Here is a 72,089-nt window from a genome sequence, read left to right as displayed (position 1 = left end):
GAAATCGACCGGCCATAAATCTTTCTTAAGCACGTGACAACGCCCTCGCACATGGCCGAAAAACCACAACCAGCGGTTCACACAGTACGGAGCCGGAGTCATTACCATGACTTCTTGGGTATGCAAGGTCATTGCCCTTTTCCAAACTGTCCAAGGCCTCCCCTCTTCGCCTCTCATCTCAGCCTCGGCTCACCCATGTCCCAGGTCTTCAGGCTGGGAAAGGTGAGCATGTGAGTGTGACTGGAACACTGAGTCCCATTCAGAGGAGGAGGCCACGGGGCAAAGAGGAGCGAAAGATTTACACCATGTCCACATCTTTACTGTATGTAGTGATTTACAGCCTCTACCCAACGCAAAGCACATTTAGAAGCGAGGACTCCTCAACTTTTAACAGGACAGTCAGTTGTTTACAAAGCAGGCTGGTGTTTTCAGAGGGAAGTCAGACCTGAATGAGCAGCCGGTGATTCCTTGAATTAGTCCTTACAGGAATTTCTGATTGTGACAGTAATTTCAAAAGGAATGCAGTCTTTCAAATGAATCTGTGTATGGTTCGTTCATTCATTATTCAGTTTTCAAACCAAAACAGAAAAAGTTTGTTTTTTGTTTTTTTCTGTTTTAAAAACCAGAACGGAAAAACACAAAAACCAAAACACAAAAACCAATATTCTCTTTACCCGCCCTTCAATAGCATTTATTGGCCAGGCGTCCATGCTTACGCAAGGTAACGTAACCCCATTTGTACAGGTCCTATCCCCTGACCAATCGGCTATCCTAACCTTAACCACTTAACACTCGAGGTCAAATGCCTAACCACAACCAATCGAGCTGCTTCGTAGGGCGGGTCTTGGCGTGGCCAAAGTGTGATTCGTATTTAGCCTCTTTTTGTTGTTGTTTTGTGTCACTTTGTGGTCATTTTGTGTCACTTTGTGGTGTTTTTGTTGTCACTTTGTGGTCATTTTGTGTTTCTTTGTAGTTTTGAGTCTCTTTGTAGTTATTTGTAATCTCTTTGTAGTCATTTTGTGTTGTGTTTTCCCATTTTCATAGTATTTCTGCATCTCTTTGAGTCTCTTTGCAGCTGTATTGCGTCTCTCTAGTCGTTTTATGTTTCTTTGTGGTCAGTTTGCATCCCACTCTGTTTGGTACGTGTCTCTTTGGGGGACATTTTGCAGGTGAAGGCCAGGGGGGCCCCTGACACTTTGGGCCCCTGGGCCTGTGCCCATTAGGCCCATTCAGTAATCCATTCATGGCTAAACCTACAACTTTGCATCCATTTACAAGTCATTTTCCCTGCATGTAAACACAGAAATAGACACTTTGAATTAGTCATAGAATAGCTGATAGTTTAACTTAATGCCACGCTTTACATGACCTGACACTCTTAATTTAGTCCTATTCTCATAGATACCCATTTTACTGTTTTACTGCCATTGTTATTCTCATCATCACTGTGTTTTTGTCTCGGCTCCGTCAGCACAGTAAGGCTGCTATGAAAAAGACTGCTCAACGCACAAACACAAGGCCTACATTTATTTCCAGCAATGGCACAGACATCAACCAAAAATAAACCAAAACATTGCAAACATCTCTTTTTAATGTTTGCTAGATTGTGAAGACAGTCGAAGTCTCTAGCCTAAACAAATGACTTTGAGAAATAGTGTTTGTGTCAGTTGTTTAGGACTTGAAGAAACCAACGTGGCTTGTTCTCAAGTTTCTGAAAGTAATGTTTATGGTCCGTGCTTCTGTGTTTGCCTGAGTCCTAACAAAGATTAAATATATTTCCCCAGGCAACTGATTGGTTTAATGAGACAGCTCTACGTTAATGTGTCAAAAACTTCTGTTTTGGCCCACGACGTGCATGATTAAAGCATGCACATTTCAAAGTTCACTGTGTCAGGATTTTCCCTGAAGATCACAGTTACCTTTCTGCTGTTTTTTTTCTCCGCAAACAAATTGTAGAATTTAAGTACAGACTTTTACGTAAAAACATTTGAGAAATGCCTTTTTAGTTTATGTTTTAGAGGTTTATGTAAGGAATAATCTGGGACAGAGTATTTGTGATTAAACGATAATATTAAAGAAAAAACCTTTTACCAAAAACCATTGTGTTAGAATCAAGATTATTGTAGTTTTGCATTTTTCATTAGTTTTTATTTCGTTACTTTACTTTTTGTTTTCAAATTCAGTTTAGTTTTAATTAGTTTTTAAAGCGGGTTTGCTAGTTTAGTTTTTTTGAAAATGCTTAGTTTTAGTTTAGTTTTTTTTTGTAATATGGATTATTTGTCGGGGGATTCAAAAAGATCAGAAAAAGTATTGTGTAATAATAACTCAACAAAAACATCATACAATTTTAGAAATATGTATTCACAATGTATTCAACAATAACACCAGTAAATAAAATGTAGCTTACATATGGTCATAAATATGTAAACAGTCTACATAAGACGTTGCATGTGCAAAATGTGTAAGTGACGTGTTCCAGGAAAAAAACCTAAATAGCCAACAGACTAAAGAAGACATGAACAGGTGTTTTGAACTTTGGTTCGAGTAAAGTGGCGAACTTTTTGAAGTCAATCGAGTCACACAGTTGTGTAGACATCCCAGTATCAATCCACATATTAACCCACGCTTCCTCCCGCTTTTGGTGTTCCTGCGTATTTACTAACCAGCAGCTATCGGGTCGCCGGTGAAAGCCCTCCTGTAGTGTTCTCTGTCCTGCTGTTGTCTCTGTCATGCTGCCTGGCCCTGTATCCATACATCCATGCCCGTAACGTTACCGGGGTTAGCTTCTATTTCGGGGAAAGGGGGCTTTGCGTTCTCCTAAGCTAGGTTAGCCTCCTAGCTTGTGTGCGCTTCTCAAATGTAGCCTACTTTCAAATTCGTGGGATTTTGCCCTGTAATAAATTGACCACATATTTTACCACCTTCCACTGCGAGGCGCTTTTATCTGACACAGTCATAATCAAATAGAACTGCCGCTTTCTTCCGACTTTCGGTACCGCTGATGCCAGGCGAGAGGCACGGAGCCACGGACATGTTGTGTTCAATTTGACGTGGAATGTCGGAATTTCTGAGTTCCCAGTCGGAAAGTATACACGTCTACGGGAAATGTCATGGTCGGAGAGATATAACGTTATTTGCTCTATGAAAGACATCGACAAATACGAAAACTAAGGACATTTACTTGATAATTTTATTTTATTTTAGTTAGTTTTGCAAACAGACATTACAGTTTTAGTTTAGTTATCTTTTTTTTTGTAATGCCTCGTTTTTATTTTTATTTCAGTTAACGACAATGTTTTTTTCCCACCTAGTTTTCGTTATTTCGTTTGTTTTCGTTAACGATTATAACCTTAGAATAAGCTTGAATATGCTCAGTTGCACACCCGAGAAGCCACATCAAGGCGGTTATGAATCATTAAATATGTCAAGAATTTGAACCACCAACATATTACAAACAGACAGAAACACAGAATTCTTTGCACATGTTTATGCTTGTGATCACATTATTTTTAAATCCAGTGAATTTCTTGTCATCCAACACCATTTCAGTAACGCAAACCTCTCTTTGAATTAAAGCCCTGAATGTTTATTACTCTCTCTTTCTCTCTTTCTGTCATAATCCTAATGATGAATAATTGTGCATCGCTAGTAATTACAATACTTTACTGTCTTATCATCTTTCCTTGCTGTCCTCTTTAAAAAAAGAAAAGAAAAACAATAATAGAAAAAATAACTAGACAGGAAAAAAACAATTAGTCTGTTTTTAATTAGTACTTATTTTTATATAATAATGGACCACCTTGGACCACCAGTTGTAGTTTCCGGACAAACTGAGGAGAAAAGATATGATTATTTGTGCCTCCAAGGGAGCAAAGATGAAAGGAAATACCCAAAGTTCCCTTAAGAGCCAAGCCTGACTGTTCCCATCCTTTTCAGATAGGCGGTGGAGATCTGCATCATATTAAATGCCTTGTGTGCCCTTTGTAGTCGAGTATCAGTAAGCTGCAGTGCTGGATCAGTGTTTCCGATTTTATTTGGAAAGAAACATATTGAGGTGAGCATTATCCAGTGTAGATACTAAATAGTCTCACGTATTTTGAAGCTGTAATGATAAACAGGCATGGCCTTTTCCTAAAGAAAAAGAAAAGCAAGAACAGTTTTCTTCTGTTCAAAAATATTCCCTGATACCTTTTTTGTTCTCATTTAGAAATTTAAGAGGAAAAAATTAGGATGCTCCAAAAATGCCTCGGTGGTGCCATAAAGACTGGAAAACTTGTTAACCTCAGGGCGAGGAGTGTACAGGAAAGTATTCAGCAAAAAGAGCCTTTATAAAAAGCAAGAGGTGGATTGAACGAGGGCCAAACTGATGCAGGACGGACACGGCGCCAGACACAAGGCTACTAAACAGCAGGCTGGGGTTTCTAGCAGACTGAATGTTTTCTGAAAAATGTGTTTCTCAGAGGAAAAGTAACCTGACTGGTTGAGTTAAACCTCAGAAACAATCAGAGTCGAAGAACCTCACGTTTTTGGGTGCAAAAGTTGGTTAACTGATCATATAAAGTTTTGTTTAACTTGGAAGGTCAACCTGTTAAATATCCTAAGTGGATTTGAAATAGCTATAGGCTAGTATGCATGATTTGAACTTGACTTGAAGGGTCAGTCAGGTGGATAACTAACTGAGATTAAATAACTTAACAAGAATACACCGTTTCACTGAAGTTTTAGATACCGAAATTATAAAAGTTGCAGGAATTCTTTGATGTACATTGAACATAAATAGCAGAAGTCCTACTTATCCTCTTATTAGGGACAGTTATTGTTTGTTTGATTTAACAAATGACTGCAACATTTCTTGGCCAATTCGCAGACTACATTCTTAGTCAGTGCATCCTTTGGGTGATAAACTGACTTGATTATTGCATGTATAAAATGTAGATTTTAAACCACTTACTTGTATTTGCAACATGTCTAGACGTTGGTAATGATTGGATGAATGGTTGTCACTTTTGAATGTTAAGTGGTGATTTTAAATTATTATTTAAAAAAAAAAAATCTGACTAGCTAAGTTTGGTGATATATTTACACTGATATTCCTAACTGTAAAGGGTTCAGCTCTACAGTTGAACCCTCTACAGGAAAGAGAACCACTTTATTCATTCATTTATTAGTCTTGGTAAGATACTGTAACGTCAACATTTCATTAAACATGGTGTCATGCAGTACCACCAGACTTCATGTATTTTACAGGCAATTGTATTTTGTATTTTAATATTTGGCAGTATAATGAAATCTGGGTATTTGGGTGTTTCATTTCCATATTTGAGACACATTTGGGAGGTGATTTAGAGGAATTTGACAGGAGGAACGTTTTTTATTTTCTCTGGGCCTCCTGGGTTCAACAATGTCACAGACTTCATAGCAAGTGAATGCTTTTTCCATCAGGCCTGGTTACTTATTTAATATGCATTTATGTTGATTAAATTGGGAAGAGTTGGGATATGAATTATTCTGCAGGCATTCCTTCTCTCTGCAGACCTCCCCGGACGTATGCACTACAGTGCAGTAGATCCACAACCAGGCCACAACAGACAGCAGCAGGACTCCACCATCATATTGTCTAGAGTTACACTCTGAGATGTCGGCATTTGTGGTCAACATTTTCTTCTCTGTTTTGCATCCATGATAAGCTGACAGAGTCAAGCTGACATAATTAGCTGGCTGGGGTTTGTTTGGGTTGTGAATTGCTGCTGTGGTGTAAATCAGCACGGAGCTGGCGGCCAATGAGACAGCTCGAAGCCACATTAAAAGATAGGGACGGCTTCTCTGCCGCCGACCACATTCGCTGCTCAGCCGCTTCCCATTGTTTTTCCTCCAGAACCTGGCAACAGCAGCTGCAGACTTGGACCTGGCAACTGCAGCAAGGGTTTTGGTCATATTTCTTCTCACAATTTGTCCCTGTTACACCATGTAATGTTGGTTTGGTGTTCTCAGAGTGAGTTTTAAATGTGTCAAGTTTCAACATAGGACTGCAGCGTAGGTCGTACATTGTGGAAACCGTTGTTGGATATAAAATGGACATGTTTTATTGGTGCCAAAGTAAAGTATAATGTTTACATTGATACTCAGTGTGTGCATAGTGCAGACAAACTATACATTTGCTTTACAGTGTCATGCAAACATATAAGAGGCAATGCTAAAGAGCGTGCATAAGGGTCACATTCAGTTAGAAGCATAAATATAGCTGCTTTGCTCTTAAAATGATGAGGCTCGCTGAGTCGTAGATAGGGAGCCAGGCTGTCTGAGTAGACCTACTTTTAGTCTAAGGGAAACTCTCGGCACGTGCAGAAACAGTTCACCTAACATGTCAACGAGACTGAGAGAGGAAAGTTGTTAGAAACATGCTAAATAGAAACAGGGAAGATGAACTGTGGCTGTCGGGACACCCCTCCCTCCCAAAGGCACTCTCAAAGCTATAATCACGGTTTCTTAACTATGTCTTTGGGATTGTGGAATGGAAGTGTTTATCTGAATTCCGCAAGAAGTGACAGGAATAGCTAAAGGCAGTATATCATGAAACAGCCCTCTGCTGGTCAGAGTGTAGCTACAGTTAGACTTGACTATTTTTGGGTCAGGAACCTCTGTGCTCATTTAAGAGCCTTTCCAGCTGGCCCTGTCTCTAATCAAAGGATCAAAACCGCTTTATTTAGAAAATGGGCAATTACAGCACCAACTACATAAAAATGGCATCAAAGACCTCAGCAGTTTAGTTTCTGCTGAGTTGTAGATTTAGTCGTATTTTTAATACAGCTGCTTAGGTTTTTGAGAAAACATGCTGACAAGATATTTCTCATATTTAGTCAAGTGGCACTGGTTGACATTTACTTTAAACGATTTTAGAGGTTCTATTCTTGGGATTTACATTCATGTATGCATCAGTATTTGATCTAAGCTGAGTTTTACATGTTTATTATACACCATTCATTTTGAAAATAAGTTCACCACAGCTGGTTTCAGTTGTGACAGGCATCCTCAAAAACACCTAAACATCCGCATACATCTCCATCTTCCCAGACATTTTTGGAGTTTGACAAGTGCTTTAGGGTTGCTTCTCTATACTGGTACGATTTGTGAAGTCCCTGTGTGTGTGTCTCTGCATTAATTATATTTGCATGTGAATGTGAATTTTTTTACTTATGTATAAATTCCATACAAAAAGCAATACGTAAATTAACTAGCTTTCTCTTCTGAAATCCACCATCAGATCCAAAATATTTGGAGCAGAAATATGATTTTTCTCATGCGGTGTGCACTCAAAACAAAACATCTGAATAAAATATCACCCCCCCCCCTTTAACTGCGGCTATTGAGTATGGATATGGACATAGTTAAACGGTACTTGACAGTCATGAACTTGAAGAATTTGAAAGAGTAAAGTTATCAACTGAAGACTCTTCTGATTTAGTGTTGTGACACTATCTGTCAAATAGGTCTTTCAGCTGTCAACATCGGCTCAAAGTGGATAAAAAGGCTGGTTCATTAATCAAATTTGTTACCTTGTTTTGATGTTCTGCAGAAAAGACCATTTTTGAGTCCTTGGCTGGACTACATTGTGTTGTCATATTAGCTTACCCCAGCCTCCCCCTCTGCACCCAAACACAGACCGTAGGGGTCCCCCACGAGAGGCGGTCAGCCCCGCCCTGAGAAGCACTAAGCTCAGTGACACGGCTGTCAAACTAAATCTCTGCGCTTCCCTAAGTCCTGGTTGCCAGGGGTGCACATCAGGAATGTCGCCGGGTGACAAAGGACGATTAGTGGCCTGATTTCTCCATATGCTGACATTTGTGAGTTTTTTCATTTGTTGTATGGGAATTCTTGTCATTGAGGTTGGTTAGGATACCACAAAAGGTCCTGAAGATCCTCTTTCAGACACTACACACAAAGGATGTTGTTGAAACACGTGAAATTTTTGTCTCAATCTGACAAACTAGAGAAAGTGGCTGAGCATCAATTCTCTTTTTCGTTAAAGGCTGTTGCTTACAGCTATGTGACTTTTTATAAAGTGTTTAGCTACTTTGCTGTCACTTTAAAATAAAAAGAACAGTAACAAGTTAATGTATAAAGTCTCTCTTGTTCACCTACAATAACTTATAAATACTGTAGCAATATGGCTTGTTCCTCCAAATGTTATAGAGGTGTTCCGCATTGCCTAGTATTGCTTTGCCAGACAGTGCTGCAGAGGAGGGTCTGGCTAGTCCACACAGCATTCCGGGATGGGAGAAAAAACGTGCTCTGGTTTATTGGCATTCCTTTAAACCAATCACAATCGTGTTCGGAGGTGCAAACTGCCAGACGGAGCCACGGTGCCACTGCAAAAGAGCCTCGGGAAAGAACTTGTTTTGGTGGAACATGTGTACGTTCAACAGTTGTTTTAGTCGTGCAACAGAAAACTCAGATTGATAGACAGACAGATAGTCTAGCTAGCTGTCTGGACTTACCCTGCAGAGTTTTGAGGAACAGTTAACCATAGTCCTCAGAAATCCACCGGAGTTGAGAATTACAACACAAAGAAAGCGAAAGGTAACCAACATCCGGCCGAAAAGAGTGACATCCGGCAGAATTTCCCGCGGCACCGGAGCAATCCCGGAAGTGGAAAGTCGTATATATAGACTATGCCTCGCCTGACATAAAAACCCCTCTGCTGAAAGTCAGAATACATTGAATTGTGATGAAATATACATATTATAAAGAAAATTGAGCAAGGGTGCTGCATAAAACCGAAAAAAAAGACACTTATTTAACGAACAAGGCAATTGTTTAAATTTTCATCGAGACTCCTAAATGTGTTTTCATCATTGTTTTTAAAATGCAGTGCTTTCTTTTTCTTACAATAAGCCAACCTCAGTTATATCAAGCAGACTTGGATTGTGGTTGTTATGGAGAACCTCTTGAAACCGACCCTATCCAAACACGAGGACAGTGGGACCTCATCTGTGTATGTCTGTGTGACCTGAGCATAATGACAGCCGATCCAAAATGCGGTTGACACGAACAGACTCCAACAGAAAAGGACACAAACACTGGCAGCAGCATGAAGTTGCTGCAAATTAACGACCAGCCATTATGATGGTCACTATGTATTGTTGATAGCCACCTGGATCCATTCTGGTATTGGATATATTGAAACAAACCTGAGACCTCAGGCAACACAACTGAAAGCTCTCCGACAGCATTTATTAAAGTAAACGGTATGAATGGAACACCATACAAAAAACATAAAAGAAATTTACCAGTTGTTAATAGTTACTCTGAACTTAACATAATCTTTCCTGTAGCTGTTTTGCCAAACCATTCTTCTTTTACAGCTGTATAAGTGGCATGGTTAGATGTAGGAAATGCATGCCAAGCTCTAAATACCCGATGATCGCTTTGCTTTATATAACAGGGCTGAAATGCCCACAAAAAAAATATCTGCCCAGAAGGCACTTCTGTTCCTTCTGTATAAGACATAAGGTCCTTGTTTACAGGATGAATAGTTGCCCTTTTAAAATAACCTTTTGTTTAGAATAATGAATCTTTTTGCATGCTCCAAAGACCCAATCTGATTTACTTGTGTTACCACAGTAGCTAATCATGTTGATCCCGTAGTTAATCTCCACCGGAGCTCTAATGGTAAGCTTGGGTGTTTTAGGACTTCCTGGTACAGCAAAGCAGACTGTAATCACCTCACTGAACTCATGTCCGCAATGAAGTGATGTAAACCACTTGTAGTGAAGTCTCGCCTTGGTCTGATCCTTTGATATGACATGCACAAGTGGCAATTAGGTGTTTGCTTATTTCGTTTGTTGAAACAAGTGTCCTGTATAAGTGCAGCCTGCAACAAAGGCTTACCTACGAAGAGGGTCATTTTTCAGACAAACAACCAACCACCTCATTTCCTACTGCAGATCAGGGGTTTGGATTCATACTCAGAAAGCACTTTTTGGATGGCATTGTGCTCGAGAGAATAAACAACAATAAAATCTTTGGTATGGCTTGTAAATGATACAACAATATCTCTGAAAATGTCTAGGAACTGATGATAGAAATATTTTTATTTTGCTATACACAAATACTTTTAAATTTGACCCTGTATTTATTGACTAGGGCTAGAAATCCTGGGAAATATTTGAATACTATTGCCAATACAATATCAACATTGTGGTACTAATACCAAAAATATACAAAATTATAAAATCTGTTATAAGACTAGTTTACACATAAGAGGCCAAACAAAAACTAGACAAAACATAATGGGCAACTGTTTAAAATTAGCAAAATGATGCTTTAAATTAAGAAGTATCTGATCACGGAATAAGTATACACGACTTGCAAGATATTCTAGTTTCTGGTACTTTGTTACTCTGTGCTATAGGCCTATTTTTGTCTGTACCAAAAAGGTTTAGATTGAATACACACCCTTAGTATTTACACAGGTTTAAACATTTGCTACTATACTGTATGTTCACAAGCTACATGTTCAGTCCCAAGTTTAGCCCCAGCGTTGTATGTATAAGTGTTTTTGTATTCGGGTGTGTGAAACCAATCGGGTTAACCTTCGCGTTGAGGGAGCATGTGGTCTCTGTGATTTCTATTAGCACCCATTTACCACCTGGAACACCCTGGAGCTGTGGCATTCACCCCCATTAATAGCCAAGTGGTTTGTGCCAGACCCGGAGCAGGCCGAGCAGGATCACATCTGGCCACTGCAGCCACAGCCTGGTTATACTGGGCACATCTGACATGCCTGCCTCTCTCTCTTCCTCATATTGGACTTTAATTGCATCCAGGCCGTCCAGTAGCCGACAGAGAGAGGGGTTTCCTCAGGCTCGTCCAGAGAGTTGGCAGCAGCACTTCTATTTCACTTAGTTTAATGTGAATGGCAGAGAGAAAAACACAGATGCTGTTATGTACACACACACACACACACACACACACACACACACACACACACACACACACACACACACACACACACACACACACACACACACACACACACACACACACACACACACACACACACAAACCGATGCACTCTCGCTTGCACAGATTTTACGGCTCACAGTAAAACAAATATTGCTCTCTGCATGACTCCACAATGAAGTAGAAGAGGTCTTTAACAGCTGTAAGCAGCTTTCTGATTTTATTTCTCGTTTAAAAATGTATAACTTAATAGTGAGAGCTGATATGTGCACTTGTAGTACACTAAGTAGAATCTATGTTCATGTTAGAGAATTCAGTTTGGGATGATGTTGATGTTTTAACTTAAACATCTTAAATATCTTACTTATTTATTATTAGTTTGTTTTATATCCTATGCTTGCTGTTACTGCATTCCTTCCCTGTTTTCTCCTTTCTTAACCACCATTACCTTAATTTCTTTGTTTCTTCCTTTAAGGTCTTTCCTATTTTTCTGCCTCCCTGTCTCCTACTCTACCTTCATCCAACCATCTATCCTCCTTTTTTGCTTGCAGCTGTAAAGCATACCAAGTTATCCGTCCTTCCTTTCGACCATCCTAATTTCCACTGTCTATCTCTTTTTTTTTTTGTAAATCTTTCTTCATACCTTCTTTTTGAATATAGGTTATTCATTTGCATATTGTGTTCCATCAAAAAAACAACATGGCATTTAATGACAGCAATGGCATCTGATAAATTCCCAATCTGTGTTAAGATAAAAGAAATCAACTTCAGTCATCCACTGCATGAAGCACTGTCTCTGTCCAGTGGAGCTCGCAGAAAGACGACAACAGAGCATGTCAGTGGAAGTGCAGATAAGTCGGAGCTGATGTAGCGTGGTGACCCTGCTCAGAGGGCAGTGTTGACTGACGCACAGTGGTGTCGTGTGCAGACAGAAACATGTCAAACAAGGGAATATCTCTTTAACTCTTTCGAGGGGTGTAAAATAAGAGCGAATGCTTAGGTTTTGAGCATGTTATGATACAAATAAGGAATCATGACTCAAAGTACATTTACAAAGTATCAGGGAGACTTGCTGTTTTCAAAAAGTACACTGAGGTTAGAGAAGGGTTTTATGCTTTGAGACAACTTCTATGGATTGTGCAAAAGGGCCTGCAACTCAATATCAGGAAGATGCACCTCTTACTCTGCAGGTTTATGTAGGTCATCATAAGAAAGCATTTCTGAAAATACAATTGATTTGTGTTTGTGTGATGACCTGTGGGTCACTGTTTTTTTTGGGTATACAGAGTAAAATAAATAAAAGAACATTTGCTTTACTCAAATGTGTAACTTCTGTAGCCTTGTATCTTTGCATCAAGGAAATCTTTTTTTCTTTTTCTTTGAAGTACTTTTAGTAGCAAACTCCATTTGAGGATGAGGACTGTAAGATGCAGTTAAAAACTCCTACAAAAGCTAGTAAGCTGACCTTCAGTTAGCTAGTTTAGTTAGTTTGCACACTGTTTCACGTTTGTGTGGAGGCTGGGACCACACACCTCTGACAGACAGCTGTTTTGTCTTTAGCTCTTACAAACCCCATCAAGCTCATTTGTGGTTCACTGAAACCACCCACTCCCCTCAACATGGCCCAGCTCAGCTCTGGATGAACCCCGTCCTGACACCAACAAACCGGCTACACGTTTAAATGGATCGTTTCCACGCTCATGATCACAAACCAAGATCGCTGTGGTAGATTAGATCTAATTCCTTGGCCTTGTTAGGACTGGAGACACATTTGAGTCTAATATCTTTGGACAAGTTTACAGACATGATGGTTACACCAGGCTTAGCCCTCATTAGGCAGTGTGCTTTAAATGGCTTCATTAGGGGGGATGCTGACTAGCCAGCACATGTAAGCCCACTGTATACTCGTTGGTCACTGTTTTAAAGCAAAGGACACACGCATGCTTTGAGGTGATGGAAAAAGTAGAGCAATTCTGTGCCTTTTTGTGGTCGGCATCCTAAAACTCTTTTAAATCCTAAATTGCCATGTAGACAACACCATAAATACATGGTTGCTAAGTGAGCGGAACGCTATAAATGTGAAACAATGTAATTACAGGAGCTTTAGGCATAAAAATAGCAAATATGTTTGGTACTGTCGTTGGAATGAACTCACAAATAATATGCAAACACATAAAAAACACAGATTTGCAGTTTTAGTGTTTTTAGAATGAAAGCATTTAGCTTTTTTTCCCTCCATTGTGGCTTTAGATACATTTCTTAAGTGGTAATCTAGAAGATATGACTGTCTTGGCTCCAAAAGTCATGGAAAGGGGGCTGTATTTAAGCAATATCAGCATTTCTGCTGGCTTCCTTCTTCTCTTCTGTCAACACATGAACGTGCAGCGGTGTTCGACACAGCAGCTTGTCGTATTAGGCACAGCAGCAATGGAGAACCGTGGGTCATCTACCTCAAACCAAAAAGAATTAATAACCAAAATATTGGCAATGAACATACGCCTGCTATCTATCTACTGAGGTGACGGACTGACGAACCATTACACCCGTATGAACGTAGTATAAATATGGTGTTTGAAAATATCAGCTAGTGTCCTACTGGCTAGCTTGAAGGCTAACATTAGCCATTGCAGGATAATACACAGCTGGTTATCCAGACAATTCCGAAACATCATTTGCAAAAAATGAATAGAGCAACTGCGAATTGTTCTATAGTTATATGAATTGTCTCAATCACCCAAGCTACAAAGCTGCAGTTTATACAAACTTTGTTACGATTTGATTTGTGGAAGTAACTTTGTTATACTTCTCTATCACAGTTCACAGCAGGCAGACCAACCGAGAGGACGTGGCCTGGGCAGAGGAGGACCGTTGGTCTACGGCTGCACAATATATAGTTTTTTTATCGTCATTGCGTTATCAAATGGCGTAATATACACATCGCGAAAGGCTGCAACATATCGCAAAAGACACTCAGACATTCTTTGTCTTAGTTGAAAGAAAATATCAGTAGAAAACTGCACTTTAAAATGTGTGTCATTGGTATTCTAGTGGTGCCTTTTATGTTCAATTTAATGTTCAATTTGTTCCATAAATCCAAATAACGTTGGAAATGATTTCCTTTTAAATTAAACAAGAAATTGGTTGTTTTTCAGCAGAATACTGAAAGCAGCCGAAATGCAGAACTGAGTACACTTTAATATCTGTTTTATTTATTGCAAGCAATATCGTTATCGGTATATTCAACGTTATTGCACGTTTCTCATATCGTGCAGCCCTACTTTGGTATCTCTGTGGAGGAAACACTACATATACACGGACTTCAAACAGTCAGGGTTGCGAAAGATTAATGTATTATGTAGCCTATTGATCATACTTTGCTGACATACTTAATGAACATTTACAATAACCTTTTTTGTGTGTGTAGTTATAGTTTAAAAGTCATCATATGTCAATGTATCCTAATACAGTATATTGTCCTCTAATTTGACCACAATAAAAATAGTTAAAAGCTTTTTTTTACATGTTTTGTTTTATGATACAGGAATACCAAGGTTGAGACTATTCTATTGAAGCTGCAGCTACTATTTGTGGCATCTTTTTTGGATAAATAAATTGAATTGACAGATTCCCTGAGAACTTAGTTCAGCAGAGGTTCTGTGCCACCCAGATCCTGATAAATCTTATCTTGTGATCAAACTAATTACACGATTAAGTAACAATACAATAACCACACTTGTAATTTATATTGATACTTACTTTGTAAAAAAGCTCCTCAGTCTTTTTGCTTGAAGGTTGACTGCAGTAGATGTGAACGAAATGCATCAAATTTGTGCTAATTCAGCTCTGTTTAGTTCCGGTGTTGAGACAGCAAGACGAGTGCATTTCTTTCACATCTACTGCAGTCAGATTCACTGTGTTCACTCAGAAGGTATCACTTCACATGGGTAGGCACATGTAATGACATTTCGAACATGTTAAGAGGCTAAAAGCATGTTTAAAACCTGCCCCGTTTCAGCCTCCTGGGTGCTAACACTAGCAGGAGGATAACTCTGTGTAGGCAACACCGATTGTTTCCGTTTTTCTCGCTACTGACAGCACTCCAGATTTACAAACAGAGCTACCTGTTGAAATCGACCGGAATTCTCCTTTAATGTTTTATGTCCGTAAATGTGTAAAATGTGATTTCATCGTAGTGTTTTTTAAATAAATTTACGGTTTGATACATCGGCTCCAGTGTCTGCGCTAAAGGCAGCATTCTCACCAAATATCACTTCTCTACCGAGCATTCAGACTAAACCCTTCACACCCCAGCTGACTTACCTGACCTTAGTCACGTGGCCGCAAACTCTCAGAGCCTCCACGTAATTATAAGGGGGAGTCCCACTCCAGCAGATGACAACTGAAACAGTTTAGTTGCTCTTCACAATGAAGGTCAGATTTTTTTTTCTCTCTCTGAGCTGTTTGATGACACAAACACCAAAGTGTACAGTAGATGAAAGACGCCGGTCAGGATTGTACCATTACAACCCATCTTAGGGTTGTACTCATGTTACCCTGTCATTTCCAGAGTCTGCCAACCCGACGCTAGTGAATTAGGTCACAATGTCTGTCGCCGGTCTTTGGGATTGTGTTCCATTGGATTATTACAAATGTTTTTACCACAAACTGCAAAAGTCTAAGATTGGGGAATCTAATGGTCCTATATTCATATTAAATGGAGACGATAGGGTCATGTTTTTACCGTGGTTGCATTTTTCTGTCATAATCATTTATATTTTTCGAACCCATAGCTGAATGGTTATATTTTGCATAGTCGTCGATGCTGTGCCTTTATCCACAAAACTGTGATGGTTGAAGTCAACTGAGGGACAGAAAGCCCGCAAGTTTTTTGGCTTCAGTGACGCTTTGGGAGCAATTCATTATTTGTTAGACATTCTATCAGAAGCAATATACTTCCACTGAAAGAAGCGCTATCTCATTACGAACTGGTGACACAAATCAAGGTTTGGTGGTTTATAATGCTATAAATAACACTTATAGAGTAGTTTGTCCCTTTATTTTCCTTAGCTAATGGCTGTAATCAGTGAGGTTAAAACAATTTTACCAGCATCGGGGTCATATGAGGACATTTAAACTGTAACTTCACATGTCTCAAATCTGTAACAAGAGGCAGCACTGAACATTTTGAACGGTAATATCTAGGAATCATGCAATATAATGTGAGTGAACTATACACAGCATTTATCCCATGAATGTATTAAGAGGACTGTGTGTTTCTATGTATTGATGTAGCCATATCTCAGACTCTTCTACTGGTTTTCCAATATGTATCCGTTCATCTTCACACCTCCTAATCAGAAGGAAACCAGTAGCACAGAGATGGCGGACTTTCTTTCTCATGCACCCTCATGCTTATTTATGTTAAGACAGGTGTATGTTTACATAAGAATCTTGCTTTATGCAGCTTTATAGTGCTTTTGGTACCCCTGAAATGAGTTTTTGTCTGCTACATTCTTTCTTTTATAAACCATACATGGTTCATTAAGGGACGTCTTATAAGACAGAACAGCATATTGTCTGTGTGCATATGTCTGGCTACAGTACTGTATAAGGAGCCCACTGTTCTCGTAAGCTGCCACGTTTTGAGCAGTAGCCTGTAAGTTCTCAGAGGAATGTTAGTAATTAGCTCGGGAATCACAAGCTTTAGGAAATCTGCAGGAAAACAGACTTTATCGCTGTGTGAAAGTCTTGTCTGCACTACTGCGGTTTTCTAAAAGGCTGGTTTTGTTGTGACATTAAAGCTAGCGACAATATTAATATGTTACAGTATGTACTGTAGGGCTGGTAGAGCAGTCTGAGAGGTGTCTTTTTATAGAAAGCTGAATAAAAGATTCAGTATTGAGGCTCAACAAACTTGCTGCTAAAAGTCTGTGGTGACCAGATCATAAAGTGGATATTAAAGCCGTTTACACGAATACGCTCGCGGGTGAAAATGACAAAATATTTTTTCAGATGTTTAGACGGTGACAGCATTTTTGGGGCTTAAAAACACAAAAAAAGTGAAACCACCCTCCAGAGTGGAAATCTTAAAAACGCTCCACCGTTGCATTCCCGTCTAAAGGGTAAAAACGCTCTGTGCATGTGTGTGTGTGTGTGTGTGTGTGTGTGTGTGTGTGTGTGTGTGTGTGTGTGTGTGTGTGTGTGTGTGTGTGTGTGTGTGTGCCTGTGTATGCATTGTTTGGAGCAATAACTCCTCCTCGTCTGTCCAGACAAAATTGTCAGCTTTTGTTGTTCGCTTCGCGCTACTCGGGAGAGGAGAGGGAGACAAGTAGAAGGAAGGTTCTATGCAGGCGCGCAGACTTGGTGGATCGCATTTCACACACTTTTGCGTCACCATATGCACGCATATTTCCTCCCCATAACGCTCATCTAAACGCGGAATAAAAAGTGAGAACGCAACGCCACTTTTGCGTTTTCTCTTCAGATCGTTTCCGTCTAAACATAGCCTAAGGCAACACACGCCTTTACATGGTCTATTCTTTATTAACCTGAGGCATGCATAAGCTATTAGATTAGAGCTGTTCACTTTAATTTGGGTTTTCTCTAATCAAAGTTGAAACAAAAGCATCATGAAAAGACAGAACACTTTGTTTACCAAATAGCCAAAGATAACTTTAAAGGAATTTGTCTTGATGGCATCGAAGTGGAGATGACATCATGTTACCACCGTTTTTTTGTTGTTTTTTTAAACACTTTATTTCATTTTCCTATTTTCATAGAGGGCAGTACAAAATAGATCAGTACAGAAAAGGCACAATGCAAACAGAATTACCAACGTTATTGTTATCATGCTAATTTATAGTAATTTAGATAATTGATTAATCGATTAATCAATGAGGAACACTGTCAATCAAGGTTTTGGTTGACTAATCAGCCAATTGTTTAAGCAGTAGCCAAATGTATATTGAATACACATAAAATGACTTTCATTTTCAATGATATAAAGGTACTTAGTATTTTTGCAGTAAATTGATCTCAAAACATGAGTAAAAAAATGAATTTAGCAATGTTTTCAGCCATATAGCAAGTGATACAAAACAAAGAAAGTGAGCAGAGATGTTCAGATAAGAGCGCCATTGTTCTTGACTCGTGTCTCCTTTCAACAGGTAGACATAAATCTAGCGTGACATTAGAGCATTCCTCACATTCCCAATTATGATCACTTCACAAATGAATCTCCTGATCCAGGCAAACCTACAACGTCCATCTCTTCTGTTACAGTAGACAGAAACAGGAATGTGGACAGGTGTTTTTTTATAGAAATGTAAAGTTTTACAACCGCCTTGATGAAGAGAGGCCTAGCTGCTCCCTTTGGGTGTCTCCTGCAGACCTGAGTCATAGTCTAATAGTCTATACTCCAAGGCAGCTCCTCAAGGGGGTTCTCTGTTTTTCTCTTTGACTAAACACTTGGCTTTCGCCCACCTGGCTGAGGACTGACGATGCAATTTCTCATTTTTGTTTTGACTGATTTGTAGTACAAGCTTCTTTGATGCGTGGGCCATTGTTTAGAGTGCCTAGTCCTCCTGGGATCGTTGCGATGTTCTGCAGAATTTTCTTCTCAGGTTTTGAGTACAATACATGTGTCAGTTTCTCTCTCAAATGAGATGCTTTCTCTCTCAAAGCATCTCAGCACTTTCAGTGTGTGTGTGTGTGTGTGTGTGTGTGTGTGTGTGTGTGTGTGTGTGTGTGAAAAGAGAGGACAGAAAGGAGACTCCGAGTGCTGTATTTGTGTCAAGACTCCCACTCGCACTAAAAAATGACAAAAAGCAGTGATGAACGGTCTTTCTTTTTCTTTTCTTTTTTTTCACAAAAAAGCTTCGTGTCAGATGAGACGGGGACGGAGCTTTTCTCACTCTCACAGCTTGTGTCCTTCCACTACAAACATGTGACGGTCGTGACTCAGCGAGTGGGTGAATCCACACACCAACACAAAATGCCTGAAACCCTCCCTCGCCTCTCTCCGGCTCTGGCAAACCGAGGGGATCCTGAAGAGGGGGTGTGTGTGCGTGTGTATGTGTCCATTATCAAGGCAGCCCATCTCTCCTCTGTGCTGAGTGCTTCTCCAAGGTGTACAGTACAGCTAGGCAGGCCAGACAGAGAAAGGACTCCATTCTCCCCCCCCAGCACTACCTGGAGCTCTGGTTTCTGTGGTCTTTTTGTCTCGCGCCACCGATCGAGAACACAAAATGGGTCTGGAGGGAACCCAACACCGTTTCTCATCGCCCCTGTGGAAGCTACAGTCACAAGAATGAAGTAAAAGGGAAGCTGCTCTCATGACCATTTAAACATTTGCCATTTCATCAGCATCTTTTTCATAAAGCAAACTCATTACGACAAATCTCCTTTTTGTATTACATACCTAATCAACTTTTATATCCATCACCTTTAACCTGTTATTAGATATAGAGCTACCATCTCCTCGTAACCTTTAAAAAGTATTTCCCGCCCACACTTGAAACTCTCCCAAGTGGGCTGCCCAGTAAAGCAATGCCACTGACCCAGTAATGTGAGCAGAATGCCTTCCTCTGAGTAGCTCCGGCTCTGCAAGTATTGGACCTGAATAGTACAGAGGCCACTCACAGCGGAGGCTCGTAAGTGGAGCTTTTTGGTGAAGGAATGTTGCCGGTAAACACAGATTTGCCATTAGATATGTGTGGAACCAAATCTGACCTTCTCTATCAAAGGGATACAGTACCTGTGTGAGATCACATGCCAGTAGCTGAGAGGATTTCTGTGTATCTGTATATGTGCATGTGTGACTGCATGTGTTTGGTATTGTAGTTCCATCATAAAATGTGATTGAATTATATTTACTTACTTATATACTTTTTCTAATGCTTTAAGATTCAGTGTCATACATGTTTAGGGAAGTTTATTTACCAAAACCTATTTTTCACAAGTACCTCAAAGGACTTACCTTCCTACTTTATATAAACTCAATCAGCCTATGCCTTAACCTGACACCTGACAGCAAGCTGACATTACCTCATGTTAAAAAAATAAATAAAAAATGCAGGATCTACACAGAAAGGATCACATTCCAACCCACAGCCTTTTTGTTTCTTGCTATGAAGTGACAGAGCTGCTATGTTAAAGCAATAACTGCTGTCTTCTCCAACTGTCAATAAATGTCCCTTAAGCAACTTCTAGTGAACAAGTGAAGACTGTTGTTATTCGGGGGCAGCTGATGTAAATGTGGAAAAAAAACAACCTAATAAACAGGCAAAATTATTTATTTTTAATCATGGTTCTGTATGAATACTGCATAGATAGTCCCTTGACTTGATAGCTCTATAACAGCATATCTCAGATCTGTGTGTTTTCTCCCTGTGATGCCCACTGGCAGATTGGCAACCGCTTGTCATTTAGAGTTTTTTCCTCATTGACATTCCCCACTTATAACTGTCGCACAGCCTAACACAGAACCATGGGAGACACATTTACCAAACTGAGTGGAAATCTGGGGTCTGGTCTGGCCCTGTAGCTCACATTAGTCCATTGCACACTTGTCATGGCATCAGCAGGATCTTGAGACTGGAGCTTTGCCCGTCTGTCTCTGGCTCAGCTTTGCTGGAGGAGCTCCTGTTCTGAGAGGCCGGACAGCAGAGGAAAACGGACTCAAGCCAAAATGTATATCCCTTGTCAAATGTTTGAAAAGGCAGTATTTCAAACATGGTTGAGGACATGTAGTGTATGTGCAATCAGAAGTTGTGGTATGTCTATTCATCCATTTTTCCTCCCACTTATCGCAGTGGCAGTGGGCTAAGCAAGGTAGTCCAGATGTGAGCCAGCAACGTTTTCCATCTCCTCCTGGGGGATCCCAAGGCCTTCCCGGGCCAGATAAAACATATAATCTCTCCAGTCTGTTCTGGGTCTACCCTGGGGTCTCCTTCAGTTCGACGTACATGGAAACCCTCCAAAGGAATGCACCCAGGTTGCATCCTGGACAGACCCGAACCACCTCAACAGGCTCCTTTCGACGCAAAGGAGCAGCGGCTCTCTCTGTTATACGTCAATCTACATGAACATATGCCCATAGCATCACAGATTTGACTGATAGACAAAAAAAAAACAAGAATTGTATGTAATGGTATGACATTAGGTAAAATACATTTATTTTCCTGCAAGGTTCTGCAGGTCTAAACCTCCAGTAGTTACATTTTACAGGTAAAATAGGAAAGAATTTCAAAGAGTTGAGTTTCTTTCAGTTGAGGCTTGGCAAAAAAATGGCATAAATAACTGCAACCAAAGTGGGTTACTAGGTTATTCCTGACTTTCATCCACTTATGTACGCCAGTGACCTTCAGCCAAATTGCACCATCATAACGTGTGTCAATTGAAAAACGTCCCAACTTGTATCAGACTTTATCCTCGCAGCGACACATAAACGAAACAGAGGTGTCTCTATCTCAGCTGTTTACATCTCTATCTCTCACGCAATGCCAGCCGGTAGCGAAAGTTTAGTGTCTGTGTGGAAGTCTGTCTGCCACAGCTATCTCTAATATTTCACACCTGTGTGGAGAGTGGAGGCGGCCAACAACACAGAGAATACTTGACTTCCTGTAGGTCATCGTTCATGGCCGTGAGTGTCCAAACGGAAGACCTCATTTTCAGGGCACACAGTGTCCTGAAGCCAACTTTAGACTTAGTAACCTTTTGCTGTGTAGGTGACTACTGCTATAGGATGTAGTTCATGTCCAATGCTAATAAGAACTTTTATAAAAAAAAATCTTTTTTTACATATATTGATATAAAAGATTACAAAATGAAAACAAGTTTCTACATAATTAATTTAATCTCATCCAAATTTCAAATGTCTCACTTAACAAAAAATGTCAACCTTCTGTTTGCCTAGAAATGCATCTCAGCGCGTAGGGATCTGCTAAACAACTGGTGCAACATGTGATTTGGGATACTTTCAGTAGAACTTTTGGTTTTAAGTATCAAGTATTAATTTATGTTGTGCCAATCAGATTCTTTTGGTTGTTATCTTTACACATATTTGGTGGTGGCCATGCCCATGACTGTACTGTATAATTATTTGAAATGTAGTGCATGTTACTGACTTAGGCTTTTGGAGTGCTGTTTAACTTCCACAGCTGGTCTCCTGGATATTATGGTCATTAGAGCCTGTGGTTGTACAGTGACGTTAATGTGCAGCTGAGTCACACTTGTACAGATAGTGGAGGTATACTGTATGGGCACACACTGGCTTTGCTGTGGCAGGGATGCTGTGTGTTTGAAGCTGAGTCTGTAACTCGACTCAGGAGGCCAGAAGGAATTACAGGCCATCGGATAAACAGAAGCTGTAGAGCTGCAGCAGCAGCAGCAGGGCGTGCTCCCTTCAGGAAATTAAAAGCCATCGCTTCTTCCTTTAGTCTCCTTATCCTCTCTCATCTCCTGCCAGTTTGGTTAATGAATAGCACACTAACGGTGTCTGAGGTCTTTCTTTTCTGCTGTTGTCTGCATAGGACAGTCACCTTTATACTTACAGTATTATTTGAACACATACAGTAAAGGTGCATTGTCAAAACCTGGTAATTATAGACAACAAATTGGAATCACAGTTTTATATTATGTCATTATGATGTTTGGAGTTTTATCAGAGATCCCAAATTCTGGGAACCAAAATAGATAACAAATTCCTTAGCAGCATAATATGGCAAACTCAAGCCTATCAAGCAACAACAGATGGGCATATTGACCTGAATGTAACACCGCCTGCCTTTGGTGAGGGGGAGGAGGGTTCTTTGCATCAGCCGTATGCTCGGCCAGCAAGTGGTATTTGATACTTGACGTACTCCGGTGGTAACTCAATTTACATCGACAGTACATGCAAATACCTTCAGTCTTATCGAGAGAACCATGGAAGGGTTATGAAACTGAACTTGCCATTCAAAAGAGCCTTTTCTTTATCCATTTCTGCTTCAAGGTTTGTTTTTGCTAGCCATTCACAACGTTACTGCTGCATTGCTTCCTGATTTCCCAAACTATGGAGCAGCCTAAGGCCCAATTCCCAGAATGTGCTCTTCAAAGAAATCAGTTGCATTAAAAGGAAATTACCTTAACTCGTTACTATCACGTTTTTCATTTAGACAGCCCTAATTCTTTTCATTTCACTGTTTGCTAAAACATTCCAAAATAAGGTCATAACATCATGATTTTGGAAACTTGGAAAAATATTTTGACAAAACAACAAGTATTTTAAAGTCAAGGAGAGCATGTGCTTGGTATTTCCACGCTGCAAAGTAAAAACAGCCATTTGGCGTTCGTCTCAAAGTAATAAAATAGGGAACAAGAACAAATTTCATCCATAATGAAATTCCGATCACACACCTGGTGTTGCCACTGTCGTCGTCTTTGGGTTGTTTTGTAACATTCCATTTTCCATTGTTCAAACGATTGCTGTGCCTCACTTGTGTCGAGAAGAAGACGGAGGAAAAACAAACAGTAGTAACGCACAACACTGTAACACACCGAGCAGATGGGACAGGCAGACATGTATGTCAAGTCTCGGTCAAAGCCTAACATCTCATTGCTTTTAAATCGTGAACTTGCTTTTAGTAACCTGTCATTTTATTGCCCTCATGAGAGCGAAGATTTATGACATCCTTAAAATTATGTTAGGATATGTTTTTTTTGTACCTATCTCTATGCGTCAAAGGTGATACAGGTCACCTGTTTCCATCAAAATATTCACTGCCTGTTTGCGTTCACCAGGTGCAGCCAGCTCAGGGGTCAGAGGTCATAGCACATCCTAGTCAGGAATCCCATCGCGACTGCCAACAATCACAGGAACCATATTGTTCTCTATGGAGAATAATTTTATAAGGGGTTATAGATGGGAATTACAGAAAATTAGCCAAAGTGTTTATGTGATTATGTCAAAGTTATGTCATTAAGTCTGACACAATCAGAAGAACTTTGTTTCACTGATGCCATGATTGTTGGCCTTCATGGTTGTTCAGAAAGTCTTAAAGCAAGGGTCCCAAAGTTCGCCATTACATTCTGATCACAGATGTGCACTACCAGTCAAAGTTTGGGGTCACTTAGAAATTTCCATTCCACTCTATTATAGTCAGAATACTAGGTGCGATCAGTTGCATTGTTTTTTTAACCAGGGCAGCAGTTTTCAGATTACATTTAGCCTGATACCAGTTTTTGCTTCCCGATATCGATTCTGATACCCTGAACTTGCGTATTGGCCGATACCGATCCGATACCAGTGTGTCATATATTTTATTATGTTTTAACAACTGTATACTACTATCCCTGTATGGATGTGATATTATTTCTATCTTTGTTGTCAGTCTGGCTCAGGTTAAACTCTTTGTGAAACATGAACAATGAATGCCACAGAACTTTCTTTTATTCTACAGTTTGACAGTCAGTTATAACAGAAAAAGAACATAAATAAACTACTTTAATGTAGAGTTTCTTTAGGGCTTTATTACGTGGTATCGGATCGGTGCATAAACTCCAGTACTTCCCGATACCGATACCAGCGTTTTAGGCAGTATCGGAGGAACATCTCTAATTACATTATGTACTTACATAATTGCAAAAGGATTCTCCATTGTTTTCTCAGTTTCTCAGCCTTTTAAAATGATATCAGATTAGTAAACAGAATGTGCCTTTGGAACATTGGATGAGTGGTTGCTGATGATGGGCAATGTAGATATTGCATTAAAGATCAGCCACTTCTTTCTACAACAGTCGAGATCCCTTTTGCAATTATGTAAGCACATAATGTAATCTGGAAACTGCTGCCCTGAATAAAAAAACAATGTAACTGATCTCTGCTGGTATTCTGTCTATAATGGAGTGGAATGGAAATTTCTAAGTCACCCCAAACTTCTGACTGGTAGTGTATAGAGTATCAATGCCCAGCGGTTTGACACTTAAAGCTTCACAAGGAAAGATTTGTATTCGTTCAAAAGTATGAAGCAGTCTCCACATTTAAAGAGAGGAGGAAAGTGAACAAACTAGTTAAGTGTGATGACTTGTAATCGTTGGCAAGGCTTCTTAGAACTAGATAAATGAATCATAAGTGAATAAATTGGTCAATAAATTGTTATTTTCCAGATTCAGGAGGTACCTAACACCTGAAATACAGCTATTATCGGACCAAATCCAAAGGTAGGTCTGCACTTCTCTACAAATATCACAACCTTTACTGGTTAAACCAGTGGGGAAACCAGTACACAGTTCATTGATTAGTCCATCCATCTTTTGCTTAAAAATGATTAGATAAAAAATGAACAGTTTAAATCATTTATCAAGCAAAAATGCCCAAAATGTTCTGGTTGCAGCGAATCTCTCCACCTAATAAGTTACCTTTGTGTTTTTGGGAGGGGCTAGGTTGGGAACCACTGAACTAAACTACCAACTGGACATAAGGTAGTTAAAACTCGACCCACCCAGACCAGTTCCAACAGTAAAATGCTGCTTACACATTGATCCATTAGTATTAACAATCCAATTAACAATTTTCCTAGCATTATTCTGCAGAAAGAGTACTTTTACTTTTAATTCATTGAGTACACTTAGCTGATAATACTTCTGAACTTCTACGTAAGTAGGATTTAGAATGCAGGACTTTTACTTGTAATGGAGTATTTTAACATTGTTGTATTGGTAGTGCAAGATGTACATGTGGATACTTCAGCCTTTTGAAGCCTCTACTACACAGAGATCTCTAGTAAAAGCAAAGCTGAGTGTGTAGAACCAGAAAGCACAGATGACTCAAGGTGTTACATTAAAATCCTGTTGCCTGCAGCTGTTTTTTTTTTTTTTTTTTTTTTTTTAGAAACCGTAAAGTGCAGGTGTCGTATAGGTTTTATTTTGATCCCACCCTACGCGCCCAACTAATCCTATAATTGAAAGAAAATGCCATGACTAAACCACATTCCAGACTTATTTTCACCAAGTCTTTATTGTTCAAGAAAATGTTATTCTATTCTTATTTGAGTCTCAAATACTGTATGTTCAGGTGGGGTCCTAGAGCTCCTGTACTTACAGACGTGCATGGTGGGTAAATTCAGTGGGGGGTCCTCCATCTTAACATAACACTTCAACATCTCAATACACAGCAGCATGAAGTACAAAGGTGTTGAATGACAGACTGGATGAGGAAGTAGGCCAGATCAAATGTAACGTTTCAGGCTGAAGTTTGAGGTTTGAGGCCAATTGTAGTAGTGGGTTCTGCAAATGGAGCGCAGTCTCTCCACTTCCCTGGGTGGATTACAGGAGCTAAATAAAGCTGTTGAAACTCCAGGGTGGATGACCTTTGTTACATTCAGCACTTTGCATTAGTCACTACACTTCAAGGCTAATGTCTATATCCTTTTACTACAAAAGGTGCTTTTTGCAGACACGTTAAAGGTGCTGAAGGTAATTGGGTGGGTCTTTTTTGGGTTTGGTCTGTCATTATTCGAGGAGGTTGTGTGGCAAGTAATCATGGTTGACCGGAAGGCTGCCAGTCCTGGTCTTGCTGGGAAAAGAGTAGGCAACAATACATTGTGGTTTCCTTAAATATATTTACCATCAAGATGTTTTACAGGAATGCCTTTAATTCAGATAATAATAAAGGTACATCACTGTGTCTGTAAGACAACTGCAGCATGTGCAAAATGTGTTGTCTCCTTAAAGCTTTAGTGCGTAACTTTTTGATATTAATGAACATTAATCAAGCCATTGCCAGATGAGTTGCTACAAAGCTAATTAAGCTCCACACAACTCTCTCTGTATTTCTCAGTATGTCTATGTTCAGAAGATTGTGGAGTCCGGTGACTTTCCTGCGCAGAAACTCGAGATGATTACCTCTTCTGAAGAGGTAATATATTAAATCTGACTAAACGGAAGACAAATTTCATGTAAGAAAACTGTACCAAGTAAGTTTTCTTTAAGCCAGCACTCACATCCTGACATGCAGCTGATAAAAGAGAGTAAACATGTTGGTGTTTGTAGACAGCTGGCAGAGACGTGTGATAACTGCAGCTGGTATTAAGATGTCTAGCCTTCAGTGTTGTCACATTGTAATAATCCCTAATACCTCAAGCCGGGCTGTCATGATTAATAAGAATATGTTTATAATTGACTTATTGGATTAAAAAGGCTACAATTGCATAATGTAGCTCCTAAATGTCTATTTGCTTCACTCCACTTGATTGATACAGAATAACAGTGAGTCATCCTATGCTACGTTTACACGTGGCCGGCTATTTTTATAAACGGACATTTCAACCTCTCCGTTTTCAAAAATAATGCAGACTGCCTGTCACGGGAACTGAAAATGGCAAATTGCACTTTTCCGTGTCATGTCATATGCATTCATGGGAGGGAGGGTTTCCCATAAAAAGATGGGAGGGGAAGCGTAAAGTGCGCCTAATTATGTATTCCGCGGTATGTACAAAAAACACCCGTGGAAGCATGCCTCTATTTTGCGGTGAAAATTCTCCGCCTCTTAAAAGCAGGTGTAAACCAGGAAGCGGGTTTCCTTGCATATGCCTCCTGGTGAAATGGCAGCAGTAATAACTTTATCGCTAAATCTTTGTTTTCACTGTTTTTCCTGACTTGGTGGCTGATCCATGATAGAAAGAGAGAAGGAGGCCCATTCAATTGCGCATTTAAATGCGCGCAATTTACGGTATAGTGGGCGGAGAAAGGCGCTGATTACCTGATGAACTGCAGGTTTGGTAAAAAAATTTTTGGTAAAGCTTTCTGCGGGCAGGCCATGGCGCTGATAACGCTACGTTCGCAAATGTACGTACATCTGGCCCAGAGAGTAGGAGGCACCACTGTGCAGGACACAGTTTGACCAGTGATTAGAAGTTTTGATAGGTTCATTTGGTTTCTAGTATCTAAGACCCAACCCTTAACTTAAGTTGGGCAGAGTCCCGTTGTATCGCTGTCGGTTTGTGTGACAATACATCTAATACCTAATCATTGCTGGAGAAAGAAAATATTTTTTATTGTGATACAGAAAGTGTTGACCATTGCCATTGCCAGTGTTGGTGTTCTTTCTCTGTTTTGATTGGGTCCTTGAGTTTCTTTGGATCAGGTCTGACTACCGTTTGGTCCCTTTTCAGATCAGGTCTCTGAGTGTTTTCGGAAAATGTAATTGAGTTCAAGTAAGTTTTCCACTGGTCTGTTTTCTAAACTTTGGGGCATTTAAGGACCTCTACCAGTGATCATCCACTGCAGAAACCTCACAACAGTGAACACTGTAACACTAAAGATGGAGACATTGTAGTTAACAATTAGGTAGTCTCACATTGCCAGACCTTTCTCCACTGCGCTGCGGAGGAGGGTCTGGCTAGTACACAAAGCATTCCAGGATGGGAGAAAAACGTTCTCTGGTTTATTGACATTTCTTTAGACCAATCACAATAGTCTTGAGTGGTGCTAAGCTCTGCATGGAGCCACGGTGTCGCTGCAAAATAGCCTCGGGAAGGAACTTGTTTTGGTGGAATGTGTACTTAAGTTATTTTAGTCGTGTGAGAGAAAACTCAGATTGGACAGATAGTCTAACTACCTGTCTGGATTTATCCTGCAGAGATCTGAGGAGCACTTAACCATAGTCCTCATAAATCAACCGGAGTTTAAAATTCTAACACAAAGAAAGCGGAAGGTAACAGACATCGGACGAAAAGACATGCATCCGGCGGAATTTCCGGCGGCACCAGAGCAAACGTGGAAGTGGAACGTCGTGGATAAGATTAACAATTAGGTGATCAGTATCCCCAAAATGAAAAAGAAATAATGTCACAGATCAGTATTCACAGTAGAGCAGGAAAAAAATAGCGAACAAAATAACACAAGCACCCTAAAAGTTGTAATAGATTCAGCATGACCGTTTGCAAATTTATGTTCAACTTTGGTAAATGAGTTTACCATTTTTGGTCTTGTTGTGTTCCTGCTATTTTGTCCACCAGTGGATTTTTTTTTTGAGTCTGTGTGTCTCAAAGCCTGTCAGCTAATGTCAAGCTTTGTGTCAGTCTAATATTTGCTCTTTGTGTTGTTTAAGTGTCTGCAGAGGTCAGGGCAGATCAGAGAGGTCAGGCAGGTGAAACTCAGGAGCAGACGTCTGTGTCACATTCCTCATGTGGCCTTCATCACAGAGACTTGTTTTGGTAGAACATGTGTATATTCAAAAGATGTTTTAGTCATGAAACAGAAATCTCAGATTGGACAGATAGTCTAGCTAGCTGTCTGGATTTACCCTGCAGAGATCTGAGGAGCAGTTAACCATAGTCCTCATGAATCCCCTGGAGTTTAGAGTGCCAACACAAAGAAAGCGTAAGGTAACGGACATCCGGCTGACAAAAAGGGGATATCCTATGGAATTTCAGGCGGCACCGGAGCAATCCTGGAAGTGGAACGTCATGGATATAGACTACAGTAGACCTAATCAAAGCCGGTTGTCTTCGTGATCTGGTTGGAGGAGGTCTACATATTTTCGAGTCTGAGTCATCCACCAGTTTGTGTTGAATGTAAAACATGTTTTTATCTCCACGTCATGTAAACAAGTTGATCAACAATAATAAACCCAGATGAGAAAACGGTGAAATAGCTTCAATGTGACAAACAAAAGCACGGACATGCTAAAGAATTTTAACAACTATTTATTGTCTTGAAGTATGTAACAAAATAATCGCTATGAATAAAAACTGCATTTTCGCTTTGTACAACTAAGAAAAATGTTTACAGACAAGCAAAACTAATTGTACAGATAATTACCAATAATGGTAATATTGATACACAATAACAAAGAAGGTAAAAACGATAAAGAACAGAACATCCTCACGTCAGTGTGCAAACCGTTTATACAGATGGACGTGTGGCCTTTGGTAAGGCAACACATCCTGATAAATTATTTAAATAGCCTTTATCTACACACAAACAAACACACACACACACACACACACACACACACACACACACACAAATCAATCTCTCACAAACAGCTAGGACAAAACAATAATTTATCTGCTAAAAACAGCATTGGACATACATGATAAAGCAAAAATTATTCATAAAAAAGAAATCTCCCATTGTACTGTTCTTACTGGTGTAAATCACGGGATTGGGAGCGTGTTGTGTTTTTTTGGATATGAAATGTCATACTATTTACAGCTTATGCTACAGTGGCACTAAGATGTCCATCATTTTAAAGGAATATGAAAAAGTACTTAGGTTGTGTTTTTGTTTGATCTAATTATACAACAGCAATGAGGTAATATTTGTACATCAAAGATTTCCTTTGTTTTTCATCTCTCTCTGAAGAAAAGGCACACACGTCACATACACTTCATGCCAAATAGCCCTATCTGAAAAATACCTAATTCACTTTGTACAGCGGGAGATGATAGACACGGACACCTGGCTGTACCTTATTTTGGATCAGTTTTAACTGTGATATTGGATTTATTTTACTTTTTCAAAGCATTCATATTTCCTTTGCTGCCTACATTGTAGGCAAGAGACAATAAATTACATGTATTTACATAATTTCCAATTGAAATCCTCAGAAGCTGAGGGGGATAAATCTCTTCAATGACCAAGGTTTTGATGTAAGATGGGGAGTATTTTGGAGGGAACACTGGCTCTAGCAATTTTCTGTAAAATAATCCTCATATCTTTTCTTACTGGTTTGATATGGGAAGGTTGTGACTTCCATCTGACCCTGAGAGTTGTTTAGATAACCAGGCAGCATCAATAATGCCCATGATAGTTGTTAAGTTCAGAAGAAACCTCAATTTAATTTTGTATTTCTCTTTCTTAGGTAGATGGTTAAAAGCACTTTCTTGTTCCAGTCTCCACATACAGTACATGCATAACCACAAACATCCACAACAGTATGTTCCCCTTATTTCTAACTCGCTCTACTCCCAACAGTTTTCCTAAATCCTCAACAACCAACATCCCTAAAAATGTTATTGCTGTCTTCATCCTCTGAGTCCTCAAATGTATCATTCAGATTCTACATTCTGGAAGATCTGGTAAAGCAAAGGGAATATTTCATTGTTTTTTTTCTTTGGGATGTCCATCCAGAAGCTAAGGTAGACAGGCACATAGGCTGAAGAGGTGAGACAGAAAGAGAGAGAGAGAGAGAGAGAGAGAGAGAGAGAGAGAGAGAGAGAGAGAGAGAGATGTAAAGGCTTGGAAGTGCATAGTTGTCTATGGGGAGCCGTTCCCGCACAGAGATGAATGAGGTCTTTCAGAGAGCGAGAAAAGCAGGCAGAGCTGGGATAGAAAGGTGTTTGTTTTCTTTTTTCCCTAGCTCTCTCTGCTCTCATGAAAGCTAAGGGTGGAGGAGAAGGGGCTCTCTGATCCTCAACTGGCAGTCAACCGGTTGGTGCTCTGCCCGAACCAGCTTCAAGTTACCCTGAGGCTGACCACATGCCCATTGCCTCGTCCAAGTGTGCGTGCCGCAGAAGAAAGAGTTGCGGAGATAAATCGGTCCCTGGACTTTTCATCAGAATACATAAGTTCATACTTTATACAAAAAAAGGTGCATTCCTCAGAGCTTCCTGCGCCGTGCATTTAGACATCTGTTGAAAGAAGAGACATAATAAAATGAGTTGGATATGGCCTCGATTTCAAGAACACAACATTGAATGCTTTCTGGGAAGTTGATTTCACGTAAATGCTTACCTCTGCATTCATACTTGAGGTCTGAAAAGTATACCATCTCTTGTGAGAAGACAAAAAGACCTAGCCTGCCGCCTGCATATGTTTTGTCATAGATGCTACCAGAATCTGCCATGATCTTCTTGCCCTCGTACATCACAACTCTGCGGGAATAAAGGAAAAATGAAAGTTGGTCCAAAGCTGGGGATTTGGCTGTCAAACCCATGTGAAGAATGAACTTCCATGTGGACTAAATATTATCCTCTGCCCACCTAATAAGTCCTGTTCTCGGTCTGTGGATCAGATGCCATCTGTAGGCAGTGAAGTCTTTCCATCCAACGTTCTTAGGGTCGTGCCAGAGAGTGCGGACCTAAAGCATGGGGAAATAAACAGCCATAGGTTTATCTTTTTACACCTCCCTATGTTAAAATAATCAATTGGGGGGTATAACCTCCAAAAGTCCAAATGTATTACCTGTCCTGGGGTATTTCCTGTGTGCCATAGGGCGTTCCTGAGGTGCTCTCCTGGGCCAGTGGTGGAGTTAACTACTTTGATGGATAGGCCAGAGTAGCCCTGGGCTTTGGTGGGTTTATTAGACCAGTATGTCTGCGTAATCTGCTTCCACATCACCACATAGAACCTGGAACTGGACTGGTAGCCGAACACAAAACCGGCATAATCATCATCCCTCTCTGTGTTGATGAAGAAAGTCCCACTGAAGTCCACTGAATTGAATTCGTGGTAACCTGATGGAAAAATGCAAGTTAGAGGCCAGAATTTCAATGCATACACATTTTTGAATGTATGCTCTTTGGGCAAATTAGGGTGCATTTTGTAGACAATCACAACCCATTATTTTTAGAATCAGAATAGGATTTTTTTGCCAAGTAAGTAACACTTACAAGGAATTTGCCTTGGTGATTTGTGACTTACCAACAGCGATGCCAGGGTCGCAGTTGACAGTCTGAACCAGCTCTTTGCCCTGATGGCGGACGACCCAGTTAGGATCAATCTGCGAGGTGCCTTTGGGGTCCAGAGGAACCATCTGGAACTTGCGGAAGTCCGTCTCACTAATGTCAAAGTTCTCGGGACACACGTCATAGATGTCGGGCACATTGTCTTGGTCAAAGTCATGTTTGCAAGCATCTCCACGGCCATCACCTTTTAAAGAATATATATATATATACATATTTATTAATACCCAAAGTGTTTCAAAGATCTCTTGACATGCTGTGAGTGGTATTTCAGCATTTTGGTGCTTGAGAATTGTTTCGGACAACCTGTATCCTTTGGGATTAAAGCATGGTCCATTTTTCTCACCATCAGAGTCCAGTTGGTCAGGGTTGAAGGCCAGTCTGCAGTTATCCTTGTCATCAGGGATGCCGTCGTTGTCGTCATCATGGTCGCAGGCGTCTCCCTTGCCATCCTTGTCATGATCAGCCTGGTTGGCGTTGGGGATGTATGGGCAGTTGTCCAGGTTGTTCTGATGTCCGTCCTCATCGATGTCCTGGTTGCTGTCACACTTGTCTCCCACCCGGTCATCATCTGAATCCACCTGCAATGGTACAATGTTTTGACATCAGAGTTATGACCGAATGTATGGATTGAGGGGACCATGAAGTATTAATAGCACTCAATTAAAACGTAATTATATTCCACCGTGTTTATTTCCCTATACCACACAATTTCCTGCTACCATTGTTCTGTCATATCTCCTCTCCTGCTTTCATTAAGGACTTTCCTTAGGCTGAAATCACTCTGCCTCAGTAAAGCTGCCAAGCTCAATTTGTCCAAGATCTGTCAGCAGGTTTTAGCTACTGAAACTCAAACATCACTCCACAAGAGTCTGTTGCCCCTCCTACTCCAATTTGCTTGTTGAGCACCTCCAGGATCTGTAGTGAAGGGCGAAGTCATGCTAGCCCTAATTGATAGGACTAGACACACCCTGCGGCACTAAGAAAGAATAGGGGCTGAATGAAAGGAGCTGAAGGGTGGGAGCAGGCGTAGAATGTGAGGATTTGGGTAACTCTGTAGAACCATAATTCTGCTGTCAAAGATCTCAGTAAAACCACAACATTTGAAGAGGAGGCATTTTTTTTTGTAGTCTTTGGAACAGCATGTAGCATTGCTGCATCCATGTCTGGACTCGTCTCTTTTGGCCTTTTAATCGCAGCGTGCAATTCACTTTTACTCTCCATTCACTTTTTAAAGACTACATCAGTGTAGATTAAGATTCACCACTCCTTCCCCCATCCTTTTCCTGAGTCCCGTTGTTCAACACATTCCTATTTCTCAGTGTAGCATAGCACAGGTGGACTGAGCAGGCCCGTGGTGCGCAGACAGGGCATGCACACAGCCCAGGGCCAGCCCATTCCTCAGAAATATCCAGCCTAGGGCCTCTTCCCTCACATTAGCCAGCTAACGTCAATGGGCCATTGAAAAGACCCCTAGCCCCCCACTACGCCTTATTGAACTGATGTGCCCTTGAGCTGCATACAGGATTTACTCCACCTTTACATGGCGTGATAAAGCCTAGACAGCTACACAGAGCTAATCACTGCGGCTCTATCTCAATTGAAAGACAGATATATGCTGAGCTATAGAGAAAGGCAGGGAGATGAATGTGGATTATTGTTGGTGGGTGAGGTGGAAGGAAATGGTGAAGGGCGTTGTGTATGTGTCCACACACCTGATCAGGATTATGTTCCAGAGGGCAGTTATCACACATGTCTCCCACTCCGTCCAGATCTGTGTCTTTCTGGTCGACATTGTACACATAGGGGCAGTTGTCCTTCTCATTCATAATGCCTGGGGAATTAATGGAAACAAATGATATGAAAAGCCACTACATAAGTACAAAATATTACACAAGCATGACCTCACGTCAGCACAGAAATAAAGATGCAGATTTCCAGAGGAGCGTTTTTATCAAACTTTCCAGTCCTCACCATCTCCATCAATGTCCACAGCGCAGGCGTCTCCCTCTCCATTGCTGTCTGTGTCTGTTTGGTCTGGGTTACTATTGTAGGGGCAGTTGTCACAGCGGTCACCCACATCATCACGGTCATAATCATACTGCCTGGGGTTGTACACGAATGGACAGTTATCCTGTTCAAAAAGAAAAAGACAAAGGAGAAGATAAAGAAGAGTTGAGGATAGGTTTTCAGGTGCAGTGCAGAGCCTGAGTGGATCTATTCACAGGGAGGGAGTGATGCAGGATGAAACTATGCTTTACTTTTAGGCCCTGTCCCAAATGTAATGTTGGGATTAGCAAACACACAGTGCAGCTCCTTCAGAGCAGTACCTCCGTTTTGGAATTTGAGGTTTTGGCTCAGGCCTCAGAGAAACATTTGCTTTCCTGCAGAGCCTCCCCTCCCCTTCCCTCTTTCCACCTGTCTTCTTATTAGACAGCATGAATGATGAATGCAAAAATTGCAGAACACAAACACACACACTCCCTTGTTCACTGCTATGGCCACATCCTGAGAGGATTACTTACCCTATCGTCAGGAATGCCATCATTGTCATCATCATTGTCACAAGCATCACCAATGCCATCCTTATCGTAATCTTCCTGCCCAGAGTTGGGGAGGTTGGGACAGTTGTCCTGAATAACAGACAACACAATCAGACAGTTAGAGATGACAACAAACATACAAGTAATATGAATGTAACTCTGCAAAAACTCTTAAGTGACTTTGGAACATTAGAGCCTCGCTGCTTCACCACTATGTACCTTTTTGCAGTGGTAGGTGGCATTCTCCACACAAACCAAGTCAGCGTTGGGCCATCCATCCAGATCTGTGTCCTCTCCACAGATATGGCCGTTGCCAGCATAGCCAGGCTTGCACTCGCAGCGGTACATGGGATCGGCAAACTGTCCGAGGTAGTTACAGCGGGCGTTTTTGTTGCAGTCATGGCTTCCATCGAGGCAGGGATTACGAGGCGTGCACACCTGGGGAGTGAAGGAGGGATGCATAATTTGAATGACCAGTAATCAAACTGGCTGTGCATAGTCCAAATTCATAACATTCTTTTCTTGGAAAAGGCAGACATTCATCACAATAAGTGATCATAGTCCTGCCTTGGAGACATAAGTGTACTTGTAACAGTTATTGCTGTTGTCAGTATTTATTTATTGTACGTTGGCTGCTTGACACAAAGACAAGACAGCACTTGCCTGTTTCTTAGCAGCAGCCTGCTCCACTCCTCGGCCAAACGGTTGGGGTCCTGAATAGCGAGGAGGGCAGGGCAGACAGTTGTAGCCAGGATCTGTGTTCTCACAGCGGTGCACACCATTAAACTCAAAGCAAGCGTCTGGGACCTCCTTGCACTGTTTTTAGGATTAAAAAAAACAACCAATTAAGACTTGGTAGATGTTGCAACAGGCATCAAACCGTGTTTGTACCTGACAAAATCATAATACAAGGTCGAAGGAATTTTTACCTCATCAACATCTTTACACTTGATACCGTTGCCAGTGTAGCCAGCTGGGCACTTCCCACACTTCCAGGAACCATCAGGGAAACTGGTGCACTTGGCTCCATCAAAGCAGGGGTTAGACAGGCACCCATCTGAAAACAGCAATGTTTGGTCATTATTAAGACATAATCTGCAACATCAAAGGTGTTATGCAGATGTAACCTTTTTTTAATCACATAAATCCCTTGCCAGTAATGATCTCATTATGAAGAGCGATCTCAGTATATAAAACATAACTAAATAAATAAAACTTGCAATATAATAAAACCCCAACAAACAACAGTACAATAAATAAAAGGACACTAAAATCAGCATGTTTAAAATAATACAGATACATGGAACTAAATTGTAGAAGCTCTGTACGTGATTACAATGCCTCACCAATTGGACAGGCTTTCTTGTTGCACATCTGGGTGTCTTTGGCATTACCGACGCACTCTTTGCCACCGTATTTTGGTGCTGGGTCATTGCACAGGCGTTTACGAGTCTGGAGACCACCTCCACAGGTGAGAGTGCAGGTATCCCACGGTGACCAGGGTCCCCAGTTGCCATTGACTAAGGGAGACAAGAATAAAACATGATTCATTTCTATCCTTTCTGTGTATAACACACAAATGCAAGCAGAAATACCAGATGGTGTGACTTACTGGGGCACTGAGATTTCTGACACTTCTCGGTTTGCCGGCCCTCTCCCTCGCAGTCCTTGCCTCCAAGCTGAGGGGTGGGGGAGTTGCAGAGGCGGATACGGGTGATGACACCAGCACCACAGGTGACAGAGCAGGATGACCATGGTGACCAATGGCTCCAGCTGCCGTCCTGCTTGACTGAAGGCCGCAAGGAAAGGTCAGAGGTCATTTATCAGGAAGCAAAGTGATTGACCACTGTGGCACTCTATCATTATGGCACACATATGATGACTTGAAGTAAACTCACAGATAACTGTATGTAAATCAGACTGTTGGCTTAACAGGGTCTACTTATTTTGCTTGTGTTTGGCTGATGTGTATGCTGTGGTAACTCACATCGCTTGTCACACTCCTGGAGGTAGCAGTCGCGGGTCTGCACAGAGGTGCCCTCGCAGTTGTTATTGATACGGTCGCAAGAGCGCCCACGCTGCTGGATGCCCCGCCCACAAGACACGGAACAATGGGTCCATTCAGACCATGGCGACCAGCCGTCCTCTGCATAGTCGCTCGCTGAGCAGGAGGGAGAGAGTATGAGAGAGAGAGACAATAAAAGAGCTATTCCAGCGAGGCAGCACCCCCTCACAAACACCCTCAATCCTAAATGAGGAGGGAAAGCTCTTAAAGCGGAGGGCTAATAAGTGTGGATTTAGCTGGGACTTGGACAGATAGAAGGCCGTCTGTTGAGAGGGAGGGCAGAGACTAACACACTGAGAGAAGCTGGAGAAATAGAAAGGGCCACTGTCCTCAGGATACACAGGGATGCCCCATTGGCTTATGTTTTCCTAAAGAGGAAGCAGATTTTGCAAACATGGGCCTGGGTGTGTAATGACTTCAACAAGTGGCTGAGGTTAAGATGAATGCGGGTCCCCCTGTTTATTTAGGTTTTAGGGAAGCATTGCAGCCAAGCCTGCATAGGTATGAAGAACATGTCACTACTCCTCCTGTAGAAGATGGCTTCACTAAACAGCCAACCAATTTTCCATCCCGCTTTAACCAATTTGGCAAATTACAGCCATTTCAAAGATGTTTTGGAGCACAAAGCGCCAATGTTTGAAACACATAAGCACCCTTTCATTTACTCGGATGTTATTGCAGTTAAATCATCTCTAAAGTTAACATGTTTTCTCTTGAATAGAAACCTTTACATCCAGGGAAATATTTGTGGCTTTTTGTTTTATATGGCGAACAACACAGAAACGGCTCTTTCTGTGAATGGGGCAGTGTTTGTATGCTCTGCCTGTTAGTTGACACATATACATTCTAGCTTATGGGGGCCTTTTTATACAGTAGCTTACTGTGCAGGTTTACATAAATGTAATTACAGTGTACTTTCCTATAGCTATGCAGACTCTAACAATGAATTGTACAGAAATGCTTACGTGGGTCACAGCGTGGGCAGCACTCTCCATCAGGAACAGTAGCATTAGCACAGGGGATCAGGGGGCAGGAGATCTTGCGGCACACAGTAGCAGAGTTCTGCACAAGCACAGAGATCAAATGTATGGTTAAACACATGCTCAACTATATGGATATCAACCAAATTTTGCTGCAATTTTCTTCCAAATTATGTCCAGGTGCTCTGTTAAATCCCCATTTCCAAATGGAATTGAGAGACACTACAGAACTGTGTCACTAATGTGGAGTATATTGTTGTGTAAATTAGTGCGTGTTGCAAGTCTTAGTCCATGTCCGTGCAACCAACTCATTAACTTCGCTCAACATCTGAGTTTGCACAGATTTACCATGCCAGAAAAACTAAAAAGCAGGATTCTGGCTGAGAAGAGAGACCCCTTCAGGGCAGACAACCACCTGCTCACTGGGTCAGGGGAAGGTGGGAATGAGGCCAAAGTCCTAATAATGGATGTTGGTTTGATTGTAGAGACGGCCTGGGCGCTGAGCCCCAAACAAGTAAAGTCAGCCTGCCAGCACAACCTGTGTGGGTGTACTGTCAATGACTCAGGGATAACAACTGCCTCTAACTATGCATGCTAATGTTGTCCCTCCTGGATCTGATCACTGACAGGGAAAAAAAGGTAAAATAGGGACAACTAGCTTATTAGTAGAAGAGGAAATCAGGAAATCAAGCCTATTGGGAAATGCAGGAATCATCCCTGCCAAGTGATTTGCACCTGAACCCATGAATTCTTTCCACTTGTCAGAGCCAAGGTCTTGTTCTTAATTACAGTGCATCACTTAAAGTCTGGTCACGTCCCTCTAAGCCACACTGAAGTTGAACTTCTATCAACAGACCTCTCATTACAACGGTAAAGGCTGTTGACATTCTGGCAGGCCTTCACACTACTAATTACTGACCAGATCAGTTAAGTGGTGTGTGTGTGTGTGTGTGTGTGTGTGTGTGTGTGTGTGTGTGTGTGTGTGTGTGTGTGTGTGTGTGTGTGTGTGTGTGTGTGAAAACAAGTCAAAGCATCCCCTCACACGTGTGTTTAAGTACTTAAGAGTTCAGATCTCACCTGACAAGTGCACTCGGTGCAGTCATCGACGGTCCACTCATCTCTGTTCTTGTGCACAATGCCGTTGTGGATGCAGACGCCACTGTGAATGCCAATGCGGTTCTTAATCAGCTTGTTCTCATCCGTCTGGGGAGGGGAGGTGTAGGAGAAACAGACAAAACACAGATATTGTTTATTGATTATTTGGATCCCAATTAGTTGTTACTTTGGCAAAAGCTAATTTTCCTATTAAACCGCGCCGCATAATAAAGGTATGTTGAAACTTACCACATAAAGTTGTATATGTGCTTATAAAAATAGTTAAAAGAGGGGGATTACTCAAGGTTTGGGGAGAGCATTTTAACTTTCTGTTCTATTGCCTGGTGTTTTTCATTGTCGGTGAGTAACAAAGACAAACTGCATAAGATAGTCAAGATGTCCAGTAAGACTGCTGAACAACAGCAAACTTACATGATGATGACCTGTGAGTTGCGAGTGGTGAGGAAAGAGCAGTACTGTATTGTAACAAAATAACAGACTCTGTATGTGAGGATGCTGCACCTTATATGATATACCTGATAACACTTTAGTTAATAATAGGTGTTGAATAGGTTTATAACATTATTCAGGTGCTCTGTTGTTGATGTTTGCTGTTGGTGGTATTATAGTATTTATGTGACGATTGATCTATCTATCTATCTATCTATCTGTCTATCACACAGAAAACATGTTTGAGAAGAACTAGAACTTTTGCTAAAATAAAAAAGCAGTAGCTATGGATAATTCATGTGGTTTTAGGTTTCATTTTGCAACTGATGTATATTTATGCAGATTTCAGAATTGGTGCAGGCTGAATTTAAAAGAGTCTATATCACTATTCACTACGGAATGCATAAAACATCTACAGGCTCCCTTGTTATCTAAGCACTGAAAGTATTATTAACCTCATTTAATTAACAAATATGTTAGTGTTACCACATATCCTTAGGACCTCAGGTGGTGACGGTAACCCAGAGACCAGACGCATCAATCAAACCCACACAAAAGCAGAGAGGCAGACTGTCTGTTGCACTCTGCCACCAGACGGTCTGCTGGAATTCCTCCTTACCAGTTGGCGGAGTTCATTGGACAGCTCCTTGACCACCACACCAAGGCCCTTCAGCTCCTTAAACATGCTGACCAGGTCCTCACATGAGAAGCCACAGACCATCTGCAGGTCTTCACCAGGGCAAAAACACAGAGAGGAAAGTCATGAATTGGCAGTGAAGGTAAAACATAAATTAAAAAAAACTCACAGCATGTTAGTGTTTACCTTTAGTCTTGTGTCCAGTGTACTCTGTTCTAATGGCTGAGGAGCCATTGAGGTTCTCCAGAATCACTGAGTCAGTCGTCATGGCTGAAAGAAGAACAGTAACATAAATCAAACCACATATTTGCACACTCAGCATTATGGTTGACTTATTAATGAGGGAGGATAGTGTTCTTAAAATGTTACAAATCCCACACTGCAATGAATCATAATGAAAAGTAATAAGTTAATACAGCAGAGAACATACTTTGAGACCACAGTACCCTTAGATATTTGTAAAATGGCATTCCTGTGTGACAAGTGGTAAACAGCTGCCCAGGAACGGTTGTATGTAGAAATCAGCAAGAAAATTAAGTATATGCACATTTCATGGATAAGGACTTGCTTGGACTTGGCTCTACATGAAACGGATAAGTGATGAGTAAACATACAAGATGTGTGATTACTTACAGCTTTGGCATCCTTTGTTGCGGAGGATGACCTCTAGTGATGCTCCAAACACAAACCGCACGTTTTGTAGGACCCCCTGCAAGTGTCGATGTTCAGTTTAGGCTACAATCAATGCATCAGTCTAAAAAAGTATTACAGTAATTCAGTCCTGCCATATGTGCGTTTTTACGCTTTCGGACATAATTATGCATTTGCATTTTAAACAAAACTCTCTCCGCTGACAACATTAAAACGAGACGTGACTTAAAACTCTGCCGTCTATAATGGCCCGTGCGCTCACCATGAACCTGTCCTTCACGGCTCCCTTCCCAATCCTGAGCTGCGCGCTGGCCGGGGTCTCCAGCGTCAGGATGCTCTGGATGGGCGCATCCAACTCGGCGGTGTTCACCTCCTCGCATCCCGCGTACAGCTGAGCCTGGTCCTCCTGCACGAACAACGTGATGTTCTTCCAGTGACCCGTGGCCAGATCCACATCTTCAATGGAAACCACCTGCTGCTTGTTCTCGGTGGAGAAAACGATGTCCAAGGTGTTCGCCTTGCCGTTGGAGACGATCTCAAACACGGGGCCGGAGCCGTCCTGCTTCTCCACGGTCAAGAGGCTTCCCCTGGTCCGCTTGAACTGCTTGAAGTTGAGCAGGAGGAGGAATCCCCTCTCGGCGTGGATGGAGTCGATCAGGTCCCTAAAGGCGCTCTCGGGGACCGGGGGGATCAGGTCCGGGTTGAGGATTTTGTAGGCGGGGCTGTACGGGTCGTCTCCTTTCACCAGGGTGACCCCGTGGTTCTTCTTCGGGACTTTGACAAGCTCAAACAAGTCATACACGCTATTGTCGTCTCGGCTCTCTGCGGGTGAATAATAATTAGCAGTCAGTCTTTGTCTGGCAGTGCACTGGATGTCTGTTGTTTTCAGTTTCAATAAAAGCACTCCAGACTCATATTCAGGGTTCAAAATTAGCACCATCTACCAGCCAAAAAATACAATGGCAATCTATTGAGTAGCTGGTCAAATCTGAACATTCACTAGCCATTTAGCTGGTAGACAAAATAAGTTAATGTTGAACCCTGGTCATCATAGCCTACATAATAAATAGCTTCCTATCTTAAAAGAGAATTAATATCCTGAGCTGGTGAAGTTTGATCACTTAGTTCAGCCAAACTCACCTGCGACTCGCGCACTCTCGCAGGTCCAAAACATCAACAGCAAAAATATCCCTGTCAACTTCATGGTGAAGCACCAACCTGCTGCCTGCGACAAGAACAACAACAATCTAACTATTTATAACAATATTGTCAATGGTTGAACACAATATTGAAGTCAGCCGCAGATCAATAATGAATGCCAGTGCAGCTGCAGAAATAGTCGCATTCCTTAGAATATTTGCCACTCACCTGCTTAACGAGAACAGCAGAGCAAAAGGAATAAAATCCCGCAAAAAAAATATTTAGAAATCCAGCAATAATCCTCAAGAATGAATTTAAGGCAAATGATTTGGGGAAAAAAATGAGTTCCAACGTGAAAAGAATAAGAATGAATAAAAAGAATGTTTTTTTTTTTTTTTTTTTCTTGATGACTTTGTCCTTGCTGGTATCGGTCGCTAAAAAACTCCCTTTTTAAGCCGAGGGGGACAAAGTGCTATTTAAATAGTTTGGTGCCATTCCTAAGAAGTGGCCTCGTCCAATCAGGGTGAAGGGAGAAAAAGGGACGAGCTTATCCTCTTAGCAGATATATGAGAGAGAGAGAGAGAGAGAGAGAGAGAGAGAGCGAGAGAGAGAGAGAGAGAGAGAGAGAGACTTTTAATGGACCAGTGTTTCCTCTCACAGCTTCCATCCATCAGTCTTCAGCAGCATTTTCGTCTCAGAGCATAATGCACATCTGCATTATGCAACATTATTTAATTCGATACAATTTCTATCTGTCTATCAGCTTTACTTATACTTTTTAAAGTTTTGTTTTGTATTATTAAACATACTACATAATTATTCCTCCTTTTTGTTTAGACTGGTTAAAAAAACTGCATTATTCCATAGTCAAATAGGTCGTATATCAGGTCTGAGCAGCAATGGGTTTCAGTATTAGCTTCAGCTTGTTGCAGTTCCAGCTCCAACCGCTAGGAGCCGATGTGAGTTCACTGGAGAGGTGCCTGAGGCAGTAAGTGCTGCAGCACACCTGCACTGATATTTCCTTTTTCCTTTTTGAGTTATTGTACTATAAAAAATCGAAATAAAATCAAAAAATAAACTGGAGATAATGTATTTCACCATCCTGATTACGTGTCATTGCGTAAGGGACTCAATTTCTGCCGAAGGAGAAGATAGATAGGGGAAGAAGAAGAAAAATGGACAAAGAAAAAAAAAAAAAAAAAAGATGTACTGGAACTGAAGCATATGACACTGCATTTAAAAAAATCATAAATACATTCAGATATATAGTAGGAAAAAAAATCACACAGTATATAATTAGGCACACAGATGCCTGCTCAGAACACCATGTATCAGGAAGAATTTTTTTATAATAACATCAATTAAAACATATTCCAGTGATTAAGCAGTATAACTCTTCCTTAAACCTTAGATGTCAGATTTGACTTAGTTTGTGCTGTTGTTCCAAAATTAATGTGGCAGGATCAACTAAACCAAACACTCTAAGCTGTTTATACTGACTAAGAAAATTACTATTTATAGGGAGAATTTCCTTCTCATTCACCAGATGGTGAAATGAATTTATTCGCTGAATCACAGCTTTAATTTAATTATTTTTATTTTTTTTTTTTTTTTTGTGCTTTCACTGAAGCATTGGAAAATATCAGTCTGTCCAATGTAACACAAGATCAAGCCTCTTGTAGTTGCACTCATTTCTGTCACTTGATTCTCTTGTCCACTTTTCAACCAGGTTGCAAATAGCTCTGATTAGGGTTGGGCATCGTTTAGATTTTAAAGATTCTGATTCCAATTCCGATTCTTCCTTTCGATTCCGGTTCTTATCGATTCTCGATTTCGATTCTTTGAGGGGTGGAGTTGGAACCGGTCACATGCCTATTTTCACAAATAAGAGGAAAGTTTTATTTTGAGTCAACGGTGGATTGCAGCTTTACAGGGCTTTTTCAACGTAAAATAGAGCCAGACTAGAGCGCTGCTTACTGGGCTCCAAGGCTGCAACACAACAACATTTGAAACCAAATCCTCTAAACGATTCCAAATGATTCCAATAAAGAAACGATTCTAATGGAATCGTAATTTTTGAAACGATTCCAAGTAGGAATCGGTTCTCGATGCCCAACCCTAGCTCTGATGTATTTGAATTTAATCTGTTTAATTGGCTATCTCAACCATGAGACTTTTCATCAGCTATGAGTTTAACAGGTAATGTGCGCTGGTGTATGTGGGTCTTTATGAGCTGGTTTAGGCGTCTGGGGGTGGAAGCTTTACCCTGAGGGGCCCTGGGATCAGCTGGACTGACTCTTTGGGTGCCTCTGAGTCTCTGTCTCAGCTCAGGACCCTTGAGAGACTGTAGCTTGTCTCAGCCTGTGGAGGATACACTGTCAATGTCTCAGGTGCTAGGGCAGTTGTCTATAGTGTAACATAAAAATATGAAACAACAAAGATTTGTCAGTTTGGGAAGGCGTTAACCTGGGAGAGCAAACAGACCGAGTCGTGTTTGAGGGATGCACAACTTCGGAGCTTGTTTAAGCTCATTTAAGACTCATGTTAGTGTTGGGATGTTATTTTGTAAACTCAGCCTGTGAAGAGGAAAGCACATGTGCAGAAAAAAATGTACTGCTGTTTTTGGCAGGAGAAAATCTAAATAAAAGGATCAAGGGGAAATTTGTCTGAGTACACTTATGCTGCCACACATGTAAGAAAAGAGTAACACGGAGAACAGAGATAAGGAGAGGATGAGGCAGATAAGGAAATTAGAAACAAGCAAGAAAGAAACAAGGGAAGGAGAGGAGAAGACAAACGAGAGGAGAAAATAGAGAAGCAAATAGAGGTGAGGAGGAACAGGAAGAAGACAGGCGAATCATGGACTATAAGTACAGTAATAACCTATAGTAAGGAGAGGCGAAACAAGGAAAGAAGAGGCATAACAAGATGTGGACAGAACATGAGAAACAGAACAATGGAGAAACAAGGACAAGAAATGACAAACAAGGACAGGATAGAGGGAACCAGGAAGTAGAAGAGAATTTAGGAGAGGAGAAACAAGGAAATGAGTAGAGAAACACGGATAGAAAATGAAGTACATGGAGAGGGGGGGAAGAATAAACAGGAGACTAAAAGAAAAATAAAGAAATGAAGGAGAAACAAGCCAAGTAGAGGAGTAGTGAGCAGAGGAGAAACAAGGAAAGGAAATGAGAGGAGGAACAAGAAGAGAAGACATGCATGTACTTGCACATGCTGTACATGTAATTTCACAGCCCAATCACTGAATGCAATAATCAGCTGATGTGTTCCTCTGAATCCAGCTACAGGAAATCAGTATTGTATTGTAGTATTGATCATCATGACATGACCGGTGACTCAGGCCTGCTCCTGGGTATGTGGCGTCAGAAAGCTGATGATTGACGTGTTGGGTATGAAAGGTAATGAAATGTGTGGGTTTTATTGTCAGAGTTGACAGAAAGATGCCCTTGTCAGCTGCCAAATTCAGATTTCCAGTAATCTGGTGGGCTTGATGTACACTTGAAGTTTTGTCATACTTTTTTGGCAAAACACAAATGAATGACTGTTTTGCCGTTGGCTTGTTAATCTTTTGTTGAAGATGACAGGAAATGATAGATGATGGACGCATCACTGGTTTATAAGAGCTGATGGTGTGCTCATCGGCTTGTCCTGGTTGTTCTTGTCCATAATTTTACTACGTTCGATTAAAACTAGAGCAAGAATCCAATAACATTAAATTTCAGTAAGATGGAGGTCCTCATTTTCTCCCTGGACTCTCACGTTTGCCGCTTGGGGTGTTGTACAATCTGCGACTACAGCCAGAAGAGATAGCAGCCTGCTAAAGTTATTCCCACGCCCTACTTGCAATTACGCCTAAGAAGATGACATGGGGAATTTTCCCCAGTCAGCGGCTCATATTTACAGTGTGTCATGAACTCGGCAGTTACTCTTCCCTGCTCCATTATCAGAGAGCAGGATGGAGTAAAAGTTTATATATTTATAACTGTAAAGTATGCTGCTTTTCCTTGTTTTATATCATTTTTTCTTTGGGTTTTGGATTTGTTGAAGAAAACAAGCAGGGGGAAATAACACATTGGCATAGTGTAACCATGAGGGAAACTCTTTCTTATTTTCTGACATTTTGTAGACATAACAATCAGTGAATCACAACAATAATCAGAGCTGTACACATGTGCTGAAGTGTCTGTGTGTACAGACAAGTGAGACTGTGCCCGAGGTCACACAGATCACTGGTGTTATTGCTCCATGCCCAACACCCAGACAGACAGTTAGACAGACACAGACACACACACACACACACACACACACACACACACACACACACACACACACACACACACACACACACGCGCGCACTCACACACAGAGCTCAAACCCTCTGCTTCTTTACGGAAATTAATTAACCAGCACAAAGCACACAAACAATGAGCTTCCATGGCCAAGTCATGCCCATATACATTCCCTTGTTAGCAAAAAATAACCTTTTTTTGGTACGTTTTGGTTCATAATTCTGAACAATGAAGTGACCCTTACGGTCCATGTGGGACAGATGCAATTAGATCTGATGCATTCTTGAGCTCAAAATCTATTTTACGGTGCTGCAGACCCACAGATGACCACCTGGGCGTCTCTTTCACTGGGCCCCCTCCCACTAGTTCCTAATAAACTACTCATTGGAGTGTTCACCCATGACATTACTGGGCCCGAGCCAGGACCATTACCCAGGAAAAGACATTGGTTGCCACAGGCTCAGCCACTCTGTGATTTCTAAATATCTAATAGTGTCTAGGAATGTACACTGGATCCAGTTCCATCTTCAGCCTATTAGGAGGTCACGGTGTGCCAGCTTCTTTTCATGAGCTTCCATGGACAATGTAATTTGCATTCCTGAGCTCAGCGGGTTGGAGAAAAAAGATGTTTGGGTGTTCTGAATCATCTGATATAATTGCTGCTGAGAGCGTAACTGCCGATTGTATTTAATTCTAATGGGGCATCCTGTGAAAATGTTTTCCCCAAATTTAGCAAATGATTACAGAGACCTGTTTGGACCATAGGCAATGTCGCAGCTGTTAACCAGCTGTTTACTGCTAAGAAATGCTCATAACATTGGGATTACACTGGCAGCAGTGTGGAAACTTTTACTGGGAACTTGTCATTTTGCTTCAATATTCACTGAATTCATTAACTATCAGGGGCACATGCTCTTTTGATCAAGTGTAGGGATGTTGCGAATCCACAACCCCTTTTGATTTTACTCATTACTAAATTATTTCCAGTATTAAATCTATCCCCAAGGAGGAGATACTGTTAATAAGCAAATAGTTTGACGTTTTGTTGATATTAATTGGTCGCTTATTTATATTGCCTTACACGCTGTTGACGGGGTAGTTAAGATAAATCACATCTTTTTATGCAGTTAAACTGTTTCTTTGTTTTAACAAGACTAAGACTCTACAGCCCGTAAGGCTGTACTTAGACATGTTGATATTTAGCGGGCATAATGTTCACCCTCTTTGAATAGCCTGTTAGCATGAAGACGGTAATGGTGAATGAATATTAAATTGAATCGATTATTTGAATAAGTTAGTTGTGCAGTTATTTAGTCATGAACCAATTGTTTTGACCTGATGGTGGCGCTAGAGTGAAAGTCAAGGATCAACAAAGTCATTAGAATTCATCATCTGGGCAACATGGGTATCTACGTTCATGGTGACCCATTCAAAAGTTGTTGAGATATTTCAGTCAGGACCCTGGCTGTGCTACAAATAACTTTTTTTATTATTACGTGAAATAACACCTTATGGTGCTTTTTTTCCTGGGAGTAACTACATGTGTATATATATATATATATATATATGATATATATATATATATATATATATATATATATATATATATATATATATATATATATATATATATAATATAAAATATAAGTACTTGACTTATTTTTGACTTTCTCTGCACTTGTTTGCTGAGGCATCAACAGCAAATTAGACCATGATATCTATTATCTCTAGTGGAAAATCACCTATCCTCAGGCTCTATACTTGAACACAGATACACACACACACACACACACACACACACACACACACACACACATACACACACACACACACACACACACACACACACACACACACACACACACACACGTATCCTGTGCAGCAGTTCAAAAAACAATTTCTCTGAAACAGTGGTCGTTCTTTATGGCTCCACACACATTCCTCTGGTAAACAAACACAAGCTGTGGTGACCTGGGTAAAATCAGCCATAAACGACTGTCAGCCGGCCTTATTTGGAGATATAGAGAGGTCATCTGCCACGTCCACATTCCCAACATACCTCTTTAGCGCACATCAATATCCTGGGAGCCTTGTTCCATATGCCCCGTCTGTTAATCTGTCTTAGAGCTAGACAGAAATCACTCTGATTGCCTCTCAGCTCACTCAACACAACAAGAGGCTCTACAATAGCCCTCCTTGTCCTGCGTCATCAGTGAAAGCAAATTTGAGCTCATCAAGGATGTTTTCACATAGCTGATTCTGATGGACTTTGTATAAAAGCCCTGTCATGTTCAGGAGCAGCACAGTTACATGGTTTTGTTTAGGAACAACTTTTAACTGTGTTTCTCCTAGGGCTGAACGATTTTGGAAAGTAATCTAATTGCGATTTTTTTCAAAAATATTGCGATTCAATATGCAATTATTTTTTAAGCTCTTTGTCTTCTGTATTATTCAACAAAGACAAGCAATAAATCATTATATAGTATGAACAATACGAGGTTAGATAGATTAAACAAACTGTTCTTTCCTGGAGGCCAGGCCTGTATGTGATGAAGAAATTAGGTGATACATGAATTTATATGAATGACATCTTTTATTTAACTACTTCAGTCACAGTAGTATATTGAGCACTGACCAAGCCTGGTGGAAACATTCATATGAAAGTCAGAAACAAATCACACAAACTAAAGTGCAGATTGCAGAAATATAAAAACAAATATGTGGCTTTACCACACTTCACATCATTTACTGTAATAAACATATGTAAACATGTGGATTGCACTTTTTCAACACTGTCTTTGAACTTTACTAGACAGTTAAATAAGTAAAAATATAGTATATACAGTATATACAACGGTGTATTTTTTTTACAGCGCACACAGAGGAGCTGCCTCCAGTCCCTCCCTCCCTTCATGAAGTTGCACGCCGCGTGCATGACAGCGTCAACATTGCACTCACACTCAGAGACAGAGAGGCTATCGTTACGTTAGTAGTAGCATGCTGCTGCTGGTCTTGCCGTGGGATTAACTGTACTAATAAAACCGTTGAAACAACGCAGCCACGCTGCTGTGAAAGCTCCCCGAACGTCATTTATCAGAGTGTGGTTGTTACCCCTCCCCGTGGCAGTCTCCTCCACTCCATATCTTTATAACGGAGCTAGCTAACTGGAGCTAACCGCTAATCAGAGCTAATCGTTGCTAACCGAGCCTTCATTTCTGCGTGCCTGTATTAACATATAGCGATATTATCGCAAATGCAATTAATCGTTCAGCCCTAGTTTCTCCTGCACAATCTCAGGGCCATAGACAAAAGCGAGGGATCGGTCCAGACCTGCACAGCCAAAATCAAGCAACACACAATTAGATGAATGTCTCATTTGCCAGCAGTTACAGAGAATGGGAGTGGATCACGGCCTGGCAGTGACGTGAAAAGTGAGGGCTTGTTTGCACACCTCTTGCAGGTACGGGCACTGCACACCCTGGCAAGGTAATATCTTGTCATCCCGACATCCTCGGATTGTTTATATCAGGTGTAATGGTTTTACTGAAGGATATACACCACACCGTCTTCTAGTCAAATCTGTTGCTCCTGCTCCTACAGTGTGTAGGGAACCCTTCCTAAAGCAGTTGGTTCTACCTGGATGAATGAGATCATTTTAGTGGCCCCAGGCCCTCAGACCCACATGCATGTCATGTTCAGGGACCAGTTTGACCTGCAGGTCTTGTCCTTTTTTTGCAATAGTTTTGTCCATTTTGGTGTTCTCTAATATTTGTATTCACATTTGACAGGGATTTTTGCTTATAAATCATTTTCAATTCCATTTCTTTCTTTTTATTGATTTAAAAAAAAAATCAAAATTCATCAAAAGACTATGATTAGACAACTGATATCACAAAAGTTTCCCTTAATTTCTGTCATTTTCTATACACAACTTTTTAACAACCTTTCCTTTGACCTGCATGTGACCTCCCTCGAGGGCCATGGCCACCAGGTTAAGGACTTCTGAGTGAGAAAGAAATCTTTCAGCAACTATTTAATGCATGAGTGAACAACTGACAGGCCAATGAATCCCCTGACCACCTGCTCAGTCAGGAGCCGCTCATTGTAAGACAATAGTTTCCCAGCAGCCGCTCCAACAAATGCTCCAAAGTCAACGACAAAATACATCATTTGCCGTTTCCTTCCACAACGACAAAAATGAACATTTTCTTATCTGATGCTCCAGGATTATCTTTTTTTGCCTCGCAAAACTATTCATTTATCAATGACTATTTTCTGATATGTTTGGTTGGGTTCAGACGCAAAAAGTATTTGGTTTAAGATGAGGGAAAGATCGTAGTTTGGTTAAAGTTGGCTGTTGGTGGGAAATGGGATGTGAATCACGTCAAAGTTTGTATAAATGTTGTTTGGTCTTAACTGACATGGTAATGATTCAGGCCACGAGGTCTCTGTCAGTAAACATAGGTCATTTTAGGCATTTAAACAAATGACTAATGCTGCTGTTAATGCTGTCTGAGTCATTCTGACATTGTACAAATGTCAATAAGATGTGAGAACGAAAAGCAAATAGATGGCTGCTACACAGTATAGATACCAATACAATATAAATTGCAATATGGTACATTTTCTGGGAATTCAATGGAGATATTGTCCAACCGTAGCTGCTACCTACATATTTTGTATTTTGGCATTTTTAGGCCTTTATTCTTCCCAGTACAGCCTTAAACATGAAAGGGGAGAGAGAGGGGGAATGACATGCAGCAAAGGGCTTCAGGTCGGAACTGAACCCGCGGCCGCTGTGTCGAGGACTCAGCCCCTGTATATGGCACCCACAATTAACATATACGAGTGTTTAATGTATTATTATCAGTGATGGAATGTTACTAAGTACAATTACTTGAGTTCTGTACTTAAGTACAATTTTGAGGTACTTGGACTTTACTTGAGTTTTTCCATGTTATGCTACTTTATACTTCTACTACACTACATTGTACTTTTTCTTGTCCCGTAATATAAAATGTATTATTCTGAAATGAGAAATTCTGCATAATGAGTGCTTTCCTTTTTGATACTTTAAGTATATTTCGATGCCTTGTGTACTTAACTTGAGTGTGTTTGCAGGACTTAACTTGTAACAGAGTATTTTTTTTACATTGCAGCATTGCTTTTAATTATTTCTACTTTGTCAACATACGTGCACACTGCACCCTCCATTAAATATCAAGGTGTTTGCTACCTCGAGGCAACTTCCTGACTGTCATGTTACTTCATGTTGTCAGTGGGATTGGAGATTCAGTGGGACATTAGAGATCATGTGTACATGTTCGGGAGTCTAATGTCTTATGTCTAAAGGCTTATGTGAGGCTGGTTTCTGACGCTGAGAACCTCTCAGTGTGTTTGGTCTCAGAGGGCGAAATCCTTTGTTTACTAAATCCGTCCGACAAAACAGATGTTAAAATGTCTGTCACGCAGACATTCAATGAAGTGTTTACTTAAAACTTCCCTATTTGTAGTGTCATGTTTGGTATTCTATCCTCCGGCTTTAGCATTAAAACTGTGCTCAATATAGGCGACCTGTTTTCCAAAGATGTTGTTTTTGTATCGACTAGACTTATCCAGCTACCAAAAGGGAAAAGCAGGGCTCTGTAAAGTCACTTTTTAAAGATTTTGACAGACATTGGAAGCAGCTATTCTTTCTCACATCTGTGACATTGAAAATCAAACAAAAACTGTAATGCTTCCAGGGTTAAGGTAAAAGGATTAATCTGACATAACATTTAGAGAAACCTACACCAGCTTATTTAATGGTTTGTAAGCTTATTAAATTGACCAAACTCCCCATGGATGATGGTAGTGAGGTAGGAGATTGTGATAATGCCTCTGCAGTGGATGGAAACAGCTTGACGTCATGTAGAAAGGCTCGACTTAACAGGAAAGGAGGTGTGCTGCTTCAGGTTCTTTTGGTGCCAGAAATAACTTATTGATTTAAAGTGACCATTCAGATTGCCATAATATTTTCATATATGCTTTATGCAAGATTGATCTTTTTTTTCCATATGCAAAAGGCTCTGCAGCCATCCCGATATTTAACACACTTAGGATCCTTCTTGATCTGCTTCTCTCTTGTACGTTAAGCTCTGCTAAGCTCTTACTCTTTTAGTAAGTGTTTTTTAATCAGTTTTTGTTGTTTCTTTCAACCCTCTGTTGTCTCCTATGTATATATTAAAGGCATGGGGGGGATGAACAAAATATACTATATCGAACATATATTGGATGTTGGATGTGACCTGATTATACATACCTATACACATACACAGTCAAATATACATATCAAACCTATACTAATACAAACCTATCAACAATGCGATAATACATAAATAGATTAATTGCTACCTTAAAAACTTTTTCTTTAAACTCACTTTTTCTGAAGCTTTCAAACACATCACACATGGTTTATCTCTCACTTCATCCTGGATCAGTGAGATTTGATATACCTTCTTCATATTTAGCTTTGTGGGACAGTGTTTTTGTAAGTCCAACAGGAAACATTAGACTGGCTCAGCACTTGACCATTCATGCACTTCATGAACAGTGATGGGATGCTATTACAGTAATATCCCCTAAAACAATGTATCCCAATAAACAGCTGCTTATTTTGGCAAAATGTGACATTTTGTTCTTAATAATAGCCAAAATATTTTTCGGGAAATGTGATAAATGATTCCCTTTTAATATCTCATTTTGTTCTTCCTCTTGAGTCACAATTGATATAAACCAGGCTTGTATTGGTGGCTCTGTTGATGAGGTTGCCGAGCAACAGCCGGATACAGGGAGGAGGTGGGACGGACTTCAGGGTAACACAGGGAGCTGTTTCAGGGTTATGACCCCAAAGAAAAAGGACACAAGAGATAGGCTGAGATGTTGACATGTACATACTCCACTTTTGTCTTGTCTCAAGGATTATAAAAACAGAGTTTGAGCGTAAACTCAACAAGAAGTCCTTCTTGATACGGTTCTGTTGAAAAATGAATTGTAAGAGTTAAGATTTGTTATCTGCTGTGCTGTACAAAGATAGGACAAAGATTTGAATGGGTGAGACTTGATTAAAGACGCGGTTGTCAATCGTCCAGTTTTAAGCTCCTTAACGTACCTGGGTCACTAAAAACATGTCAGGCAAGTTGTCTTTTTTTACTTTCATCTGTCGCGACCCGTCCTGAGGACATGTTTCTGTTCATACATTGTTTTTACTAGTACTCACTGGACCATGAAGCACTAAAACGCGACTGCGGTTCATGTTTTTAGGACACGTAAGTCTTCAAAAATCCATGTTTTAAAAGCCACAAATCTTAAAACGACTTGTTTAATTTAATTGAACTCTTGCAACAATCTTGTCTTCTTTAAAATGCATTTTGACACAGCCACTTGTAATGCTCTGACCTCTCGTGGTTAGCACAAACAACACCAGCTGTCTTGGTTGCATTCCCTGTCTTTCAAACCATTTTAACCCTTGTGTTGCCGACCATTAACTTCTTGTCCTTTCAGGTCAAAATTGAAGATAAACTTTTCTTGGTGCTTTTTCAAATTTGACTAGAGCCCGACCGATAAAGGATTTTTAAGGCCGATATCGATACAAATATTTGGTGATTTAAAAATCCAATATTCCAAAAAAATATATCCAGAAATGCGTAACAAAACATAAACATATTTCCCTAACATTAGTTATTTGTAGTTATTTATGAGTCCTCACTAAAATAATATGATAATGCAGTTTACAAATAAACTTGTTTGTTGTATTGTCACAACAGAACAGAGGAACATGAAAATATATTAAAGTTCTGATCAATAAAATGTATAAAAATACAAACTTAAGATATGAAACTTAAAGGGTTAAACACAAGTGTTGCCAACAGGGACGTTATAGAGTGTCCTCTGGTGGACAAACTATGCAACACCAACACTCGTAACATGGTTGAAGGGTGTTTCATCCGTTTTTATTTTATTTTTTAAATATTTATTTACCGGCCATTATAAATGCCGATACCGATAGTTTGGAAAATGCCTAATATCGGCCGGCCGATATATCGGTTGGGCTCTAAATTTGAGGACAAAACAAGTGTTAACATTTCTGCAGGCCTTGAGGTCATGAGCTCAGTGTGTCAGACTCGCCACTATGACGAGTGGAACCAACAAAGGTTATTTCATGTCACTTGTGTTCCTGCACCATAACAAGAACACGGCTGTATACCCAACTGCTGAAAGAAGAGAAAAAATGGGGTTAAAAAAGGAGGAAGTAGAGTTATGGGGCAAATGCTGGTCAGATGAGAGTCATCTTTGTGTCTTTTGGTGGTTTCATTTATTCACCAAGCCCTACTATAAACCTTTAGCAGAGTCAGAGGATCCTCAGTGGATGAGATAGCATTAGTGTCAAACAACACTAGCTCCTCAGTCATATTACTACTTATGTACAATATGCGCAAAAATGTAATTAAAAAAATGTGATAATCAGATGCCACATAGAACCCCATAAGTTACATTTGACCTTAATATGATTGCGGTTTATAAAACAAAGTGTTGTTGTTGAAGAGAGACGTGCATTAAAACTGTAAACGTCTTTGTGTTTTGCCATTAAGTTGTCAGCATGTTCTTTTCTCTTGTTGGGTTATTACATTCCTGAGGAGAGTCATTAATATGACTGGGTGGAGTAGCTCTAATACGACTTTGAACTTTCACACAGAAACAAATTAAACCAATCAGAAACTCATTAATTGCCGCTGGCGTGGACGAGGTTTGAGCAACACATTTTTACAGCTTTTGGAAAGAAGAGCTTCTTTCCCTCACATGATGTCTAATGACTTTGGAAAGGACGAAGCATTGCCGAAATGTTTTTGTTGTAACTGTTTTTACTCAGTTTTCCTTGAAGGCATTTTGCCTGTTTGACTTTTTAGACTCTGACTTTGCTAACTGTTGTCACTCTTGGAAACTATCCAGTGGAATTTCTGTGACCCAGCACCACAGTCCTGATTAATTCATCCTTTTTTTGACACTGTAATAACTCCTGAATGCTACTGCTGCTACTTGGCTGAGGTCCTTACAAATATATGTTGCAGAGCAGCAGGGAAGGCTGATCACTGCTCAGGTTTCATGCATCAAAAATACCAACAGTGACTTATTCAATGTCCTGTGATATGGTAGATATTTACCCATTCACACTTTCTACGATATCTGCCTTTTGCATATGGGATGGATGGTAGGGATGGGAAAGATTTGCATGTAACGACTTGCGAGCTTTCACGTCTAAGATGGTTGTCGGCTGTGTGAGAGTTACAAATACTCTACATTGATAATATAACTCTATATCCATTAGGTTTGGCCTAGTCTTGGTCTCCACAATGCTGCAGAGGAGGGTCTGGCCAGTCCAAACAGCATTCCAGGATGGGAGAAAAATGTGCTCTGGTTTATTTTGCATTTCTTTAAACCAATCACAATCATCATGGGCGGAGCTAAGCGCCGGACGGAGCAACGGTGCCGCTGCAAAATAGCCTCGGGAAGGAACTTGTTTTGGTGGAACATGTGTACGTTCAAAAGTTGTTTTAGTCATGCAACAGAAAATTCTACGGTGGCCCTGAAGTGCAAATCACAACAGCAAATAGAAAAACCCAACAGCAAATAAAAAAAAACACAACGGCAAATAGGAAAACACAACAGCAAATATGAAAACACAACAGCAAATATGAAAACACGACAGCAAATATGAAAACACAACAACAAATATGAAAACACGACAACAAATATGAAAACACGACAGCAAATATGAAAACACTTCAACATATCATGAAACACAACGGCAAATATGAAACCATGACAGCAAATATGAAAACACTTCAACAAATATGAAAACACAACAGCATTAACTTCTACCGGAAAAGGTAGGGCCTATCTAGCAGAGGACGGACCCTCCTAATTGGACAGACGGACTGTCTGTCTTTTTAACAGGAAGGAGAGGTGAAAAACACGGAAAAGCGCCTACTTTTAACAGAGAGACAGTCTGTCTGTCCAATCAGGAGGCTCTGTCCTCTGCTAGATAGGCCCTACCTTTTCCGGTAGAAGTTAATGTCGTTTTGTTTTCCTATTTGCTGTCGTGTTTTCATATTTGCTGTCGTGTTTTCCTATTTTGCTGTCGTGTTTTCCTATTTGCTGTCATGTTTTCATATTTGCCGTTGTGTTTTCCTATTTGCCATTGTGTTTTATGATTTGCTGTTGCGTTTTTCTATTTGCTGTTGTGATTTGCACTTCAGGGCCACCGTAAAATTCAGATTGGACAGATAGTCTAGCTAGCTGTCTGGATTTACCCTGCAGAGATCTGAGGAGCAGTTAACCATAGTCCTCATAAATCGACCAGAGTTTAAAATTCCAACCATAGACTGTTAATATTAATGGACAAAGCATCCGGTTCGGCGAGTGCTGCAAATGCGGAAGTGCCTTAAACCTGCATTCTATCTGAATTCCAGCAGGGGGCGACACGTGCGGTTACAAAAGGAGGTCGGTTTCTGTAGAAGTCTATGAGAAAGTGACCCACTTCTCACTTGATTTATTACCTCAGTAAACATTTTCATAATGAGTTTATGGTCTCAATCGCTAGTTTTAAGTCTTCTGCAACACAGAATGATGTTAATTTTTTTAATTATGGTCTCGTTGATTTTAAAATCGGCGATAAAGCAGGGGGTGTTTTAGGGCGTGGCTATGATGTGATTGTCAGTGAAAGTGTGTAACGTAACGTGTCTCCTCCCTCACTCTTCCCTCTCGTCTAAAATCGTCACATCCGCAACCAGGATGGCTGAGCCCGTAACGGCAAACTCGACAACTCATAGTAGATCTCCACAAACCAATGGATGAAGTCACACATGCTCTGTCAATTAATATTATACAGTCTATGATTCCAACACAAAGAAAGCGGAAGGTAACGGACATCCGGCCGAAAAAAAGGGACATACGGCAGAATTTCCGGCGGCACCGGAGCAATCCCGGAAGTGGAATGTCCTGGATATAAACTAGGTTTGGCCTTCCATTTTTTTTACTTAAATGACGGATGTGAGGTGTCCATTTTTTTTTTTTTTTTTCAAGCTTTTAGAAAAATCAAGTTTTCACAGTAACAGCTTGCATAATCACAACTCCAATTTTTGGTTGTGAGCGCTATTAACATGTCGGAAACTCGAAATTACGATATGACATGAACTCAGCAGAAGTCTTATGGACACTGGGCTATTCGGATTCATCACTGTTCAACTGAATGAATGAGGTGTGTTTACACTCACAGACATGACATACTGTACCAGAGCAGGTGGAATGAGTTTTAAATTAAAATGTTTAAAGCTTGACGGCGGAACTTTGGTCTCCCCCCTCTGGCAGTGAGAGTAATTACACAAACACTGTTAACGTACTTAAAAAAAAGCTGTGGGGTTCATAATAACGCTGCGTCGCTGTGGTCTCTCCCCCCTTCCTGCCTATCAAGGTTATACAGGTGGACTGACATAACGTGTAACCAATCAGAGAGCCAGAATAACGCTGTGAAGAACTGTAAGTGAGTGAACAAGGTTGGTAGACGGCACTTGGTGTACTGCTCATGTAACGACATTGTTAGATTGTAGCGGAGGTTCTATACTCAGCAAAATTCACCTGAGGAAGGTCTGTGTGACCGAAACATTGTGAAATAAAGTATTTGCATGCGTAATGGACAGTGTGCGGGACTTCTTCAACAAGTCTATACTCAGCAAAAAAAGAAACGTCCTTTCACTTTCAACTACTTTTATATTTTAAGCAAACTTAACATATGCAAATATTTGCATGAACATTACAAGATTTAACAACTAAGACATAAACTGAATAATTTTCATAGACATGTGACTAACATAAATGGAATAATGTGTCCCTGAACAAAGGGGGGGGTCCAAATCAAAAGTAGCCCTCAGTATCTGGTGTGGCCACCAGCTGCATTAAGTACTGCAGTGCATCTCCTCCTCATGTACTGCACCAGACTGGCCAGTTCTTGCAGTTGTTGTTGCCATCCTGTACTTGCTTCCTGTCTCTCTGTAGTGCTGTTTTAGGCGTCTCACAGTAGGGACATTGCAATGTATTGCCCTGGCCACATCTGCTGTCCTCATGCCGCCTTGCACCATGCCTAAGGCATGTTCACGCAGATTAGCAGGGACCCTGGGCATCTTTCTTTTGGTGTTTTTCAGAGTCAGTAGGAAGGACTCTTTTCTGCTACTTTCGTAATTTTCTCATAACAGTGACCTTAATTGCCTACCGCCTGCAAGCTGTTATTGTCTTTTCGACCGTTCAACAGGTGCATGTTCATTAATTGTTTATGGTTCATTGAACAAGCATGGAAAACATTGTTTAAACCCTTTACAATGTAGATCTCTAAAGTTATTTTGATTTTTACAAAAGTATCTTTAAAATACAGTGTCCTGAAAAAGGGGCGTTTCTTTTTTTTGCTGAGTTTATATATGTAAAAGTTCGGCACTCTAGCTTTAAAGTGCTCATAATATGCTTTTTGGCTTTTCCCTTTCCTTTATTGTGTTATATATCTTTTTTGGTGCATGTAATAGGTTTACAAAATGAAAAAGCCCAAAGTCCACCGCAAAGGGACTTCCCATCTCCATCAGAAAACGCTGTTCACAAACTGCTCCAAACAGTTCTATTGTAGTCCAGCCTTTACTTCAGAGACGAACGTGCGTCACTTTGTAACACACGTTATAATGCTCGCCTAGCTGCTAGCGTGGCACGCCCTCATACTCTGCTTCTGACTTACCTAGCTACTGTGCATGTGCGACTCCCAAGAAAGATGGACTAGAAGTGAGATGCCTCACTCGGTAGATAAAACAGAGAGCTCAACACACAGGGTGAAAAGAGGAGCTGCGGCAATGTGCAGTACAACAAAAGTATGGTGTTCTTTGAAAATGAAGCCATGTAAACCTATTCTGGTACAACCTCCAAATACAATTATGAACCTGAAAATGAGCATAATATTTTATGTTATTTGCATTGTTCACATGCTGATAGGGGATACAAAATTTGGCACATCATCCCCATTTTGCACAACTGCACAGTTTATTCAATATTTTCTGCTGAGTGACTTAAGAACTGACAAAACAAACACTATTCTCTGCAGTCCTCTCTGGCGTCCAACCGATTTACCTTTCTGTGGGGGTCTCCTGAGAAATAGCTGCAGAATAATCACTCTTCATGGTGCTCTGGCCCGGCCCCAACAGCAGCAGAATCCTGAATGGAAATGTCTGCAAGAGGTTTATGGCCCTGCTTTTCTGCTGAGGGAGTCAGAGGGGTCATGTTTGTGTGGATATCAACAGGATTTGCACCACAATAGCAGTCAAGTCCTCCGCGTTGATCCGGAGGGTGTGACACAGGGTGCAGGTTAAATTTGTTTCTGGCAGGCTCCCCGTTGCTTTCTGACAAGCCTACACAGGGCGGGAAGTTATTTTTAGTAGTGCTGAAAATAAAAAGGTAATTTAGTGTTTGTTAGTTTTCATTAAGAGGGAATCATAATCATGTCAAAGTCTGTATCACGCCCAAGAGAGACGTAATTGTTGAAGCAGTCTCACTGAAAATAACTCATTCTGGCATGTGTTCTCTTATAGTAACTATTTTAAGTAACATGTTTTAATGCTCTCTGAAAGAAGTACCCTGTGAGTATGAAAATCAATGTATGGTCAATAATCGAAATATAAGGATTGGAAGATGTTTTCAACTGGCATACATTGCATAGTTGTGTTGTTGTGAAGTCATCTGATTAAATGTTCCAGGGCATTTTGTTTTGGAAGGTTCTTGCCATGACCCGACTCGCAATAAGCATATCTGTGGATTCAAAACATTGATATGAAACTCAACAAACAAAAACCTACCATAATCACATGCCAACACATCATAGATTTATTTATTTCATGTATAATACAATCATTTCCTTATTCAAAACAGTATGTTCATGTTTTCCTTCTACTGAGTTTTCCTCAATTTAAGGTTCTCTTTTTTCTCTCATTCATTCCTTTTGATTTTGGTTATGGAAATGGACAAAAGATCTATTAAAAAACTTGGAATAAGGCTTTCAAAGTAAATACCTTGAGACCAGTCAGTGTCTCTGACATAAGTCCAGTATGACGTGTTTGGAAACACTGAAGGCTAAAATGTTCACCCTCTTCAAGTAGCCTACTATTTGAGTTCTTCTAATCTGTCATTTTTCATTTTTTCTCCATGGAAAAGTCAAAATAAACAAATCATAATCTCGCCTCGAGGAGAAACAATAGAGCTGGAATAGCTTGACCTTGCGGAGATACAGAGGCAGACTAAATTGAAACAGAGGTGGCTGATACTGAGAGCAGCCTGTGCATCACACACTTATCATGTGATGATGTAACGAACATTAAAAACATTTTAAAGGTGTGGCGTAAACGCTGTAAATTACAGGCCAGAAATGTATCCCAGATTAGAAGGCAATTGACCTAAAACCTCTGACATTTCTAGACAGAAAAAAAAACAGAAATAAAATGGATAGAAAGGCCATTGAACGTTTCCCAAGTTTCCCAAAATGGCAATTGTTGTTAGTTAGACCCAGCCCGCTGTAATTGATGCAGCATAAAAGCACGGCAGAACCAGCAAGCCAGCCAGCCGGTGTTACTTGGCTAACGTTAGCTTGCTAACTCCGCCTTAACGTTACCCCCTCGCCACATCATTCACAGAAAACGAGCCGAATAAAGCTGTCACTGGTGGCGATAGCAATGTGCTCTGTGTTCTGCCTCGTAACGTTACTACTCCACTGTTTGTTTGTCCGTTACTGCAAAACCTCAGCTTCGCGACCTGCCGGAAGTCGGCTTATTATCGGAAGTTTATACTAAAAATGGCTGCTGCTGCTCTGACCATTCTGCTACGTTGACTTGAATGGAAATGGCCTTTCTATCCATTTTATTTCTATCTTTCTTTCTTAAATTACTAATATATAAATATATTATTATGCATTGAATTCCATTACATTTCTGAGATATTTTGGGCCAATTACCGTCAAATATAGGGACCGAATTTCTTCTTCAATTTCGCTTCTTTAGATAAGGTAACACTTTCACGCTTTGACAAAGACGATCCTGTGGGAAACTCCCATCAGAATCATATCATTGTCATGTACTTCTAATAACATGTTCCAGGATGTACCAACATCACAGTGTGGCAGTGTCCTAATTGAGATTTTCATACTTTGCTGTCAATGTGCTCTTCCTGTTCTAGTCTTGATCCAGTCTGCAAGGTTCAGATTCAGATCTTAGGCATGCAGCTTATATTGAATGCTTAAATTGGTTGGTGTCCTGGTCTTATAAAATGATCTAGATGCATACCACTTAACTGCAAAATCCCATGTCACCCCCCGTCTCTCCAACTTTCTTGTCTAATAAAGCCAAGAAAGCCCAAACTATGAGTGGAATACTTCAATTTGAAATTAATCACTGAAGCCATGGAAATAAATGTTTTACATCATGCATCCAAGGCTGTGGCAGAGGGGCCATAGAGGAATGTAGGCCTAGTAATGTAAAGAGACAGAAGCAGATGTCTTTATTGGTATTTGTGGATACACTAATTCAGTCAAAGAAACAACATAACTCCAGTGTGACAAGAATCAGTATAAAAATGGGGGTGATATCTTTTATTATTATTCTGTGTTTCATGTCCACATCAGTTTTGCCTTTACTTATTACTTTTAATTTAATATATTATGTGTACTTATTAGTTTTTTTTTCTCTTTGTCTGATATATTTTTGTAAGGGATTTTGTGTCTTGTGGAATCTTAGCCTTACTGGCCAACTGGCAAATACAGCTAACTACAACAACACACCTTTGTTCAGAGGTGAGGACGTGTTATGTTGTCAGTAATGGTGTTTTGCACGTTAAACAGAGACAGTAAACATCAGACTATGACCTTTGCTTCCACCTTAAGTCTATATTTACACCTCCATGCACCTCCTTCCACTCCAATGCTATTTGGATCCTAAAAAATTATACTTTCTGCAGGTGTTTCAGCTGTTTTGATACACCTCGGATAATGCCCTTATCACAGCCCCGGCTTCCTATCTGCTTTTCTGCATCAGTTGAAGCCATCATTGATTGGAGTTTGGAGCTGTGTTTGGCTCTCTGACCCATCCCGATCTCTGTGAACGTCTGTCACGGTCACAGCTAAGGAATGCTTGTTGACTCGGAGGATAGGAAAGCCTGCTGAGATATGATTATAAACACAGTCTTGGCTATTATATCAGGTTACACCGGCACTGATAGAAAAGATAGCAAATCTTAATACCCGGTGGTTAAAAGTGTCTTTGTTTTTCACCAGCATATGGAGGGATTTAGCATATAGCAGGGATTGAATTTCTGCCTCCTAAAACCTGCAGATAAAAATCTGACTTGAGCATTAAATTTGCCATTTTGTGGATGTTTTACACTGGTATATTTTTGGTACTGGTGGGCCCTTAGGAAAACATACCCTAAAGCTGTCCATACAGGGCTTTCTTTATTTGCTAAGTCCCACAGCAGTAAAAAAAAAAATAAAAGAATAAAAATACAATTTTCAGCTTTCTGTTTGGTTTTGAGACATTGTAAATGAATCTCATTGAACAAATATTAATGCACGTCTTTTTCTGTGTGTGTGTGTGGGTGTGTGTGTGGGTGTGTGTGTGTGTGCGTGCGCACGCCATTAAGTTGAAGTTGAGTTGTTACACTTTTAAAGTTATAATCCTTAAGAATTTCATTATTTCAAGCCCATTTTTGATGCTATTTGTGCTCTGCACTTTTTCTGCAACTACCGTTCAATTTACTTACATTCAGTAACTGCCTCTCTGTATTGTAGTTTTCATTGTTACTGGGGTTGGTTCTGATGGCATAAGTCACCACAAATGCAATTTGTCACACATATCAGTTTTGAATATAGCAAGGGAGAAATAGAAACACATCCTAGTGTCCTTAAGATATACAACTCCTTTAACTGTGCAGTGCTATTGTGTGCAAAACGTCTCACAGCATGGTATCCTAGTTGCTCATGCAATAATATGATGGCAAAGGCAAATTGTTGACTTATTTTTTATATGCAGCGATGAACCCTCTCAGCTCATGCTTTGTTTGGCTGCTCTGTAAATAAATACAGGAGTTGCTTTTCTTCAGCCTCCCTCATTCATTTTATCGCTTTTTTTTTTTTACTTTCTCATCCGTGTGCTTTTGCGTGATGAGACCCCATTCACCTGCTTGAACTGGTCGGGGCCACGAGGCAATAACACAATATGGGTTCAATTTCTCCTTGTCTCTTCCTTTATTGGACCATCTAAAGAAAACGTACTCCATGTGCTAACAGGCAGGTCATGTCCTTAGTAACAGGTCCAGTGCCATTTGGCTTAAACACTGTCTTCCGCCTAAGTCCAACATCTTGAATCAGCATCTCTGTTGCACTACACACACCAGCAATACCTTTACTGATAGATACCTTATTTCATAACCAGCACACATGTGACCCATCTGTTCAGCTTGTTTTTAATGCTGATATGGAGTTCTCCTCTGGCATCTCTTGTTTGTACCTTTTGATCATTCAGCACTGATGCTTTTTACCGAGGCACCTTGGGATACCAAAAGGTCTGTAATATGTTGGGTTATGTAAAACATAATTATTTATACACTACCGGTCAGAAGTTTGGGGTCACTTAGAAATTTCCATTCCACTCCATTACAGACAGAATACCAGCTGAGATCAGTTACATTGTTTTTTTAATCAGGGCAGCAGTTTTCAGATTACATTATGTGCTTACATAATTGCAAAAGGGTTCTCGACTGTTGTAGAAAGAAGTGGCTGATCTTTAATGCAATATCTACATTGCCCATTATCAGCAACCACTCATCCAATGTTCCAAAGGCACATTCTGTTTACTAATCTGATATCATTTTAAAAGGCTAACAGAAAACATTGGTGAACCCTTTTGCAATTATGTAAGCAAATAATGTAATCTGAAAACTGCTGCCCTGGTTAAAAAAAACAGTGCAACTGATCTCAGCTGGTATTCTGTCTATAATGGAGTGGAATGGAAATTTCTAAGTGACCCCAAACTTCTGACCGGTAGTGTATATCAATCACATTTCATTAGTAATAAAAATAGATTACAAGCAGGTTATTGGTAATTTGCTGCAGATTTTGCTCAGAAAATTTACCAATTTTGCAAATTAACATGAAGTTAATCATCAAATCTGACCTTGGCATTAGCCTGTTCTACCATTAAATATGTTTTCACATGGATGTGATTCCAAAAGTCAGAATAATTGTGCAATAAACTGGATGCCATCAAAGAATTTGATAATGCCTTTGAATCTGTTCAGCATCAAGTCATTCCGGAGCAATCCTGAGCTGTTGCACATGCAGTTTTACTAGAATCATTTGGTTTGTACGACTGTGAGCAATTCTCAAAGCTGTTAAACAAAAGCCCACTTTGACTGTAGGCATGGCAACAATCAAAGAGGCATTTCATTTTCTATGACCTTTATCAGCCTCTATAGAGGCTTTGTTGTTGTCATAGTAGGAAAAGCCAGGTGTACTAAAAACAATAACGTTTTACTCAAGTGTCCCAGTACAATAAGCCATGACAGTGTGGCAATGCACAATACAAGGACCTTGAAGCAGCAAAATGGAATTCAGCCATCATTAAGTTTATTATTTACACTACTGGGACTTCAGTGAAAAAGGCCCATTAGAGCTTCAGTGGTTCCCAAACCTTTTTGTGTCTTCATCAATCAAAGTAATGTCAACATGCGACCCATCATCACAGTTTCAATATTTAACAGTTATGACAAGGTCAACTTGTTTTATTGAATACTTTTAGAAGCCTGAAGAGGTCAATTTAACCCAATATCAGTGTTCTTGTCTGGCAAAAGGGTTGAAATCCTAAGAGTTGAAGGTTTTTAGATGACAGTATTGGCAGAAAAAAAAATTCGGAGCCTGAAACTTCTTTGTGTGAATATTGTGTCATATTTATCAATAACTCTAACTTCAAACCATGCCACTGATATACCACTTTCTCCACTTTTAATATTTTTCATAGCCATTCAAAAATATATGTGGTACAAATTTACATGTTTGAGAAAAACTTTCTAAAAACTTGGTGTTTCTTTTTATCCTAACAGAAGAGACATACATTTCATCAATTAACATCAGGAATTGCACTCAACAGCAGTAGCTTTGTGACAGTGGGGTTCGTACTGTTGCTGTAAGCAGGGACAACCCGTTCTCACTCCCAACAATGCTTGGTCAGTGGCTCTCATCGTCAGATACTGACGCAAAAATCACTCTTTAGTATCTGTATGGAACGCACTGGGCATAGCAGCAGCTCGACCGCGGCGCTGTGAGATGACGTTGTATTAAGAGCAACAACGGTAGCGAGTAGTATGAGAGGCCGACAATTCACGTAACACCGGGAAAACACCGCAGGCGTAAGCGGCGTGTAGAGCAGCGTAGCGCAGCTATTTTTATTCCTGCGCCATTGTTATCCAATCTGTCCGGCCACATCGGGCGCGTATGCCCGCACGCTGCAGCAATAGTTTCGGCGTCTCATCTATTTTTTATGCGATGCACGAGCGTGTCAAGCCAGGCAGGTAATCCCATACAGGAAGACCACAGTGCAGCCGGATATTTTACCAAAATAAACACATTTTCAAAATAAAACAGCCAGGTTTACGGTGATTTTGGCTGTCTTGACTTCTCACAGCGAGATACGCGATCAGGCACACGGAGAGAGAGACCGATGGATGGACAGGTTGGTTGGGGTGGTCAAACAACACAGGACTTAAACAACTCAAATAACGCCAAAGGGCTGGATGCTAAAGGAATTTTTGTGTCAGTAACAAACACCAAAAGCACCTGACCAAGCTTCACTTTTTGACGCGCTGGGAGAGAGAATGTGTTGGCAGGAAAGTTGTGCTAAGACACTAAACCCTAGTGATTTACTACAATGCCTTCGGTCCCGTTATTGTATCTGCAGGTAAGCCTGTTTCTCTCCAGCTTGCCATTTACACCCCAGGTGGATAAGCCCCACAGGTATGCAGGATATTTGTCACAGTTATGGAGCGTGTAAAGACCCAATTTTGAGGAATGTGCCGACATTGAATGACTTGCAAATGGTCTGAAGAATGCTTGGTATGATTTGCTGTGTGTAGGTGTAGCATGAAACAGACACTTCTCTACACGGTGAAAATCAAATATTTGGGAAACTCCAGTGTTTTTTTCACTGGAGACGTGATTACATAAAGTGAGAAGCCAACTGTGGTCAGAAAACAGAAAAATAAAGAGAGGAAGATACAGCAAAAGAATGAAATTCAGAGTGCATGTGGCTCACATGTGTCTCCAGCTCCAGCCTCTTGTTGTGTGGATTTGCATACCGAGCGGCACATGAAAGAAAAGAAAGACGCAGCCGCCCAGACAAGCAATGGACAGATGACTTATGAGATGTGTGAGGCTGCTGTCAGTGAGAGCAGAAATCAAATGCCACTTTGAACACCCAACTGGTGTTTATTGGAAGGGGGCAGGAATGCAAAGAATGTCTGCAGTCTGAGTTCGTCCCTGAATGAGAGGTGCTAATAAAATGTGTCCCAGGCAACCTTTGAAACTGTCTATATTTCAGAGGATGGATGCCGGGAACCACCCTCTGTTAATATCCCATTATGGGTTAAATGAAATGAAATATCCGTTGCATGTGTGAGATGGGAATCAGGAAGCCCTACACAGACCTATGTACAGACATACAGTTTGTGGCTAAGGTGCATTGCAGGCCACAAATCAAAGCATCAACTGTCATTGACTTCCAGAACAGAAAAAATGGTCCCCATCAGTCTTAGCTGCACTTTATATTTTATTCTACCTGTTGGCATCAGCATGTTGTCATTATGAGCCATTATTTGTTAATAATTTTTTTAGGCCTTTATTTGACAGGACAGCTTAGAATTGAAAGGGGAGAGAGAGGGGGAATGACATGCAGCAAAGGGTCACAGGTCGGAGTCGAACCAGCGGCCGCTGCAGCGAGGACCAAGCCTCTGTACATGGAGCGCAAGCTCCATGTACAGAGACGTGCCTAAGTGCCTAAGTACAGCCTCACAGAACTGCTAGCATGGCTGTAGGCCTTAGTCTTGGTCAATTCCATTTTTGAATAGCAGCGTAGCAGCTAGCCAATCCCGACCCACACGAAAATAAAACGAGGTGTCGTTTATGAAAATTTAAGTCAGATTCAGGGAGAGTTGAGTGCTTTGAGTTGTGTTTTAGGGTCAAAACTATAATACAAAAATCAAACTGTGCAGAGTAGCTTACTTGACTTCCTCTGCTTTGTATGATAGGTAACATTTCAACATGATGATCAACGTTAAAGCAAATAATACTTGTATATCCTTTATTTTATTTTATGTGATAAAACCTCTCCATAATCTGGCTGAGACACATCATGACACTTTGGAATGCCACAAAAAGGGTTAAAGGGGGTTAAAATTGAGCAACCTGAAAAAGTGCAAAACTAGTGGTGAGAGTTAATAACTGTGAAGACTGTTGAGAGAAAAATATACATGCAGCAATCCACCCTACCATGTTGGTCTGGATGCTTTGTCTGCAGGGGGTGGGATGTCTCTCAAGCCGTTAAATTAAGCTAATATGAAGATGAACTCAGTGAACCCAAATGTAGACGGACTGTCCCTTATTTGTTCTGAGTCAACTTCCCTGAAATACCTGATGCTAGAAGCAAATTGCTTGCAAATGATCCTTGCCAAGACTCTGCAGTCCTTGCTTTCCAAAATAAAGTTATCCTCATTCACCCTATTTCTTAGCTTAGCGCCTGGCATGTGTGGTTCGAATTAAAAGATGCCCTGAAAACTAGTCACCGTTATGGTTAGAGCAATGAATCAGCTTAGAGATGCTGATGTGAATGTCTAAATGTTTAAAGTCTGGCTTGATTTAGTTTGTCATCATAGTTTCCTGAGTACAATGGACTGTAAAAGTACATTTTACCTCAAGAGACATTCAGCCACTTGAAACAATACTCTAGGGCATTTCATGTAAATAACTGTCCATTTTGTTCTTCTACATGAAAGCTTTTAAATTCGTTGGTCTAAACAGCCTATTTGGGACCTCTGTCACACAGGAAATGATCCATTTTATGTTTCTAGCAGCAGTGGCAATGGTTTGAAATAAACAGCTGTGTTGGCCACAGTGGCTGAACAAAGAAACAAGCTCCACCTCAGAAACTCACTCTAAAACAATAATAATTAATAATAATAATAATATTTATTATTTATTTGATATAGCACCTTTTACAGACAGTCACAAAGTGCTTCACAAAATAGACATTTGTTAAAATACAGTAGGAAATAAAAACAGAAAATAAACAAGCAAAAACAAATACAATACCAATGAAGATTAAGAGACTAAAAACCCCAAATTACAAACATGAGACAAAAGCGAGTTGAAACAAGTGTGTCTTCAGCTGCTTTCTAAAAGCATCAGCCGAGACTGCAGAACGTAAGGTAATAGGAAGGGCGTTCCACAGAGTCGGAGCTACCACTTCAAAGGAACGGTCACCTTTAGTTATCAAACAAGTGCGTGGGACCACCAGTAGTCCCTGGTTAGAAGAACAACCCAAAACAATCCAAGAAAGAAGACGTCAAAGTACTGGACACACTGTTTGACCAAAACGTTGGCAGAAAGAGAATAAAAAAGTTTTGTTTTTCATACTTGTGGGATAGAGGAACTAATTGTTTGGAGCAGTGGTTTAAGGAATGGGTTTCAGGACATTTGCTTTGAGTCAAATCCTCCAAGCCCAGCTGAGAAAAAATTAGGAATTAACTTGGACTGACAATGGGATATTTACTTTGAATTCGGAGCAGCACCTATCATTTAGTGGTCTTATTTCCTCTGCTGATGTAAAGTCAAAATGCAGATGCCATTTAAATACCTTGTTTTAATTGGGTGAGATCCCTAATAACGTTCGCCTTTCACCCTGCCCATACAAGCTCAGCAGTCACGTTATTGGCCTTGTGATATTAGAAGCATATTTTGAAGCATACACTTAATTTAGCAAGAGCTGGAATGTAAATAGCTTCGTGCCCACTTTATTTGAATGACTCATGTTGTTTCTCAGGCTCATCATTTATTGGGAATTGCATTAAAACCCTGAGAAAGTTAGCTGAAGATGCCTTCACAGTTGCTATGCAAATTACCGTGCTGACAACAGGTCATTAATAGGAAGAGGAGAGAAAAACAGGAAGGGCAAGAGAGAACGTTAGAGACGGAGAGGGAGAAAATGAGCATAGTTCACTGTTGATGACTCATGTTTCTAGTATGCGTGACTACTGTGAGTAGAGCCTGGCAGACAGGATCAAAGATCAGTGGCCATGCTAAGACCAGAGCTTCAGTCCTGATATTACCTGCTGGGAATAACTCTCTTGCTTGTTTCTGGGGGAATTCTGAAGATTCCTGAGCTGATAAAGTAAAGAGGAGGACTTTAAATAATACTGTATGTGGCTACTGCATGCATTAGTGAATCCACAAAGTGTCATCAACATCTGTTCGTCAATTCATAGTTTTATATCTTGTTGTAGTTGCTATGCGTTGTATCAAAAATGTTATAATTGCTTTTTTCACTGGGACTAAAGTATATTTTCCATCCCGAAATTTGGAATGCAAGCTCTTGGTAAATGAACTGATACCTGAAAACGGAATTAATGTGAATATCTGAAAACACTCGTACTTGTATTCTGTTGCAAAGCATTTTTATTTTTTATTTTACTCTGTAGTCAAAATCAGGGTTTCCGCGGGGCTCTTAAAAAGTCTTAAAAAGTCTAAAATTTCAAAATAAAAATTGTAGGCTTTAAAAAGTCTTAAATTCTTAAAGACTTAAATAATTTGAAATGGGTCTTAATTTTCCTACGTCCATGTAACGCTTCCTCTGACACTCACTGAAATGGTTTTTTTTATTCCATTGTGTTGTAGTTCTTTCTTTCGCTAGTCCAAATATAAATCGCTGTATATGAACATATTTATAAACTTTGCAAGTACTTTTGTGGGTCTGCATTTCATTGTACTTTAATGTTGTGATGTAGGTCTTAAATTTCATTCATAAATGTCTTTAAAAGGTCTTAGAAAGTCTTAAATTTGACTGCAGAAACCCTGAACATTTTCAAGAGCGTATATGAATACCCCCACAGTTTAGGTTCAATCAACTTCACCCGCAGATGCACTTAAAAAAAACACAATCCATGTTTCATCATCATTTATATAATAAACCAGAAGAAAAGCAGAATGGCCACACAATGCAGCAGCCTCGAATAATTTTCTACTCGTCCTAGTTGGTGTAGCTGAGATGTTTTCATTGCTGGTCCCTTCTTACTCTTTTTATTAGCTTTAACACACTCTGAGATGAGAAAGTGGAAATCTATACAATTTGAATTGACCCGTAAGTCAAAAAATTGGTTCACGGCATGCTTTAAATGGTAAAAGAAAAAGGAAACGCCCAATGCGGAAGGTCATAATCAAAAATGCTACAGAAATGTAAAGGTGCACTAGATAACTTGTCATGCTAACAACTGCAGATGTCAGGGGGGAAAAAAATCATACTTGCAAATTGGGCACGTGTCTGTGTTTACCAAACCACCCAGACACTTTTAGTTTCTGTCCTGTAATAAATACTTTGTTATGTAATTTTATTACATGGCATAAGTTGTAATGACTGTGGTTTCTGCACCAGCCCTAAACCTGCATCCTCTAATGAGATCTGGATTACGGGTATCCTTTTTTGAGGTTTCCTGTCGTCAGAGCACAAAAATGATAACAATGTCTGTTTTGCCTGGAGACGCCACAGCCGAAATCAAGACTTTGTGCACCACAAACTGAACAAATCTATCAGATGGTCAGAGGCTGAACTGCACCAATACACCATGTTTTCTTAAACTTGGTTTGCTAGTGAGGCCTTATTTAATTTGGCTAGTTTAGGGTTTCAAATTTGTCTTGCATTTTTCTTTAGCTTTTTCTTGCTCGTTCTGTCTTTGACTTCCAGGATGTTGGGGATGATTGGCTTACTGAAACCATAGCAGCCCCAAACAGTCTCCAAGTCTCAGATGAGACAACTCCAAATTTACAACTCATTCTGGGGCGATGTAATGTCAACTGCACACAGCGCTGAGCCCGTTGCCATCTTTCAGACTCTTACTCCACTAATGATAGTGGAGGATCCCACTTTTATAATTGTGTTTGCATTCAAATTACAGTTTGCGTGCCGCTACAGCATTGGATCATAGTTTCTAACTCGCTCCAGGCAGCAGTGGGAAACCACATCTTCTAGGGAAATGTTATACACAAACATATCTATTTGGGATTAAATATAAATATTTGGATACGCCTTCTCCTTTTATTTTTCACTTAATTTTTGTGTGGCATCTATCATTTTCCATTTTATCCGTCAGCCACAGATTACCAGCTGCAGAAAATCTTTGAGTCGAAACCTGTTTTTTGGTTGCATTGTTTGGAGTTCAGTACCAC

General features: G+C 40.4%; 1 protein-coding gene across 1 annotated transcript; it reads right to left on the bottom strand.

Moving 5' to 3' along the window:
• Positions 1-29,632: 29,632 nt before the first annotated feature.
• thbs1b (thrombospondin 1b) lies at positions 29,633-42,660 on the bottom strand. Its single transcript, XM_078274101.1, has 23 exons — positions 42,420-42,660; positions 42,192-42,276; positions 41,314-41,873; positions 41,034-41,109; positions 40,587-40,670; positions 40,383-40,492; positions 39,296-39,421; positions 38,204-38,300; positions 37,161-37,334; positions 36,786-36,962; positions 36,520-36,693; positions 36,103-36,230; positions 35,837-35,989; positions 35,393-35,611; positions 35,156-35,263; positions 34,605-34,764; positions 34,346-34,464; positions 32,977-33,211; positions 32,590-32,817; positions 32,131-32,402; positions 31,929-32,026; positions 31,681-31,820; positions 29,633-31,577 (listed from the first exon to the last, which is right to left on the bottom strand). The coding sequence occupies exons 2-23, from the start codon at positions 42,253-42,255 to the stop codon at positions 31,570-31,572; spliced, it is 3,510 nt and encodes a 1,169-aa protein (XP_078130227.1). The 5' UTR covers positions 42,256-42,276; positions 42,420-42,660; the 3' UTR covers positions 29,633-31,569.
• Between the last annotated feature and the right edge of the window lie 29,429 nt (positions 42,661-72,089).

The sequence above is a fragment of the Sander vitreus genome, chromosome 18 (assembly GCF_031162955.1).
Source record: "Sander vitreus isolate 19-12246 chromosome 18, sanVit1, whole genome shotgun sequence".
NCBI lineage: Eukaryota > Metazoa > Chordata > Actinopteri > Perciformes > Percidae > Sander > Sander vitreus.
The sequence above is the reverse complement of the archived record's forward strand: the minus strand, read 5'-3'. Positions and strand labels throughout refer to the sequence as shown.

Excerpts from the sequence above, each read along its gene's own strand:
- thbs1b (XM_078274101.1), bottom strand. The coding sequence starts at position 42,255 with ATGAAGTTGACAGGGATATTTTTGCTGTTGATGTTTTGGACCTGCGAG. Across the intron at positions 38,301-39,295 it reads GCACCGAGTGCACTTGTCAG|AACTCTGCTACTGTGTGCCG; the intron begins GTGAGATCTGAA and ends GTGCTTGTGCAG. Across the intron at positions 37,335-38,203 it reads CTGCCCACGCTGTGACCCAC|CGAGCGACTATGCAGAGGAC; the intron begins GTAAGCATTTCT and ends CCTCCTGCTCAG.